Source organism: Ambystoma mexicanum, chromosome 10, assembly GCF_040938575.1.
Source record: "Ambystoma mexicanum isolate Mex_15411 chromosome 10, UKY_AmexF1_1, whole genome shotgun sequence".
NCBI classification, from domain to species: domain Eukaryota; kingdom Metazoa; phylum Chordata; class Amphibia; order Caudata; family Ambystomatidae; genus Ambystoma; species Ambystoma mexicanum.
The window spans coordinates 777,890,552-777,962,640 of NC_090932.1; positions in this window are offsets into that span (position 1 = coordinate 777,890,552).

Sequence of the window (72,089 nt, forward strand, 5' to 3'; positions counted from 1 at the left end):
TGCTGAAGTCTGCAAGGAACCTCATTGGTTGGTTGCCGTGTCAAAGTTCCCCGTCCCACAAATTTAGGATGTCTCATGTTTTTCTATGTGTGCTGAAGGATGGCAGAAGAATAAAGTCCCAGAGATCAGCACGATTGCGCAGCACAAATAAGGAAAAAAGTAATTTTTGTGGCAGATGGAAAGAAATGCAGTGCCACATGGGAGGTGATGAACAGAGGGGACAAGAGTGTTTGATCCAATGATTGTTGTTTAACATATGTCGAGCTATAGGGGACTGATGTAGTCCTGCCAATCAGCCTCGTAGGATGTCTAATATTTTGCAACATTAATCGTAACTGTTTCTGACTATGCAAATAACCTCTAACTATATAACACCTTCAACCGCAGTGGGCAGTGTTGTCAGCTCCTATCAACCAGTTCTGTTCTACTGTGCTGTTTGATTTGTGCTTACCCAGCTGTAACAAACAGCATTACATCTTGCCTGGTGTATTCTCCATTATGGGTTACTACTGATGCCTTATTGACTATGTGCTTGTGGAGGACCCCTGATACATTTTGACGGCCACAGCGAGATTCTCATTTCCCTCGGCCGACTGAGGTTATTCTGGCTGCCGTCCGGGGATGTGTGGGTCCGAGGGCCACAGATCAGCTCCACGCACACCACCGAGGAAGTCTTGCAGATGCTGAGTTCACAAAGGTCTGCCTGGTCCTGAGCACTGCCTGCGCTCAGGAGGCGGAGTGAGCCAACGAGGAAGGCTCAGTGCCGAGAGAGCCCGAGGATCACTAGAACACGTGAGTGTACCTGTGCATGAGCGTGCTGTGCCATGGTTGCATGCCCACGAGAGGAGGGTGTCTCTTTTTTTGCAGTGGTTAGGATGCATACTCAAGGATGGAGGACAATTGGCCGTATTAGTAGTAGTAGTAGTAGTAGTAGACTTCAGTAGAATTCGCTCTATAGGGAGTGGCTGTGTGGCGAGCATGTCTGCATTAGAGCAGAATGGTGCGTAGGAAGTGGTGGACCCCGTTACATGGGAGTTGTGCATAGTGCCAGCGATTGTATAGTTGCATCATTGGGTGTTAGGGTGTTGTTTATATTTTTATTTGTTGAAGAAGTGAACGAAGCAAGCAACAGAAGTGGTATATGTCAGAAGATTTTCGATGTTCGATTGTCAGTAATTCGTGCTGGCTTGTTTTTCTTTTTGTGGCCTTGACTGGGGTGGAATGATCAGTGCCTACGGTACTGGGTGTACAATAATTGCGCTTGCCATAGTAGCGGTGGACGTTGGTTCAGCGTCTGACTAAACTAACATAGATAAAGGTGGGCCTGTGGAGAGGGCCAGTGGCATACTAACATGGAATGATTGGATGGGCCTTTGGAGAAGGCCAGTGTGTATGGTGGTGTGTATGCGTGGGCAGCCCTGTGGAGAGGGCCAGAATGTGATTAGGGCATAAGGAAGACAAGAGTTGAGTACATGTGTATGAGAGGTAGATGAGAGTGAGGGTGTGAATAGGGGAATAGGGAGCAAGAGGGGGACAAGGGTAGATAGAAAAGGGGGAAGGTGGCATAGAGGTGCAACAGGGAATAGAGGAGAGAGGTCTGGATAATGGCTTTCCGGAATAGCCCCTTGATCACATGTGTGAAAAGTTGCCCCAATCTCACAATAGCCTACTAAAATATAACGTCCAATGGGTTCAGTACACTGCGGGACAGTGTTTCCATGCATGACCAGGAGCGAGACAGTTTGATAGCAAGATAGTAGCACACATGTTCTCATAACTATTATCAAAATACAAAGGTTCTAAACCTAAGAGTAGAAAGAATATTCTTGGGCTGTGGAAGCTCTATGAAGAGAGAAAGGATGAGCCCATAAAGCAGGGCAATAACACAAACGATGCTTCAGAGCACCCCAGTGCCCCACCTACCGACATAGAAAGGAGAACACGACAAAGGAGGACACTTTGTTCAATGAAGGGGAGAAAGTAATTGAGAAGGAGGTGTAAAGAAATGAAAGAGAAAGGGGGGACACGGAGGAAGAAGAAGGGTGGACATCCAGGAGGATAACTTTAAGCTAGATAGCAAGGAGCACGACCAGGGGGAGGAGGAGATGGAAATATGAGACAAAGACATTGTTGTGTCTGATGAAGACAAAGAGGAAGAGGAGGAGAGCAAGGAGGAAGACAGACAGTAGACACCAGAAAAGGAAAGGGGAAGAGGGCAAAACCAGAGGAGGAAGGGCGACAAGGGGGAGCCAAGTAGGAATTGGTCTACAATCCTACGCAATTCAAAGGGGAAGGAGGAGATAGGACTGGCACATGCAAAAAAGAGGGGATGAGAAACAGGACCCTGGGCAACATAACTGCCACTATTACAGAAGGGAACAGGAGACACACACTATGTGCCCTGGCAGACAATGGACAGAGACAATCTCCTATTTATCTTGCCCTCCTGATGGCGGGGGCTAGCAAGCGGATGTACGCACTCTAAAAAAATAAACAGCAGCGGTGACACTAGGGGACATGAAAAGCTTATTTGCAGTGATAATAAGGTAGCAAGGGGATAAAATATGGGAGAAAGTGTGGTATAATGGGGTAAAACTAAGGACCAATACACATGATGAAGCACCGTTTAACAACTGCCATGCCCATGTGTGGAAAGTTTTGAGGAGCATGTATCCAGGCAGCTCAGATGTAGGGGATGCCATGACCCTTAAAATTAAACCAGACAAGGATCCGGCAGAATATATACAACAGGTCCAGGAGCGCTGGCCATTAGACACGTGGAAAACCTGGAGTGAATACATACCTCTATATTTGCATATACTGGTTAAAGGACTCCCAGCGGATGCCCAGGCCTCCCTAGACAAAATAGAGGGAATAGAGGCAAAGGGATGGGCAGAAATATAGGCTATCATAGTGCACTACTGTAAGAGGAAGCCGTAGGGTGAGAGACAGGCATTCACAACAGTGGAAAGAGGGGAGCTATACAGGTGCAGGGTTTTGGTTCCTTGGACCATGTTTCATATGCTGAAACCAGGGACATTTTGTGTGTACCTGACCCTACGAACAAACAAGCACAACCATATCAAATAGCACAACAGCAGGGCACGATCGTGCAGCAAACAGAGCCACAATAGTTCCATCATCCGCAGACGCAGCCCCAACAAGTACATACACAGCAGGGACAACAATCCCCACAGGTGCAGCCTCAAACATCAGCAGGGCAGGTTGGGGTTCAGAGGACACCCCTGAGCATACTGCAAGCACCACACAGGCTCCAGAAAAAACAACATTGTTGAGACAGAATGTGGTACTCCACTGCACTGGAGTAAGTATTTTGGGAGGGAATCTGTTCACATTCCCATCAAACAAAAAATCAGCATAGGAGAGCCCACAGTGACTGTGTGTGTGTACATTCTTAGCCGTAACTTAAGACCCTGAGTAGGAACCGAAAGTAGCAGTGAAAATAGCGCAAAACGAGTTCTCGTTCTTGATAGAAACAGGGGCCACCAAGTCATACATAAAGGAGGGTGGATTCCTACTGTCAAACAAAGGAATGGACGTGCAGGGCTTCTCTGGGGCAGTTGTCACGGTTCCAGTAACAACAGCTTTTCCTTTGCTTATTGGGATGCATTACCTTGTAGCTACCCTATTCTACTCAAAAGACACCCCCATAAACATCCTGGGGAAGGACTTACTGAGCAAGGTAAATGTGATGATTTCGTTCACAGAAAAGGCCATGGCGTGCTCAACACCAGGGGTGTATTCCGCCGGAGTGGCAACCATCCTCCAGGCCATATGTGCACACAGCACATTACAAGGACATCCCACATACACAGACCCATCCCTATATGGGGTCCAGATACTACTGGAGTGGATGCCAGGGATAAAACTGAAGCATTCTGACTAGCATTAGACATTTTGTTCTGGCCTAAGTGCCACAAGGAGGTTCCCCCAGGCACACTAATACTACTGCTGCTCGAAGAAGTGATTACTAGAAAGGCCTGGTAATACCATGTGGAAGAGATGAGGAGGACATAGAATGGTGTAAAGTACTCTGTATAGACCCAACACTGACAATAACAGGTGTAACAGACTAACAGCTATTTTCAGATGGGGAAGAAGAGGAAGAGGGGGAAATAGTGTTCCAGCTGCAAATTCCCTGCCCCATAAGAGTATTGGAGAAGCTAGTACCACAACGGACATACCTAGTGATGAAAGAGGCCAGATACACACAGGAGGGTTTAACCAAGGTCCCAGAGAAGCTCTGGACAAACAGACCTCATGATGTGGGGGCACTAAAAGGAGCAGGGGCTGTGAGAATACAATTGACAGAGGGTGCATTGTTACCAAGAGTAAAACAGTATCCACTGTTTGAAGCAGACAAAGGCATATATAATAATAATTTGGCATTTATATAGCGCTACAAACCCTCAGTCATCTGAGCGCTGCTTATTATTATCCACATGTGTGGGGCTCATTTATCGACCTTGGAAGGATGAAAGGCTGAGTTTGGCCCTCATGGGATTCGAACCTGCATCAGCAGGCTCTATACAGATGTCAAAGCGAGCTCTCTACCCACTGTGCTTTCGGACCAGCTATATATCACCCTCCTTGTACTATGGCAACAAGGTATAATACAGACATCCACGTCGCCACGCAACACGGCCCTATATCCCATAATGAAATCGAAGGGAGGGTCGTGGAGATTCCTACATGACCTCCACACCCTAAATAATATTGTTGAGGCCGAGTTCCCACCTGTGCCGAACCCATCCACAATATTGTACCACCAAGGGCAAAATACTTTATGGTAATTGACCTAAAAAAGACCTTGTTTCCCATCCCACTGCACCAGATTCTAGGTATCTGACGGCATTAACATAGAGAGGTCCGATTTGAACACCCAATGTTACCACAAGGGTACTGTGAATTGCCAAGTATATTTATCAGGGTGATCCAAATGGACTTGAGCCATTTGCAAATGGCAAGTCTGGTGGTACAGTATGTAGATGACTTATCGGTATGCAGTGAAACTGAGGAGCAGTGCAGTGCATACTCATTACACCTTTTCACATTGCTGGTTGACAAGGATACAAGGTGGATAAGGATAAGGATAAGTTACAGTTGCACCAGAAAGAGGTAGTATTCCTGGGACAGATTATGATGATGGAAGGACGGACGATAACACCAGAAAGAGTAGAGGCAATACACAGAACCCCACCTCCCCGCACAGTAAAATAGATGCAGCAATTTCTAGGATTGTGCAATTATTGCAGGACATGCCCCTCCTCCAGGCACTAAAAGAAGCATAGAGAGAGAAAAAACACATACAATGGATTGCAAAAATTACCGAAAATGTTGCTGAACTCAAGGAGGCTTTGGCCCAGGTGCCAGTGTTGGCAACCCCCAATTATATGGAAACAGTTCTACCTGTTCTCTCATTCACAAGGTCCAGTAATGATGTCAGTTCTCACGCAGAAGAAACCGCAGGGACACAAGCCTCTGGCCTACTATGGTAGACTCTTAGACCCAGTGATACAGGGACATTTTCCTGTGAGCAGGTGCTCACGGCTACAGCATTTGCCATAGAAAAGCTAGAAACAATCGCCATAGGGTGCCCCCTGGTGTTGTATGTGGAGCATTCTCTTTTTGCCATATTGGAGAAATCCAAGTCCACTCTCACCACACAAAGGGTTTTAGGCTATGGGATTATACTGAAAAACTCACCCATTGAGGTTGTTGTGTCACGTAGTGAACCCAGATACCTTCATAGCATAACCAGCTGTGCCAGAAGAATATGTACATGATTGCGCAGCCAGCATACATGGATCGAATGGAAGGGAACATTCAGGAAAAGGAAGAAGAAACAGAAGGAGGATAAATGGTTTTCATTGATGGGTCATCAAGCGTAGACCCAAACACAGGGTGAAGACACACTGGTGCCGCAGAAGTGTACCATAGGGACATGGAGATTCGGATTGCCTCCCAAATGAGATTGTTATCACACTACTCAGCACAGGCAGCAGACCTTGTGGACATGATAAATACTTCAAACATGACAGAAGGGCATGTGAGCAACATTTGCTCTGACTGAGCTTACGTCACATCCACCATACATTCAGGTTTGTCCCGCTGGGAGCGGAAGGGGAGGATCAACGGGTCCCCCGTACAATATGTGGAATTATTGCGTGAATTAATTGAAGCAATGAAATTGCCCATAGAGGTAGCAATAATAAAGTGTGCCACCCACACAGGCAGGACATCATCGCTCAGGGGAACGACATGGCCGACAAAGCAGCAAAAGAGGCGGGCTACCTACCTGAAGGCACTACTGGGTGGTACCAAGGTGCTGAGGGAAGGGTGCAGATGATGCTTGCAGGCAGGGGAGAAAAGTAAAAAAGGGCCAGAGAACACAGAGCATTTTTGCGTAATACCCATTGTACAGATAATTGACCTACAAAGGGAAGACCACCTGGAAGAGAAGGATGAATGCATACACAAGGGGTGTTCACTTTCTCCAACAGATTTGGTGTGGAGTCAGAATAGCACAGGGAAATCGGTGAGGAATAGGAAATTGTTGGCTGTAGCATTGGATCAGCTCCATTGTCCTGCCTATTTTTCGAAAGAGCATGTGGTGGAAGGAAAAAATGAGGGTTGGTTCATCCCCAAGCTCCATGACATAGTAGAGGAGTTTACGGGAATTGTGTGGTGTGTCAACGATTTTTGGCAGGTCATACATTGAAAACAATACGAGGAACATGACTGTGATGGGAAGGGCCCTTCCGGCACTTGCATATTTACTATGTCGATATGCAAGACAGATGTGCCTCCTATAGGCACATTCTTGTTGTTGTCGGTCCTTTTTCTTGTTGGCTTGAGGCAGGACCCTGTGCTCATAATGAGACAAGGCAGTTGGCCACATTTTTGGTGCGGGAGGCGTTCTCAAGATGGGGAGTATGTAATGAACACAGATCAGACAATGGACAACACCGTGCAAATGACCTATTTAAGGAGGTTACAACCGTCCTGGAGATAAAGCACCGCCTTTGCACAGTGTACCAACTGCAAGAAAACTGGATGGTTGAGAGACTAAATGGCCTGCTTAAGGAACACTCAGCAAAACTAACCACATCTTTGGGCAAAAATTGGCTTTATTGCCTTCCATTAGTGCTTTTTGCTATAAGATTACTCACCTGCCGTGGATATAAAATGATATATGTCATTTATAATGTGCCATTAGACAAGTGTTTCTAGATGGATCATCATTTGGCTCCGCATGAAATTGTTACTGGTAGGAGAATGCATGCACCCTCCTCTCCTGCACATACAATTTTAGATGCTAACACAGCAGCACAGGTTCCGGGGGAAAAATTCAGCCACTTTTGACTGAGCTCACTGAGTCATTGAACTGAGTCATTGAACTATGTGTCTCGTCAGGTCCAGCAATCAACCATCCAGCCGGCCAATGAAAGAACGCCCACAAGTGCACACAGCGAGCACACATTTCCCCAAGCATTGCCCCTCTATCCTGGAGAAAAGGTGTTTGTCTGAAATTTTGTATGGAAATGGCGAGAACCTGGATTCACTGCCCCACATGTAGTACTGTTTTCGACACCAGCAGCAATGAAAGTGAAAGACAGAAGAGCATGGATCCGCATGTCGGAAGTTTTCACAGGCAACAGCATCGCCCCTCCAGAGAAGGAAAGAGGGGACCAGCTTGATGTAGAGTATGCATTAGCTATCACTAACAGATTTTTCTGCTATAAGACTTTACAGGAGGCATGTAGAAGAGATGGACAATGGGCATACAGTGGGTGGGGGAATGGAAGAATATGTAAAAAAAAGATATGCCATGCATTGGGGTAGGATTGTGTTGCATTGTTCTGCTGTTTCTCTTTCTCTTATGGTTTCTATTGCAAAAATAAGTATGGCGACCAACTTATTTTTTTTTAAGAGTATGTAAACAAAAAGGAAGTGTATTTAGCACTGACACATTACATGAGACGATTGAGGGATAGGACTCAGCATCCGGGAATATGTGATAAGGAAATGAAACATGTGGGGCGAGAGAAGACTAATGGCACCTGCTATGTGTGCTCTCTAATCCCACATGTTATGGGGACCCCAGACTATTCCTATCACAGGTGGTAGCAGCAAGGGTAGAGGGATGCATCATGCACCTGTCTCTATGGGAGAATTGCGGAATGTTTCAGGGCAGAACATTAGCAGTTCATTGGATAGATGAAGGGGAAGAAGTATACGTGGATAATTACATACAACTGGAGAGCATGTCCAAAAGTGAATCCACCAAGCACATAATACTGTAATATGTAACAGACGGGGCAAGGAGGTGTGAGCAGTTGTTCAAGACCCCCAACAGAACATACTGTAAAAATTAGATAGGACTCGTTATCCCATGGTGCCATACCAGACCCCGGATTAGAATGCAGGGTTCGATTTTTCACAATGAAAAATGGGAAGGGGGATGATACAGTGTCAAGCAGAGGGAATGGTTGGATTCAAGGAAGATGTGGAGAGAAAGGTAAATGACAGTTGTTGGGCAGTTTGGGATGACCATATACATGCTTTGACTTGGATAGATGAGAGACATCAGTCAGTTCACATAAAACGTTTTACACATTTCTCTATGTGTTTCAGAGCCACAGGGTCGACCGTAATGGGAGTGAACACTGGCTGAGAGAAGACAATGAGCATCCTGGCACTGCAGAGTGGGACATCAGCGGTTATGGATGACTGGTGGGGCTGCGGATCAAAAGCATATGCCCAGCTGCCTCCAGACTGGGGAGGGGTGTGCTCCCTAGTGACACTCCATAGCACTGCATTGGTTGTGCCACAAGCAAACTTACTACCCTTCAACTATCACTCTGCATTACAGCAAAGGAAAATGCCAAAAGAGCAAAACGCACTAGGAGGACAAGAGAACACTATGAATAGAAGGACACGAAGCAGTAATTATGTGTCGGAAGAATCATCACAGAGTTTGGATGCCATCCCACACCATTTGAGACTGTCAAGTAAAGCATCCTCTGCAAATCACGAGGTATGAGGTGCTACAACTAGTGAGTACAACTGAAAAAGGGTTAAATGCAGGAGGAGAAGAACTTCATGCCCTACGCCTGGTAGCACTCCAAAACAGGTTCAACCTGGACAAGCTAACGGAAGGCGGTGTCTGCCACAAGTAAGACAGCAGTTGCTGCATGACAATATCCATCAATGATGCATGCAATGGAACACTGACTGAGGCTGTTGAAAAAATGCACCCTCTTCATGAGAAGATGATCAAAGAAATGCACGATACTGGGGATGGAGGGAGGATAGCTCAGGGGCAGCGTGCTCGCCTTCAAAGCAAGATGACGTAGAACAACACAGGTTGGAGACCCAGGTCCACGCTGACAAACCTCTGAAAATTAAGCGCTTTATCAATGACCAATTATAAATAAAAGAATACTACATCGGATGGTCAGCTGGAAGCACTGTTTGCCCCAGCTTTGCTCCTCAGACGGCTGGCTATCTCCCCCTCTTCTGGACCAGTCTCTCCTGGGGTCTGTGCATGTTCAGCAGACTGTGTGCTTCAGTTTTCCTGTTCTCCTGGACAGGTGGGCAGATTCTTCTCCTTCTGCCGGGCCAGTCTCTCCTCCTTGCCTCTGTCAGTGATTCCACTGCCTCCAAATAAGTGTCCTGGTTTTCCCTCTTCTGGCATCTCTGGACTAACCTTGCTCCTTCCACATGGTTTTCCCATGGAGGGCTCCTCTCACACATTGTAAGTCTTTCCTTACTTTTATATTGGCTCTGGCCAATAGGATTTGGGGAAAGACTAGACAGCTGATAATGGTTCTCATTACGAGTGATCATCATTGCTCCTCGTCTCTTTTGCGCCTCAGTTCTTGGGAAAGGACTATGCTGCTGACAGTGGTTCTCATTAGGAGTGATCATCATTCCTCATTCCTCTCCCTCATCACAGTATTGGGGACATGGTCTTCATTGAGGTGACTCCTATTCTTCCTCATCCCAGTAATTGTTTAGGGAAATGGTAAGATGGGCACTGCTTATGAGCCTATTAGGGGAAGGACTGTTCTTAGGGTCATAGGAAGGTGGTTTAGGGTCCCTTCAATGTGAAGAATAATGTGTTCAATCTGGTGAGTCCACTTTACTCCCATTAGGATTGTCTCCCATCACATGGTCCTTCAGGTTCTAGGTTTCCATTACTTAATCCTGGTATCAGCAGAGTTTTTAACCTTAAGGGTTACTTAATTTGATAATATTTAATTGACAGGTAAACAGATTTCTATGGGAACTTCAAGATGTCAATAGATAATGTGTAAGTCTGCAACTCTGCCACTAGATGCTACAGGTATATTAGAAAATGAGGAAGTTGCAGAAGACAATAAATTAAATGAGATCAATATCTTAAATGATGCTCTTTTATTAGAGTCAGACATCGTCAGTGCAGCAGACCTTAGTTAAATATTAGATATAGGAAAGAATGGAATTCAATTGAGGACAGACCATTAGCTAAGCAGCTACCATTCAGGGTAATTTTAATAAAATGCCTCTTACTCTCAGTAAGAACACATAAATGCTTTACCCCTCTGATGTCCGATCTTTTAACTCCCAAACAACCCTTTATATGAAGTAACCAATGAAGGTTCTTTTTTTGGTTTAGGGAATTCTGATTCACAAAAGGTGCCCCAAGGGTGTTTAAATACCCCACTCTAACAGAGAACACCTGGATTATAGTAAAATTTGCCAATTAGGAGTCTTTAACACTCAAACTAATGTGTACCAGGATTTTCTCTCTGGGGCCCTTATCATAGATAGGAAAATGAGCTTAAGTAGCTAATGCTGATAATATACATTTGTTCTGATTGATGGGGCCACATATTGGAACCTGGGTTTTTACTCTAATAGCTAATACCGTGAGTTGTGGAGCTAACAAAGACATTTAGCTAGGGACTTTCAATTGTTTCAATAAATGCGGGTCAACAAAAGTAAAGATTCCATTCACTTCTACTGATGGGCGACATAGGTACAGCTCATTTGTATTTGGGGATTGGGAAAACAGCCATTTCATTGCATCAACTAATTTCCTATTAATCAATGTATGCCAGAATGTATTTGTCTTGAATTGTAGGTGTTATTACTGACTTTAACTTCAGATAATTGATTACTAAGTTTTAAAAAGTCTTTTTTAAGCATGGAACAATCACACCATAGATGGTTACACCTGCGTACATGTCTGTGTATATCGCCTTAGGAATTCATCGCGGTTACACCTCACTGCATTAGTCATGCTACTCTAATTTCTTAATTGATGGGATAGTTTTAACAAATTTGGACACTTTATTATTTGCAACTGCTGTAAGTGAGGAAACATTTGTTATCCAATTAGGAGTATGACCCGCGTTTTAAGGGTTTAAATCTGTTAAACAAAGGAACATCAGAAGACACATTTAAAAATAGGAAAGATCCGGTAGATTAATCATGGACTGATGTATAGAATCACCATTACTTAGAACAGTGTCTTCTACTATACATATCTCAATTGGTATATACAAAATAAAGTATTCCTAGTGGACCTTATACGGGTATTGCAATTCACAGCAGAATTCTGTTTCTAAATTGAGGAATGAGGCCAAGTTATTTTATGACATTAGGATTAAACATTTTGAGTTTTCTCCTTATTCGTTTGCCAATTCATGTTTGTAATAATAAATATTACAAACATTAATCTTATCTGTGTGATTATGCTTGCTGTTAATATTACCCATTGTATTTATGTAAATATGTTTATGGGAGTTGGGGGAGTTGCGAAGCGCAAACCATTTGCCTGTAGACAACTTTGCGCTTTATCTGACACAGAGGAATAGGAATACATAAGGAAAAAACCTGTGACTTAGGTTTTAGGTGATTTCTGAAATTGAGGTGCTTTCCATGGGGATTTTTGAAGTGCATTCTTTTGTCTTGCTGATAATATTGCTATTGTTTTCCCGCCTGATTTCACAAATTTACAGAAGCCAGTCTGAAGTGGAAACACTTGAGTATAAGTGCCTAATAAATAAACAACCAATCAATCAACACAGTGATCTTTTTGGCTGACAGCTTTGAAATCGATCAGAGAAGATAGAAGGAGTGTTATTGATGGATTAATTCCCAAAGCACAAAGACTTAAAAATAACCTTTTTCTGAACAGGAAGCCAATGCAGATATCTACTTACAGGTAAGATATATTACCATGATTTTAAAATTAAACAGAGAAAAATAAGGCAGAATTCTGGCTGAAAAGTAGATATTAGGCTTCGGCCAAATGCTTAATTTTCACCTGAAGCCGAATAGTTCCCCTTCAAAATACATGAAATACTGCTTTGTCTGTGTCTTGAACCATTCAAGCATGTCATGTTAATCCTTTAAAAGCATCATTAAAGAAATTCTGCTGTCCTTTTTTTGATTGAGTACAGACAGAGCAGAGGTGTGAAAATGCAAACAAAGTCTCAGCCATTCCTGTGCAGGACAGACTTTAATCTGTTGATTTTTCTGGGTGGGGGGAATGGGGGTGAGCTGAAGAAAAACTCCCAATATTGTGAATGTGCAATGAGATGTCTCTGGTGTCCCCTGTATTTTGCAGTTGAAACCCTTCAGCTGGAACAACATTTTACAAAGGGTTACTTAATTTGATAATATTTAATTGACAGGTAAACAGATTTCTATGGGAACTTCAAGATGTCAATAGATAATGTGTAAGTCTGCAACTCTGCCACTAGATGCTACAGGTATATTAGAAAATGAGGAAGTTGTAGAAGACAATAAATTAAATGAGATCAATATCTTAAATGATGCTCTTTTATTAGAGTCAGACATCGTCAGTGCAGCAGACCTTAGTTAAATATTAGATATAGGAAAGAATGGAATTCAATTGAGAACAGACCATTAGCTAAGCAGCTACCATTCAGGGTAATTTTAATAAAATGCCTCTTACTCTCAGTAAGAACACTAAAATGCTTTACCCCTCTGATGTCCGATCTTTTAACTCCCAAACAACCCTTTATATGAAGTAACCAATGAAGGTTCTTTTTTTGGTTTAGGGAATTCTAATTCACAAAAGGTGCCCCAAGGGTGTTTAAATACCCCACTCTAACAGAGAGCACCTGGATTATAGTCAAATTTGCCAATTAGGAGTCTTTAACACTCAAACTAATGTGTACCAGGATTTTCTCTCTGGGGCCCTTATCATAGATAGGAAAATGAGCTTAAGTAGCTAATGCTGATAATATACATTTGTTCTGATTGATGGGGCCACATATTGGAACCTGGGTTTTTACTCTAATAGCTAATACCATGAGTTGTGGAGCTAACAAAGACATTTAGCTAGGGACTTTCAATTGTTTCAATAAATGCGGGTCAACAAAAGTAAAGATTCCATTCACTTCTACTGATGGGCGACATAGGTACAGCTCATTTGTATTTGGGGATTGGGAAAACAGCCATTTCATTGCATCAACTAATTTCCCATTAATCAATGTACGCCAGAGTGTATTTGTCTTGAATTGTAGGTGTTATTACTGACTTTAACTTCAGATAATTGATTACTAAGTTTTAAAAAGTCTTTTTTAAGCATGGAACAATCACACCATAGATGGTTACACCTGCGTACATGTCTGTGTATATCGCCTTAGGAATTCATCGCGGTTACACCTCACTGCATTAGTCATGCTACTCTAATTTCTTAATTGATGGGATAGTTTTAACAAATTTGGACACTTTATTATTTGCAACTGCTGTAAGTGAGGAAACATTTGTTGTCCAATTAGGAGTATGACCCGCGTTTTAAGGGTTTAAATCTGTTAAACAAAGGAACATCAGAAGACACATTTAAAAATAGGAAAGATCCGGTAGATTAATCATGGACTGATGTATAGAATCGCCATTACTTAGAACAGTGTCTTCTACTATACATATCTCAATTGGTATATACAAAATAAAGTATTCCTAGTGGACCTTATACGGGTATTGCAATTCACAGCAGAATTCTGTTTCTAAATTGAGGAATCAGGCCAAGTTATTTTATGACATTAGGATTAAACATTTTGAGTTTTCTCCTTATTCGTTTGCCAATTCATGTTTGTAATAATAAATATTACAAACATTAATCTTATCTGTGTGATTATGCTTGCTGTTAATATTACCCATTGTATTTATGTAAATATGTTTATGGGAGTTGGGGGAGTTGCGAAGCGCAAACCATTTGCCTGTGGACAACTTTGCGCTTTATCTGACACAGAGGAATAGGAATACATAAGGAAAAAACCTGTGACTTAGGTTTTAGGTGATTTCTGAAATTGAGGTGCTTTCCATGGGGATTTTTGAAGTGCATTCTTTTGTCTTGCTGATAATATTGCTATTGTTTTCCCGCCTGATTTCACAAATTTACAGAAGCCAGTCTGAAGTGGAAACACTTGAGTATAAGTGCCTAATAAATAAACAACCAATCAATCAACACAGTGATCTTTTTGGCTGACAGCTTTGAAATCGATCAGAGAAGATAGAAGGAGTGTTATTGATGGATTAATTCCCAAAGCACAAAGACCTAAAAATAACCTTTTTCTGAACAGGAAGCCAATGCAGATATCTACTTACAGGTAAGATATATTACCATGATTTTAAAATTAAACAGAGAAAAATAAGGCAGAATTCTGGCTGAAAAGTAGATATTAGGCTTCGGCCAAATGCTTAATTTTCACCTGAAGCCGAATAGTTCCCCTTCAAAATACATGAAATACTGCTTTGTCTGTGTCTTGAACCATTCAAGCATGTCATGTTAATCCTTTAAAAGCATCATTAAAGAAATTCTGCTGTCCTTTTTTTGATTGAGTACAGACAGAGCAGAGGTGTGAAAATGCAAACAAAGTCTCAGCCATTCCTGTGCAGGACAGACTTTAATCTGTTGATTTTTCTGGGCGGGGGGCATGGGGGTGAGCTGAAGAAAAACTCCCAATATTGTGAATGTGCAATGAGATGTCTCTGGTGTCCCCTGTATTTTGCAGTTGAAACCCTTCAGCTGGAACAACATTTTACAAAGTCGCTATTGGAAAATGGTATTTTCTTTAGGGGCTTATTGATTTGCTGATTAACTGGGTGAGCAATCCGAAAGCTACAGGTTCCAGTCCCAATCCAAGGAATATAATTAAGTGGATAAATATAACTGCAGCAGATATCCCAGGAAGTTCCAAACCCTGAGTAAAATAGCTCAGGAGGTAGTGTGCATGTAGCAAAGAACGGTATTAAGCCTGCATGCTAAGGTTGTAAAGCAAGTACGGTGGTTCAGTAGGAAGTGTGCCTGCGACAGAGATGTGCTTGTAATATCGAAACAAAGGTTATAATTCCTGCCCTGCAACTGTCCAATGTTGCATAAATAAGTGCTTTTGAATTAGAAAAAGCTGACAGATGTTACTAATGAATGTGGCTACCTAATAGATTTGGAGTTTTACAACAACATATTTTCAACCAAAATGCCCCAGTCTGTAGCATCCAAAATATTCCTCCCAACATTAGAGAGTTAGAAAGGAGGGATATCTGTGTAATAAAGACGAGAAGATGCAAGTTTACAGTTGAGAAACATTGGACCAAATGGATCTACAAATAAATAAAATAAGCGTGCACATGCCAATTAAAGATCTGAAAATTAGAACTGTCCCTTCCCCGTAGGATCATCTGAGGGCCATTGAGGACTCCGCATTCCATATATATTTTTAGCTGGTGTCTTTTACCATGCCCCAAAACACACACATACCCCACCCAAAAAACAAAGACAAATGCTATGTATTAATGAAAATGCATTTTTCAAATGCCTCATCTCCACAGGTTGAAAGCATGGCTTTAGCATCCAAAAGGCTTGTATTCAGTAGCATTTCAGCAGTCGGCCGGGTGAAAATTGATGTGATCACTCCTTTTGTGTTTCAGTGCCTTGCTTTAGCCAGAAGGATGAAGATGGGCAGGCCAAAAAGAAACACTTGAAGGAATGAGTAGAAACATCCCAGCCTCTCCACAGAGTGACTGGATCTGTGCATATTATACTATTGACCTAGTCTTAGTTACTTGGACCCTGCCCAACAAGTGACACCTCCGAATGCACAAAAATACAAACTGTGCTCTTATAGAACAGGTTATTTTCTTTCATGGTTTACACACACATCTGTAGAAAACAAAGAACGGAAATGCAATAAAGAATGGATGTACATATTTTAAAGTGTGTTTTTAATTTACAAAGTTATTTTCTTATCTACATAACTTTATTTCTTAAAAAGGCAACTATTCGTCTCGGCCGGAATACCTGTAAAACTATTTGTTTTTCGGACGATTACTTAAATCCACTGTTTGGTACACTCCTAATTATTACTGGTCAAACCCCTTTAATTTTACACCTGCATCAATGATCTAATTGCAATGGTTTTGGCTAGGAAGTAATTAACAATATTTTCAAACAGTGATTCTGACAGCATTATGTTAAAAGGTAAGGATGTTGGATTTGAAAGTTCATTATCAAGTGACACAAGCTTTTTTTGCCGGTTGTGTTGTTCATTTTTGCTTGAAAAATAGACTGTTTTGCTTTCCAAATACAATTCTTACATTTGTACTTTTTTGTTTGAAAACCACTTTGGCATTGATATTACAATCAGCCCTCCACCTTCGCCCCGAATTTCTCAATCTGCACCCCTAAAGATTGATTTCTGCTCTGAACCATTTAAGTCAAAGTAATGCAGTGAAGGTGCTGATTCAGCAATGTCAAGGGGGGCGTACCTACCTGCTGTGGGAATAATGGGAGAGGGACAAGGCACCCTGAGGGGGGACAGGATATCATTGACAGCTGTAATGAAGGTGTCTAAGGCACACGTACAACTCGAGAAGTCCAGTGGCTCAAGGGGGACATGAGAGGGCTTTGGGAGTGTGGGGTATGAGAATTAGATAACTAGAGTAACCTAATATGAGGGGGAACCACCTACCCACCATTATGGGGTGAGAGCCACAGGTAAGTAAATCACGTGGGATTAACACTGACAGGCCCTGCTTGCTGGGCAAACAGAATGGCATGAGCGCTCTGCAGTAATGGGGTGTGGGAGGAAGGATGCCATCTGACTGTTCCCAGGTGACAGTAGACGCTGGGAACAGGAACCAGCAGATACATACAAGGTCTGCGAGCAAGGATCTTGGGTGCTCTTATGGACCAGCGAGAATAAAACCATAAAAGCATGTTCAGGGAGGTACAGCCGCGTTGTGGTCAGTGGTTTCAAATTGCAGATGGGCCTGGGAAGAAGGATGTGGGAAGAGGGGTTCATGCTGAAAGGAGCTAACCAGAAGGTGATTTTGGTGTCCCTGAAAAGTAAGAAAGATATTCTGTTCTCGCTAAAGTCTGCAAGGCACCTCATTAGTTGGTTGCCGTGTCATTGTTCCCTGTCCCAAACATTTTGGATGTCTCATGTTATTCTATGTGTGCTGACCGATGGCAGAAGAATAAAGTCCCAGATGTCAGTACGATTGTGCAGCACAAATAAAGAAACAAGTAATTTTCGTGGCAGAGTGGGAAGAAATGTGGTGGCACATGGGAGGTGATGAACAGAGGGTATCCCTATAAATTATCCCCACCAAAAATACTGCCATACATATCCATAGGCGATATTTTTGTGGAGGATATTTTGTAGGAGCAGGGGTTGCTGGGGTGTTTCCCGCATATTTAAAAATGATCCAGAGGTTGCGGGGGTGTCCCCCGCAGGTTCCATGGGTCAATATCGCCGCAAAAATATGACAATATTTTTGTATCGCAATATTTTTGTGGGGATATTAACACATGGAACCGAACAGAGGGGTCAAGAGTGTTTGCCCAATTATTGTTGTTTAACATATGTCTAGCTATAGTGGACTGATGTAGTCCCGCCAATCAGCCTCGTAGGAGTTCTAATATTTTGCAACATTCATCGTAACTGTTTCTGGCTATGCAAATAGCCTCTAACTGTACAACACGTTCAACCGCAGTGGGCAGTGTTGTCAGCTCCTATCAACCAGTTCTGTTCCACTGTGCTGTTTGATTTGTGCTTACCCAGCTGTAATAAACAGCATTACTTCTTGCGTGGTGTACGCTTCTTTGTGGATTACTTCTGATGCCTTATTAGCTGCTATTTGCTCGTGGATGACCCCTGATACATTTTGGTGGCCCAAGCAAGAATCTCAGTTCTCTCGGCCGACTAAGGTTATTCTGGCCGCCGTCCAGGTGGGGTGCGGGTCCCGCAACTGCAGACCAGTTCCACGCACACCACCGAGGAGGTCTTGCAGATGCCGAGTTCACAAAGGTCTGCCTGGTCCCTGCACTCAGGATGAGGAGGAGCGAACCAACAAAGAAGGCTCAGTGCCGAGAGGGCCAAGGATCATCTAGTGTACCTGTGCATGAGCGTGCTGTGCTGTGGTTGCATGCTCATGAGTGGAGGGAGTCTCTTTTTTTGCAGTGGTTAGGATGCATGCTCAAGGAGGGAGGACGATCGGCTGTATTAGTAGTAGACTTTAGTACAATCAGCCCTATAGGGAGTGGATGTGTGGTGAGCATGTCTGCATTAGAGCAGAAAGGTGCGTAGAAAGTGGCGGACCCCGTTAGATGGCATTTGCGCGTAATGCTGGCAATTGTATAGTTGAGTCATTGGGGGCCAGGGTGCTGTTTCTCATTTTATTTGGTGAAGCAGTGAATGAAGCAAGCAACAGAAGTGGTATATATCAGAAGATCTATGATGATCAATTGTCAGTGATTAGTGCTTGCTTAATTAGAGGCTGTCAAAAATACACTAAAGGTGGAAAACAAGCTGGTACAGAAGAAGCTTGGCAAGTTTGTGATGGACACAGCAATGCTCATAAATGACGCTGCTGCAGTGGACCCTTCTCAACAGGGAGGGTTCCCAATAGGAAATGTGCCCCAGCTCAGAGGATACAGGCTGCTGCGGTATGACCCACAAGGGGGAGGGGGTTGCAGCCACAGGGGAGTTATCCACAAGGGGGCAGGTACCCACCCATGGGATATTATCCAAAGGGAAGAGGGCATTCACAACGGGGGAAAGAGGGAGGGTATAGAGGTGCAAGGTTCCGGTTCCTTGAACCATGTTTCATATGCTGGAACCAGGGACATTTTCGTGTGTGCCTGTCCCTTCGAGGAAACAAGCACAAGTGTATCAACTAGCACAACAGCAGGGCCCGATTGTGCAGCAAACACAGCCACATCAGTTCCATCATCCGCAGCCCCAACAAGTACATACATAGCACGGACAACTGCAGTCCCCACAGGTGCAGCCTCAAACATCAGCAGGGCAGGTTGGGGCCCAGGGGACATACTGCAAGCACCACACAGGCACCAGAAAACACAACATTGTTGGGACAGAATGTGGTACTCCACTGCACTGGAGTGAGTGTTCTGGGAGGGAATCCGTTCACATTCCCATCAAACATAAAATCATCATAGGAGGGCCCACAGGGACTGTGTGTGTGTCCAGTACTAGCAGTAACTGAAGACCTTGAAAAGGAACCCAAAGTAGTAATGAAAATAGGACAGAAAGAGTTCTCATTCTTGATAGATACAGGGGCTACCAAGTCATGCATAAAGGGGGGGGGTGGAATTCCGCTGTCAAGCAAAGTAATGAACGCACAGGATTTCTCTGGGGCAGTTGTCATGATTCCAAAAACAACAGATTTACCTATGCTGATTGGGACACATTACCATGCAGCTACCCTATTCTACTCAAAAGACAAACCCATAAACATCCTGGGGAGGGACTTACTGAGCCATCTAAATGCGACCATTTCATTCACAGAAAAGGGTATGGTGTGCTCAACACCAGGTGTGTATTCTGCCAGAGTGGCCACCATCCTCCAGGCCATATGTGCCCATAGCACATTACGAGGACATCCCACATGCAAGGAACCATTTCTATGTGGGGTGCAGATACTACTGGCGTGGTTGCCATGGATAAAAGAGAAGACATTCTGACTAGCATCAGACATTTTGTTCTGGCCTAAGTTCCACAAGGATGTTGCCCAGGCACACTAATAATGCTGCTTCTCGAAGAAAGGATCACTAGAAAAGACATGGTGATACCATGTGGAAGAGACGAGGAGGACATAGAATGGCGTATAGTACTCTGTTGACCCAACACTGACAATAACAGATGTGACAGACTAACAGCTATTTTCAGATGGGGAGGAAGAGGAAGAGGGAGAAATAATAGTGTTGCAGCTGCAAATTCCCTGCCCCATAAGAGTATTATAAATGCTAGTACCACAATTGACATAACTAGTGTGAAAAGAGGCCAGATACACACAGGAGGATTTAAAGAAGGTCCCAGAGAAGCTATGGACAAGCAGATCTCATGATATGGGGGCCCTAAAAGGAGCAGGGGGTGTGAGAATAAAATGTAAAGAGGGTGCATTGTTAACAAGAGTAAAACAGTATCCACTGTCCTGCGAAGCAGACAAGGGCATATATACCACCCTGTTTGCACTATGGCAACCGGGTATAATGCAAACATCCATGTCCCCATGCAGCACAGCCATATACCCCATAAAGATATCAAAAGGAGGGTCGTGGAGATTCATACAGAACCTTCACCATTAAATAATGTTGTAGAGGCTGAGTTCACACTTGTGCCAAATCCATTCACAATATTGTGCAACAACCCACCAAGGGCAGAATACTTTACGGTAATTGACCTAAAGAATACCTTCTTCACCATCCCACTGCACCCAGATTCTTGGTATCTGTCAGCATTAACATAGAGGGGTCGGATTTGAACACACAAGGTTACCACAAAGGCACTGTGAATTACCTAGTATATTTAACAGGGTTATCCAAATGGATTTGAGCAATTTGCAAATGCCAAATGTGGTGGTACAGTATGTAGATCACTTATTGGTATGCAGTGAAACTGAGGAGCAGTGAAGGGCATACTGGTTACACCTTTTAACATTGCTGGTTGACAAGGGATACAAGGTGGATATGGATAAGTTAGAGTAGTGCCAGAGAGAGGCAGTATTCCTGGGACAGATCATAACTGCTGAAGACGGAAGATAACACAAGAAACATTAGAGGCAATACACAGCACCCTACCTCCCTGCACAGTAAAAGAGATGCAGCATTTTCTAGGATTGTACAATTATTGCATGGCATGGATGTTCAACTACTCCATATTCACAATGCCTCTCCTTCAGGCACTGAAAGAAGTACAGAAAGAGAAAAAACACATACACTAGATTGCAGAAATGTACAGAAATGTTGCCAAACTCAAGGAGTCTTTGGCCAAGGTGCCAGTGTTGGCAATCACCAACTATACGGAAAAGGTTCAACCTGTTATCTCATTCAGACAGTTCAGTAACAATGTCAGTTCTCACACAGAATAAACCGCAGGGACACAAGCCTCTGCCCTACTACAGTGGGCTATTGGACCCAGTGATACACAGACATTTTCCCTGTGAGTGGGCGCCCGCGGCTACAGCATTTGCCATAGATAAAGTAGCAACAATCACCCTGGGGTGCCCCGTGGTGTTGTATGTGGAGCACTCTCTTTTTGCCATATTGGAGAAATCCAAATCCACTCTCGCCACACAGAGGGCTTCAGGCTGTGGGATTGTACTGACAAACCCAGCCATTGAGGTTGTTAGGTGTCGTGTGGTGAAACCAGCTACCTTCATAGCAGAACCAGCCACGCCAGGAGAAGATGTACATGATTGTGCAGCATAGATGGACAGAATGGGAATATTCAGGTAAAGGAAGAAGAAATGGAAGGAGGAGAAACAGTTTTCATTGATGGGTCATCAAGCATAGACCCAAACACAGGGCGAAGACACACTGGTGCCGCAAAAGTATAATATAGGGACAGGGAGTTTCAGATTACCTCCCAAATGAGATTTTCATCACACTACTCAGTGCAGGCAGCAGACCTAGTGGACATGATAAGTGCACCAAACATGACAGAAGGGCATGTGGGCAACATTTTCTCTGACTCGGCTTACGTCATGTCCACCATACATTCAGGTTTGGCCAGCTGTGAGCGGAAGGGGTTCAGGAGGAGCAATCCATATAACATGTTGAGTTATTAAGTGAACTGATTGAAGCATTAAAATTGCCCATAGATGTAGCAATAATAAAGTGTGCCAACCACACAGGCAGGACTTCATCGCTCAGGGGAAAAACATGGCTGACAAAGCAGCAAAAGAGGCGGCCCACCTACCTGAAGGGACTACAGGTTGGTACACAGGTGCGCAGGGAAGGGTGCTGATGATGCTTGCAGGGCAGAAAGTGAATAAAGGGCCAGAGAACACAGAGTATTTTTGCACAATACCCATTCTACAGACAATTGACCTACAGAGGGAAGCCGCCCAGGAAGAGAAGGATTTATGGGTACACAGGGGTGTTCACTTTCTCCAACAGATTTGGTGTGGAGGCAGAATAGCACAGGGAAACTGGTGAAGCATAGGAAATTGTTGGCTGTAGCATTGAATCAGCTCCATTGTCCTGCCTTTGTGTCCAAAGAGCATGTGGCGGAAGAAATAAATGAGGGTTGATTCGCCCCCAAGCTCCATGACCTATTAGAGGAGTTTACAGGGAATTGCATGGTGTGTCAACAATTTCTGGCAGATCATACATTGAAAAGAATACGAGGAACAGTACCGCAATGATAAGGGCCCTTCCAGCACTTGCATATTTACTATGTCGATATACAAGAGAGAGGTGCCTTTTATAGGCACATGTTTGTTGTTGTCAGTCCTTTTTCTTTTTGGCTTGAGGCGGGACCCTGTGCTCATAAGGATGCAAAACAGTCGGCCACATTTCTGGTGCGGGAGGTATTCTCAAGATGGGGATTATGTAATGAACTAAGATCAGACAATGGGCAACACTTTGCGAATGACCTATTTAAGGAGGTTACAACCCTCCTGGAGATAAAGCACTGCCTTTGCACATTGTACCGACTGCAAGCAAACTGTGTGGTTGAGAGACTAAATGGCCTAGTTAAGGAACGCAAATCACATCTTTGGGCAAAAATTGGCTTTATTGCGTCCCATTAGTGCTTTTTGCATTAAGATAACTCACCTGCTGTGAATATGATACGATAATTATATGTTATGTCATTTATAACGTACCAGTAGACAAGTGTTTCAAGGCAGATCATCATTTTACTCTGGATGAAATTGTTACTGGTAGGAGAATGCGGGCACACTCCTCTCCTGCACATACAATTTCAGATGCTAACACAGCAGCACAGGTTCTGGGGGAAGAATTCAACCATATTTGACTCAGCTCACTAAATCATTGAACTACGTGTCTCGCCAGGCCCAGCAATCAACCAGCCAGCCGGCCAACGAAAGAACGGCCACAAGTGCACACAGCAATGACACATTTCCACAAGCGATACCCCTCGATCCTGGAGAAAAGGTGTTTTTCCGCAATTTTGTGTGGAAATGGCGGGTACCTAGATTCACTGGCCCACATGAAGTACTGTTTTCGACACCCACAGCAAGTAGTCCACATGTCGGACGTTTGCAGAGACAACAGCGTCGCCCCCTCCAGAGAAGAAAAGAGGGGACCAACTTGATGGAGAGTATAAATTAGCTATCACTAACCCTTTTTTCTGCTATGAGACTTTACAGGAGACCTGTTGAAGAGGGGGGCAAGGGAGCATAGAGTGGGTGGGGGGAATGGAAGAAAATATAAAAAAGATATGCCACAGATAGGGGTAGAATTGTGTTGCATTGTTCTGCTGTTTCTCTTTCTCTATCGTTTCTGTTGCAAAAAAAATCCTGGTACCATACTTAAAAAAGGTTAAAAGAGTGTGCGAACAAAAGGGAAGTGGATTTAGTACAGACACATCTCATGAGACGATTGGGGGGACAGGACACAGCATCCGGGAATATGTGGTATGAGGAAATGAAACATGTGGGCGAGAGAAGGCTAATCGCACCTGCTATGTGTGCGCTCTAATCCCACACATTATGGGGACCCCCAGGCTATTTCTGCCCCGGGCAGTAGCAGCAAGGGAAGAGGGATGCATAATGCACCTGTCACTATGTGAGAATTGTGGATTGTTTTAGGGCAGAACGGTAGCAGTTCATTGGATAGAAGCAGGGGAAGAAGTATACATGGATAATTACATACAACTGGAGAGCATGTCCAAAAGTGAAGCCACCAAGTACATAATACTGGAATATGTAGCAGATGGGGCAAGGAGGTGGGAGCATTTGTTCAAGACCCACAACAGAACATCCTGTAAAAATGTCAATGGGACTCGATATCCCATGGTGCCACACCAGACCCCTGATGAGAATACGGTAATCGGTTTTTCACAATGGAAAATGGGAAGGGGGGTGGTACAGTGTCGCGCAGAGGGAATGGTGGGATTCGAGGAAGATGTGGCGAGAAAGATAAATGACAGTTGTTTGGCAGTATGGAATGACCATATACATGCTTTGACTTGGATAGATGAGAGACATTAGTCAGTTCACATAAAGCTTTTTACACATTTCTCTTTGAGTTTCAGGACCACTGCAGAGTGGGACAGCAGCGACTATGGACCACTGGTGGGTCAGTGGATTAAAAGCATATGCCCAGCTGCCTCAAGACTGGGTAGGGGTGTGCTCCCTAGTGACGCTCCATAGCGCTGTATTGGTTGTGCCTCGAGCAAACTTACTACCCTTCAACTATCACTCTGCATTACAGCAAAGGAAAGAGCAAAGGGCACCAGAAGGACAAGAGTTTGGATGCCATACCACACCCTTTGAGACTGTTAAGTAAAGCATTCATCATCTTTGCTTTACTGTTGCTCCCTGGGTTGCAAGCAGCCACTAATGCCAAATGGCTGTAAATCACGAGGTAAAAGGTGCTACAACTAGTAAGTAGAACTGAAAAAGGGTTAAATGCAATAAGAGAATAACTTTGTGCCATATGCCTGGTAGCACTCCAAACCTGGTTCATCCTGGACATGCTAACAGACTTCGGTGTCTGCCACGTTAGGCAGAAGTTGCTGCACGGTGACCCAGCAATGAAGCATCCAATGGAATACTGACTGAGGCTATCGAAAAAATGTGCCCCCTTCATGAGAAGATGACCAAAGAAAGGCATGATACTGTAGACGGAGGGAGGATATCTAAGGGGCAACACGCTCACCTTGGAAGCAAGACGACGCAGAGCAACACAGGTTCGATCCCCGGGTCCGCGCTTAGAAACCTCTGGGTATTAAGCGTGTTATAAATAACCAATTGTAAAAAAAAGAATGATACATCCGATGGTTGGCTGGATGCACTGTTTGCCCAAGCTTTGCACCTCAGCTGGCTGGCTATCTCTCCCTCTTCTGGACCAGTCTCTCCTGGGGTCTGTGCATGTTCAGCAGACTGTGTGCCTCAGTTCTCCTGGTCAGGTGGGCAACTTCTTCTCCTTCTGCTGGGCCAGTCTCTCCTCCTTGCCTGTGTCAGGGATTCCACTGCCTCCAAGTAAGTGTCCTGGTTTTCCCTCTTCTGCCTTCTCTGGACTAACCTTGCTCCTTCTACATGGTTTGCCCAGGCAGGGCTCCTCTCACACTTTCTAAGTCTTTCCTTACTTTTAAATTGGCTCTGGCCACTAGGATTGGGGGAAAGACTAGACAGCTGATAATGGTTCTCATTAGGAGTGATCATCATTGCTCCTCGTCTCTTTCTCATCGCAGGTGTTGGGAAAGGACTATACTGCTGACAGTGGTTCTCATTAGGATTATTCATCATTCCTCCATTCCTCTCCCTCATCACAGTACTGGGAAAATGACTTCATTGAGGTGACTCCTATTATTCCTCATCAAAGTACTTTTTAGGGGAATGGTAAGATGGGCACAGCATATGAGCCTATCAGGGGAAGGCCTGTTCTTAAGGTCATAGGAAGGTAGTTTAGGGTCCCTCGAATGTCAGGAACAATGCGTTCAATCTGGTGTGTCCACTTTACTCCCATTAGGATTGTCTCCCTTCACATGATCCTCCCTTGGCAGCCACCCCTAAGGTCTCGATCAGGTAGTGGCTGCCCTTCCCTGGCCACATGGGCAGAGACTTTCCCAGGGGAGATAGTGATGGCATCGCCAGATTCATCACAGGAGGTAGTGGGGGACTGTGACACGGAACAGTGAGGTGATGGTAGTGGGGCTAGAGAGAGTGGGGGTAAGGTGGGTGGAAGATGGTCGTTGGTTGGTTGCAGAAAGTATGAAGATCAAAGCAGCCTCAGGAGGACTTGTCGAAAGTAGCCTAAAATAACCCAAATAAAACCCAACCAACACATGTAATGGGGGTGGTGTGGTGATGGGGGTACACCTGATGTAATTGCAACCTTTCCGTTGATAGCCTCTTCACTAGTGTGTCTCATGTGCAAGAGTATGGTCCTAATGCCTAAGACACTGTAGCATTATATGTGCAGGATAAATGCTTTATGGGTGCAAAGGTTGTGCCCTTGTACTTGTAATGCTGGCAAGAAAAGAAAGATGTGTGTCCCAAGCTTGCAGGAGTTGCAGAGACTGACTTTATTCAAAATGAGCATAACTTCATACCCAAACAGTTCCCTCCCTTTCACCCCCTTTTGAGATGTACATACCTGCTGCGAAGGTTTCAGAGGTCATAAATTATTAATCTGAATAGGAATCTTCTGCGTTTCTTTCCCTAGAATGAATAAACATGTTGGATTTAAAATAAACATCATAAACCATAAACTTGTGTTGCCTGTTGTTAAATATACCACTACAGCATGTAGTCATTAACGGTTGGAAATGTGTATGTCACATGGTAGTACAAGCTCTTTGGACAGTGAGGCCCCCCTAAGCAGGTTTAAGCGCCTGGCAAAGCAATTGCAGCAGGATGCATGTCGCAGTGGCCTCTACCATGCAAACCGTAGGTAAAGGAGTATGCACCTACAGTTTCTGGGTCTGTTGTATTCACAGGTCACTCAACACCCTACATATAGCTCTATATTTATATATATATTCCCTGAAAAAAACGTTAGTTAAGGTGCAGTTACGTTGTGCAGATTTAATGCAACGAAACCCTTGCAATTCAGTGGATATGGGAAGTCATAACCAGCTTAACTCAGTGCATTCCAGTCGCAAAGCCCATAAGCACATACACATGATAAGAGAATGGATTCACAATGACATACAAAATGGCATTATACGGGACATGGCATTATGATGGACATCAACGGGAGCGGACATGTCTACTGTACATGTTCCCGCAATATGTTTTCTTTTGGGCCCACTAGGCGGCCACGTCCGGCCCTGGCCATTAAGCACGGCTTTCGGCTGTGCACACGATATATTTTATAACAATACCGGGCCACTAGCTATGGCCTTCGGCCATGGCCAGTGGCCACAGCCTCCGGCCGTGTCCACTGTACATGTTCCCCAATATGTACTTGTTCCACTATGCATGTCTTTCGGGCCCACTAGCCAGGGCCACTGAACACGGCTTCTGGCCGTGCCTACTGTATATTTTCAAACAAGTAAGGGTAAGGGCGTTGGGCAGTGTCCACTGTGCATGTTCCGAAAAAATGCTTCTTTTGGAACCCCTAGTTTGACACGGCCTTCGGCCATGGCCACTATACATGTCTTTTGGGACGACCAGCCTGGGCCTTCGACCGTGCCCTCTGTGTATTTTTAAACACTACAGAACTATTAGCCTTTGGCCCTTTCCACTGTGCATGTTCCCCTAATTTGTCTTTTTTAGATCACCACTATACTTGTCTTTGGAGTTCACTAGCCAGTGCCTTTGTCCCTGGCCAGTGAACATGGCCTTGGTGCTCACTGGCCAGGGCCACATGGCACCCCTTGACATGTTGACCCAATTGGTAACCCCACACCTTACTGTAGCTTTAAAATACTACTTTTTGTATTCATTTGTATTTTATTTATTTGTATAGTGCACCATGCCCAGGGGCAACTGGGCGCATCACTTAGTTACAACATAAGAAAAACAGACAGAACCATAATTACAAAGTTTACAAGTATAATACAGAATTTACAGGTATAATAATAGCAATGAGAGGACAAGCAGATTATATATATATGTACAAATTAAGCAGAGAACCCAGAGCTAAATGTCCTGGGCGGCCAGCCAGGTTTTCGTAAGGTGTTTGAATTTCGGGAATGAGGGTTCTGCTCTAAGCTCATTGGGAAGCGTGTTCCAGAGTTTAGCTGCCAAGATAGGGAAGCTAATTCCACCTGATCTTTGGAGATTGAAACGTGGAACCTCAAGGCAGTTTAAATGAGCCATTCTGCGGGGTCTAATGGAGTTGTGGAGGGCAGATTGGTTGGCCAGGTAGCAGGGAGCTTGGTTATGAAGGCATTTGTGGGTAAGAGCCAGGGTTTTCAGGGAGATACGGTGTGGGACTGAGAGTCAGCGAATATTGCGTCTGGTGTCGGATATGTGTTGGCGCCTGGGAATGTTGAGGGCAGCTCTAATCGCATTGTTTTGGACAATTTGTAACTTGTTTAGGTTGCAGCAATTGGTGCCTAGGTACAGTGCATTGCAGTAATCAATCTTGGATAATACAAGAGTTCTAGCCAGGGTGACACAATTGGTTGTGGAGAGGAAAGGGCGACAGGCTGTAATAAGCTTGCAGGTATATGCCGCTGCGGAAGAGATTGAGTTAGTTTGTCTGGTCAGGGATAGGGTCGAGTCAATGTAGATCCCCAGGGTTTTTGTGTCCTTGGCGGTTGGGATAATATTCCCATCGAGTTTGGTAAGTTTTTGTGGCGAACCAAGAATAAGGAGCTTAGTCTTTTCATCATTAAGACAGAGTCCGTGTTGAGCCATCCACGCCTGGGTGACCTGGTAGATGACATTGATAGCGAGGGAGTCAGCCGTGTAGTCACCTGAGATAGGGATTAGTATCTGGGTGTCGTCAGCGTAGTTGGTGTAAGTGACACCCAGATTGCCCAAGATATCGAAGAGAGGTTTGGTGAACATGTTATACAACATGGGTGAAACACAAGATCCTTGTGGCACGCCACAGGAGACAGGTGCAGGTGCGGCTGCTGCTAGTGGAGAGGACACGCGCATAGATCTATTGTCTAAAAAGGAGCTAATCCAGGTTGTAGCTTTATCTGAGAAGTGTGCAGCTGATTTAAGGTGGTGGCAGAGGATTTCATGATTGACGAGATCAAAGGCCGCCGAGAGGTCCAAGAGGAGTAAGAGAGCAAGTTTGCCTTTGTCTTTTAGATCTTCAATCTGTGTTTTTAAATGTATGAGGGCAGTTTCAGTGCTGTGATGTGGCCGGAACCCAGATTGCCTAAATCCCAAGAGTTTGTTAGATTCAAGGTAATCTTGAATTTGTAGATATGCTGCACGGTCGAGGATTTTTAGTAAAAACGGGACCATGGTGATTGGCCTGTAGTTTGTGGCTATACTAGCGTCCAGGGTAGGTCTTTTCAATAGGGTGATGACCGACGCGTCCTTTAGATTGTCAGGTACGATCCCAGAGCTAAAGGAAGAGTTGATGAGCGTAGTAATGAATGGTGCTAGGTCATGAGCTGCTTCCTTGATTATACGTGCCGGGCAGGGGTCACCTTGGCAATTGGTCGGTTTAAGGCTGGTGATGATCTTTTCCACTTCGGAAATGGAGAGTGCAGGGAAGCTAAAAGGAGTCAGAGAGTCTGGGATGGGGTGGTTTAGGGTGGGGATAGGGTTGGGTTGTGGGTTGGATTGTAGGCTTGATTGTTTGTTATTGATTTTAATTTGGAGGGTGGCAATCTTGCCGAGGAGAGCCTCTTGGATTTTGGTACACCAAGTCATATCTTTGATGCAAGTGTCTGGTGCAGTGACAGGGGTTTCAAGTTCTTTTAGGATTCAAAACAATTCTTTGGTGTTGGATTTGGCTTGTTCGATACGTTTATTGTAAGTGTCTTTTTTAGCCTGGAATATGGCTTCCTTGTAGTTAAGGGTGGCCAGGAGGAGGCACGATTTGTTGGCTGCGGACTGGTTGCTTTTCCAATGTGATTCCGCAATTCGTTTTTCTTTGCGCAGGGTTCTGAGCTGGGGTGTGAACCAAGAGTTCAGTTGGGCTCGAGGTTTGGGTTTTCTCAGTTTGGATGGGGCGATGATATCTAAGGCTTTTTGCATAACAAGGTTAAAGGTGTCATCCATAGCCGTGGGGTCGGAGCATGAGCGAACCCGGTCATTGAGAGCCGGGAGGAGGGGGGGGAGGAGTCTGTCGCAAGTGATGTCACATTTATTGCGGGTGGCAGTAAGCCGGTGCAACGGTAGGAGAGAGGCTGGCAGGTTTGGACTGAATGTTAAACGTAATTAAGTTGTGGTCGGTCCATGCATACTGTTGGTTAGAGATGATATGGATAGGACAATTGTGGTAGGCTAGCCAGTCGAGGGTTCTGCCCTTAACGTGGGTAGGTTGGATGATAAGCTGTATGAATCCTGCATTCATAAGCATATTTTCAATAATCATGGCAGCAGTGTCATTGGGATCAGTGATGCCCAGGTTAAAGTCCCCTAATATCGAGGCTTGTGATTTGGTTTTGGTGTTATGAGTGATGATGTTGGAGAGGTCCTCAGCGAAGGTGGATAGCGGCCCAGGTGGCCGGTAAAGTAGATGGAAGGTGATAGAGTGGTTAGGAGTGACGGCTAGTTTGGCTGTCAGTGCTTCCATGGAGGAAAAGTGATGCACAGAGGAGAGGTGGAAGTTTAGAGCATTTTTACGGATGATGGCAATACCACCACCTTTGGACTGGTTAGAGTTACGATCGTGTCTGATAATGTTGTAACCTGGAGGGATGGCAAGGGAGAGTAGTGGGCCAGAGGCTGCGTGAAGCCAAGTTTCAGTGATAGCCATAAAGTCGAGGTCGAGGGTAAGATTAATGTCAGCCACTTCTAGAGCGTGAGCCGTGAGTAATCTGACATTGATTAATGCATCCTTAATATTGCTAGTGTTAGGGAGGTTGGGGTGAGGTGATGATGGGTTTTTCAAGTGTGTGGATGCGGTGGAGGTCAGAGGCTGTTTGTTAAGATGCACAGAGTGATGGGAGGCGTGCATGAGTCGCGAGCCAAGTCTGGCATTTCTCAGGGTGATGGAACATGGTATGTTTGGTGAAGGTCTGGAAGCAAAGTGTTGGACCCATAAGGCTGGGTTGTTGAGGTAAGGGTTGGTGTGGTGAGCAATGGACGGCATAGTCATGGTGTTGTGAAGACTGGGGTAGTGGAGGGAGGTTGTGGTGTAATTGGGTACTGTCCCACCGGTGTGCCATGTGAGGTAAAGTAGTAGAGTAGGGTGGGCAGTATTCTTGCAAATAGAATAGTGAGGGTGGAGGGCATGTTGGCCTAATACAGTCTAAAAGCAGATGCCTACCAGATCTACAAAAAGGGTGGTTGAGGTAGAGGTGCTGTCGTAGGCAATTGCACACAATGTTAAACAATAATAACAATGACCACCGTAGATGCAGTGGCGTGCACAGAAAGTAAGGCAGCAGTAACCGCGGTAGAGTGTATTAGGGTACAGATACCTAGATTCCTAGACACCTAGATTCGATTTTAGCAGAGGGAGCCAAAAAGGCAGTCTATTAAAATGCAGAAAGGCACAAGTTCAAATACATAGTCCAAACATACCTAGATTCGATTTTAGCAGAGGGAGCCAAAAAGGCAGTCAATTAAAATGCAGAAAGGAACAAGTTCAAATGCATTAATAACGAACACATAAATGTGATTTGTCTGTGATGAGAGGGGATAGTAGAGATGTCCACCAGAATGTAGAGTACATAGGTCCGACTAAAGGTGGCGCACTGTTGCGAATGTTCATCTCAATTTGTAACTCTTTTTCTTTAACCTTTTTGTCGTAACCGCGGGTATATCATCAATTAACTTCTAATAACCCTGAATATTTTTAAAATATTCACCATTAAGTGTGGTGCACTTTCAAAATTAACCCTGAATTTGGAAAAAACATCAACTACGAAAAAAAGTTGAATATGAAAAAATAACCTAGAATATGCGAAAACATTTGAGCTCCGAACTTGGTCCCTATCCCCCGCACAATCCCCAATTTCATATGGTGCCCTCTTTCACCCTCGCTACCTCTAGCCTGATTCTATTTCATCCTTTTTCCTCCTCCAAATGGCATTAACCTCGAATAATACCCTGAATATTCACGAATGGCTCTCGCTTCGGACAAAAAAAATGGCAGATTTTCATTCCTGATAAGCATCTCTGCTGCGAAGCACCATGCAAGATATAGCTACAATTTTGGGAGAAGGGGTCACCCCCTTCTCCGTCAAATATATAAAAACTAGTGGACGCAATAATCCCGGACTCCCCCACCCGGAAAACGAGTTAACAGTTCATGCCCAAATTGTTTCTTACCTGGTCCAATTCTATCCAGGTAAATGTGACTTTTTTCTCTGTGGGAAATTGAATGGGGATTAGGATGAAACAGCATCTTTTGGTTTTCTTAATATCTTCTTCATTTTATAACAGTTATTTCCCAAAAATGTCCAGTCTGTAAGGGGGTGGAGGTAGGGGGTAAGTGAGAACCAGTTTGTCTGCAAAATGTGAACGAAATCCATCATGCGAGTCAAAAATACTCAGCTTAACTATAGTGCAGTGACTGCTGCACCCTATAATACATATATATATATATATATATATATATATATATATATATATATTCAATGAAAAAACTTTGTTAAAAGGGACGTTATGGTTAAGTTACGCTACTAAAAACCTATCAAATTCAGTAAAAAAAACTTTGTTAAAGGGACGTTATGGTTCAAAGTAAAACCGAAAACCCCCTGAAATTCGGCAGTTATGGTAAGATAAGCAACCATGACTCGCGCCACCGTGCACTGCTAACATTAACACCCAGGACATCAACGATGACATCACAAATGTCATCGATGACATCACCGATGACATCACATGTGCATTTACTTTTCATGAAAACTCTGTAGGAGGGATTCTTATAATGTTGACCAAAAAGTGTCAAGGATCATTTGAATAAATATCATGAGCTAATTAGTGCATTAAGCAATGCATTGATATAAATAGCATTCTATTATGAAGTTCTATCCAGTATACTAAGCAACTCATGCAGAAATTTAGACAGTGTGTGCAGTATACATGATGAAGGTGCAATATTCATAATCTTGCCATGTAGAAACCCACTTAATACATAATTACATTATTACAGACAAAACACAAAGAGGCAACAACACATACAAATATGAGTATATACAGGGACAGAGAAGTAAGCAAAAAAGCAGAAGTAGTAGCAGAAAGAGTTCATAACCTAACTGATTATCTTTGTGCAGAGAAATGATTGCTCTGTTTCAAATCTGCTACTTACTGTATGTATGTGTATCAAATGATGTCAGTGAACCCTAAGGAAAGGAGTGTGAGTACAATGTATACAAATATGAGCATATACAGGGAAGGTATAGTAATAAAAATAAAACTATGAGAAGGTGCTGATAACTCTAATGATTGTCTTCATGCACAGAAAGGATTTCTCTCTTTCAAGCCTGTGTCTTCCGCTATATATATGTTTCATATGATATGACTTGACAGTAAGTATACAAATATAGTACCTTTTCAATGTTTACTTCCTGACTGTTACTGAAGAAAACTCTGTGGCTTAGATATGTCAAATGACATTTGTGATATCATCTTTGATGTCCTGGGTGTTAGTCTTAGCAGTGCACGGTGGTGGCGCGAGTTATGGTTGCTTAGCTTACCATAACTGGCGAATTTCAGGTTTTTTTTCGGCTTTACTTGTAACCATAACGTCCCTTTAACAACGTTTTTTCACTGAATTTCATAGGTTTTTAGTAGCGCAACTTAATCATAACGCCCCTTTAACAAAATGTTTTACTGAATTTCATAGGTTTTTATTAGTGCAACTTAACCATAAGGTCACTTTAACACATTTTTTTCACTGAATTTCATAGTTTTTTATTAGTGCAATGTAGCCATAACGTCCTTTTCAAAGGAGGAAGACCACTAGGATCCTAGGTTCTCAAAGTGGGAACCCGGGGTGTTAAAAAAAAAGATTTTTCTTCCCAAACCGGTAAGCCTGTGGCGTCCCGGTGTAGGAAGGAAAATCCTTTACCAAGATGGACACCATGGAAAGGGAAGGCGGGGTGTATAAAGAGAACACAACAGGGCATCGGCGAGGGGTCGGGAGGACCAGGCGAGAGACACGGGGCATGAGCGGGGGGTGGGGGGAACAGGAGGGAGACACGGGGAATTAGCGGGGGGTGGGTGTTACAGGAGGGAGACACGGGGCATGAGCGTGGGGGTGGGGGGCAACAGGAGAGAGACACGGGACATGAAGGGGGTAACAGTAGAGAGACACGTGGCATGAGCGGGGGATGGGGACAAAAGGAGGGAGACACTGGCCATGAGCAGGGGGTGGGGGGGCAACAGGAGGGAGACACTTGCCATGAGCGGGGAGTGGGGGGCATCAGGAGAGAGACACGGGGCATGAGGGACAACAGGAGAGAGACACGGGGCATGAGCGGGGGGTGGGGGGTACAGGAGGGAGATACGGGGCATGAGTGGGGGGCACAGGAGGGAGACACGGGCCATGAGCAGGGGGAGAGGGGAACAAGAGGGAGACACAGGGCATGAGTGGGTGGTGGGGGGAACAGGATGGAGACACAGTGCATGAGCGGGGTGGGGGGTACCGGAGGGAGACACGGGCCATGAGCGGGGGTGGGGGGCAACAGGAGAGAGGCACGGGGCATGAGTGGGGGGTGGGCGGCAAAAGGAGAGAGACACAGGGCTAGAGCGGGGGTGGGGGCAACAGGAGAGAGACACGGGGCATGAGCGGGGGGTGAGAGGAACAGGAGGGAGACACGTGGCATGACCGGGGGATGGGGGAACAGGAGGGAGACACGGGGCATGAGCAGGGAGTGGTGGGGAAAGGGAGGGAGACACGGGGCATGAGCAGGGGGTGGGAGGGAACAGGAGGGAGACACGGGGCATGAGCGGGGAGTGGGAGGCAACAGAAGAGAGACACAGGGCATGAGCAGGGGGTGGGGGGAACAGGAGAGAGACACAGGGCATGAGCGGGGGTGAGGGGAACAGGAGGGAAACACGGGGCATGAGCGGGGGGTGGGGGGAACAGGAGGGAGACACGGGGCATGAGCGGGGGCTGGGGGTACAGGAGGGAGACACGGGCCATGAGCGGGGGTGGAGGGCAACAGGAGAGAGACAGAGGGCATGAGCGGGGCGTGGGGGCAACAGGAGAGAGACACGGGGCATGAGCAAGGGGTGGGGGGGAACAGGAGAGAGACACGGGCATGAGCGGGGGGTGGGCAGAACGGGAGAGGACACGGGCCATGAGCGGGTGAGTGAGTGGGAACAGGAGAGAGACAAGGAGCATGAGCTGGGGGTGGGGGGCAACAAGAGAGAGACACGGGACATGAAGGGGGCAACAGGAGAGAGACACGGGGCATGACCGGGGGTGGGGGTAACAGTAGAGAGACACGTGGCATGAGCGGGGGATGGGGACAAAAGGAGGGAGACACTGGCCATGAGCAGGGGGTGGGGGGGCAACAGGAGGGAGACACTTGCCATGAGCGGGGAGTGGGGGGCATCAGGAGAGAGACACGGGGCATGAGGGACAACAGGAGAGAGACACGGGGCATGAGCGGGGGGTGGGGGGTACAGGAGGGAGACACAGGGCATGAGCGGGGGGCACAGGAGGGAGACACGGGCCATAAGCAGGGGGAGAGGGGAACAAGAGGGAGACACAGGGCATGAGTGGGTGGTGGGGGGAACAGGATGGAGACACAGTGCATGAGCGGGGGTGGGAGGTACCGGAGGGAGACACGGGCCATGAGCGGGGGTGGGGGGCAACAGGAGAGAGGCACGGGGCATGAGTGGGGGGTGGGGGGCAAAAGGAGAGAGACACAGGGCTAGAGCGGGGGTGGGGGCAACAGGAGAGAGACACGGGGCATGAGCGGGGGGTGAGAGGAACAGGAGGGAGACACGTGGCATGACCGGGGGATGGGGGAACAGGAGGGAGACACGGGGCATGAGCAGGGAGTGGTGGGGAAAGGGAGGGAGACACGGGGCATGAGCAGGGGGTGGGAGGGAACAGGAGGGAGACACGGGGCATGAGCGGGGAGTGGGAGGCAACAGAAGAGAGACACAGGGCATGAGCAGGGGGTGGGGGGAACAGGAGAGAGACACAGGGCATGAGCGGGGGTGAGGGGAACAGGAGGGAAACACGGGGCATGAGCGGGGGTGGGGGGAACAGGAGGGAGACACGGGGCATGAGCGGGGTTGGGGGTACAGGAGGGAGACACGGGCCATGAGCGGGGGTGGAGGGCAACAGGAGAGAGACAGAGGGCATGAGCGGGGCGTGGGGGCAACAGGAGAGAGACACGGGGCATGAGCAAGGGGTGGGGGGGAACAGGAGAGAGACACGGGCATGAGCGGGGGGTGGGCAGAACGGGAGAGGACACGGGCCATGAGCGGGTGAGTGAGTGGGAACAGGAGAGAGACAAGGAGCATGAGCGGGGGGTGGGGGGCAACAAGAGAGAGACACGGGGCATGAGCGGGGGTGGGGGCAACAGGAGAGAGACAGGGCATGAGCGGGGGGAGGGGGGAACAGGAGGGAGACATAGGGCATGAGCAGGGGGTGGGGGGAATGGGAGAGGGACACGGGTCATGAGCGGGGGGTGGGGGGCAACTGGAGAGAGACACAGGGCATGAGCGTGGGGTGGGGGGCAACAGGAGGGAGACACTGGCCATGAGCGGGGGGTGGGGGCAACAGGCGAGAGACACGGGACATGAGGGACAACAGGAGAGAGACAAGGGGCATGAGCGGGGTGTGGGGGGTACAGGAGGGAGACATGAGCGGGGGGGCAAAAGGAGAGAGTCACAGGGCAAGAGCGGGGGGTGGGGGCAACAGGAGAGAGACACGGGGCATGAGCAGGGGGTGGGGGGGAACAGGAGGGAGACACGGGGCATGAGCGGGGGTGAAGGGTACAGGAGGGAGACACGAGGCATGAGTGGGGGGTGGGCGGAACGGGAGGGAGACACAGACCATGAGCGGGGGAGGAGGGCAACAGGAGAGAGACACGGGGCATGAGCGAGGGGTGGGGGCAATAAGAGAGAGTCACGGGGCATGAGCGGGGGTGGGCTGAACGGGAGAGTGACACGGGCCATGATCGGGGGGTTGGGGAAACAGGAGAGAGACACGGGGCATGAGCGGGGGGGCAACAAGAGAGAGACATGGGGCATGAGCGAAAGGTGGGGGCAACAGGAGAGAGACACGGGGCATGAGCGGGGGGTGGGGGAACAGGAGGGAGACACGGGCATGAACAGGGGGTGGGGGGAACGGGAGAGAGACACGGGCCATGAGCAGGGGGTGGGGGGAACGGAATAGAGACATGGGGCATGAGCGGGGGTGGGGGTACACAGGAGGGAGACACGGGACATGAGCGGGGGGTGGGGGGAACGGGAGAGAGGAGACACGGGGCATGAGCGGGGGGCGGGAGGGAACAGGAGGGATACACGGGGCATGAGAGGGGGTCTGGGGCACAGGAGGGAGACACAGGGCATGAGCGGGGGGTGGGGGTACAGGAGGAAGACAGGGGGCACGAGAGGGGGTGGGGGTTACAGGAGGGAGACAAGGGGCATGAGCGGGGGTTGGGGGGTACAGGAGGGGGACACGGGCCATGAGCGGGAGGTAGGGGGCAACAGGAGAGAGACACAGGGGATGAGCGGGGGGCAACAGGAGAGAGACACAGGGCATGAGCGGGGGCTGGAGGCAACAGGAGAGAGACACAGGGCATGAGCAGTGGGTGGGGGGGAACAGGAGGGAGACACGGGGCATGAGCGGGGGGTGGGGGGAACAGGAGGGAGACACGGGGCATGAGGGACAACAGGAAAGAGACACGGGGCATGAGCAGGGGGTGGGGGATACAGGAGGGAGACACGGGGCAAGAGTGGGGGGTGGGGGGTACAGGAGGGAGACACGGGCCATGAGCGGGAGGTAGGGGGCAACAGGAGAGAGACACAGGGGATGAGCAGGGGGCAACAGGAGAGAGACACAGGGCATGAGCGGCGGCTGGGGGCAACAGGAGAGAGACATGGGGCATGAGCAGGGGGTGGGGGGGAACAGGAGGGAGACACGGGGCATGAGCAGGGGGTGGGGGGAACAGGAGGGAGACAGGGGGCATGAGCAGGGGGTGGGGGAACAGGAGGGAGACACGGGGCATGAGCGGGGGTTGGGGGAACAGGAGGGGGACACTGGCCATGAGCAGGGGGTGGCGGGCAACAGGAGGGAGACACTGGCCATGAGCGGGGGTGGGGAGCAACAGGAGAGAGACACGGGGCATGAGGGACAACAGGAAAGAGACACAGGGCATGAGCGGGGGATGGGGGGAACAGGAGGGAGACACGGGGCATGAGCGGGGGTGGAGGGCAACAGGAGAGAGACAGAGGGCATGAGCGGGGCGTGGGGGCAACAGGAGAGAGACACGGGGCATGAGCAAGGGGTGGGGGGAACAGGAGAGAGACACGGGCATGAGCGGGGGGTGGGCAGAACGGGAGAGGACACGGGCCATGAGCGGGTGGGTGAGTGGGACCAGGAGAGAGACAAGGAGCATGAGCGTGGGGTGGGGGGAAACAAGAGAGAGACACGGGGCATGAGCGGGGGTGGGGGCAACAGGAGAGAGACACAGGGCATGAGCGGGGGGTGGGGGGAACAGGAGGGAGACACAGGGCATGAGCAGGGGGTGGGGGGAACGGGAGAGAGACACAGGGCATGAGCACGGGGTGGGGGCAACAGGAGGGAGCCACTGGCCATGAGCGGGGGGTGGGGGCAACAGGAGAGAGACACGGGACATGAGGGACAACAGGAGAGAGACAAGGGGCATGAGCGGGGTGTGGGGGGTACAGGAGGGAGACATGAGCGGGGGCAAAAGGAGAGAGTCACAGGGCAAGAGCGGGGGGTGGGGGCAACAGGAGAGAGACACGGGGCATGAGCAGGGGGTGGGGGGGAACAGGAGGGAGACACGGGGCATGAGCGGGGGTGAAGGGTACAGGAGGGAGACACGGGGCATGAGTGGGGGATGGGCGGAACAGGAGGGAGACACGGGGCACGAGCGGGAGTTGGGTGGTACAGGAGGGAGACACAGACCATGAGCGGGGGTGGAGGGCAACAGGAGAGAGACACGGGGCATGAGCGAGGGGTGGGGGCAATAAGAGAGAGTCACGGGGCATGAGCGGGGGTGGGCTGAACGGGAGAGAGACACGGGCCATGATCGGGAGGTTGGGGAAACAGGAGAGAGACACGGGGCATGAGCGGGGGGGCAACAAGAGAGAGACATGGGGCATGAGCGAAAGGTGGGGGCAACAGGAGAGAGACACGGGGCATGAGCGGGGGTGGGGGAACAGGAGGGAGACACGGGGCATGAACAGGGGGTGGGGGAACGGGAGAGAGACACGGGCCATGAGCAGGGGGTGGGGGGAACGGAATAGAGACATGGGGCATGAGCGGGGGTGGGGTACACAGGAGGGAGACACGGGACATGAGCGGGGGGTGGGGGGAACGGGAGAGAGGAGACACGGGGCATGAGCGGGGGGTGGGAGGGAACAGGAGGGATACACGGGGCATGAGAGGGGGTGTGGGGCACAGGAGGGAGACACAGGGCATGAGCGGGGGGTGGGGGTACAGGAGGAAGACAGGGGGCACGAGAGGGGGTGGGGGTTACAGGAGGGAGACAAGGGGCATGAGCGGGGGTTGGGGGGTACAGGAGGGAGACACGGGCCATGAGCGGGAGGTAGGGGGCAACAGGAGAGAGACACAGGGGATGAGCGGGGGGTGGGGGGCAACAGGAGAGAGACACAGGGCATGAGCGGGGGCTGGGGGCAACAGGAGAGAGACACGGGGCATGAGCAGGGGGCGGGGGGGAACAGGAGGGAGACACGGGGCATGAGCGGGGGGTGGGGGGAACAGGAGGGAGACACGGGGCATGAGGGACAACAGGAAAGAGACACGGGGCATGAGCAGGGGTGGGGGATACAGGAGGGAGACACGGGGCAAGAGTGGGGGTGGGGGGTACAGGAGGGAGACACGGGCCATGAGCGGGAGGTAGGGGGCAACAGGAGAGAGACACAGGGGATGAGCGGGGGTGGGGGGCAACAGGAGAGAGACACAGGGCATGAGCGGGAGCTGGGGGCAACAGGAGAGAGACACGGGGCATGAGCAGGGGGTGGGGGGAACAGGAGGGAGACAAGGGGCATGAGCGGGGGGTGGGGGGAAACAGGAGAGAGACACGGGGCATGAGCGGGGGGGCAACAAGAGAGAGACATGGGCATGAGCGAAAGGTGGGGCAACAGGAGAGAGACACGGGGCATGAGCGGGGGTGGGGGAACAGAAGGGAGACACGGGGCATGAACAGGGGGTGGGGGGAACGGGAGAGAGACACGGGCCATGAGCAGGGGGTGGGGGGAACGGAATAGAGACATGGGGCATGAGCGGGGGTGGGGTACACAGGAGGGAGACACGGGGCATGAGCGGGGGGTGGGGGGAACAGGAGGGAGACAGGGGGCATGAGCAGGGGATGGGGGGAACAGGAGGGAGACACGGGGCATGAGCGGGGGTTGGGGGAACAGGAGGGGGACACTGGCCATGAGCAGGGGGTGGCGGGCAACAGGAGGGAGACACTGGCCATGAGCGGGGGTGGGGAGCAACAGGAGAGAGACACGGGGCATGAGGGACAACAGGAAAGCGACACGGGGCATGAGCGGGGGTGGGGGGAACAGGAGGGAGAGAGGGGGCATAAGTGGGGGGTGGGGGAGAACTGGAGGGAGACACGGGGTATGAGCGGGGGGTGTTGGGGAAAGGGAGGGAGACACGGGGCATGAGTGGGGGTGGGAGGGAACAAGATGGAGACACAGGGCATGAGCGGTGGGTGGGGGGCAACAGGAGAGAGACACGGGGCATGAGCGGGGGGTGGGGGGCAACAGGAGAGAGACACGGGGCATGAGTGTGGGGTGGGGGCAACAGGAGACACAGGGCATGAGCAGGGGGTGGGGGCAACAGGAGAGAGACACAGGGCATGAGCAGGGGGTGGGGGAACAGGAGGGAGACATGGGGCATGAGCGAGGGCTGAGGGGAACAGGAGGGAGACACGGGCATGAGCGGGGGGTGGGGGAACAGAAGGGAGACACGGGGCATGAGCGGGGGTGGGGGTACAGGAGGGAGACACGGGCCATGAGCGGGGGTGGGGGACAACAGGAGGGAGACACTGGCCATGAGCGGGGGGTGGGGGCAACAGGAGAGAGACACGGGACATGAGGGACAACAGGAGAGAGACACGGGGCATGAGCGGGGTGTGGGGGGTACAGGAGGGAGACATGAGCGGGGGGCAAAAGGAGAGAGACACGGGGCATGAGCGGGGTGTGGGGAGCAACAGGAGAGAGTCACAGGGCAATAGCGGGGGGTGGGGGCAAAATGAGAGAGACACAGGGCATGAGCAGGGGGTGGGGGGAACAGGAGGGAGACACGGGGCATGAGCGGGGGTGAAGGGTACAGGAGGGAGACACGGGGCATGAGTGGGGGGTTGGCGGAACAGGAGGGAGACACGGGGCACGATCGGGAGTTGGGTTGTACAGGAGGGAGACACGGACCATGAGCGGGGGTGGAGGGCAACAGGAGAGAGACACGGGGCATGAAGGACAACAGGAAAGAGACACGGGGCATGAGCGGGGGATGGGGGGAACATGAGGGAGACACGGGGCATGAGCGGGGGTGGGGGAGAACTGGAGGGAGACACGGGCCATGAGCGGGGGTGGAGGGCAACAGGAGAGAGACAGAGGGCATGAGCGGGGCGTGGGGGCAACAGGAGAGAGACACGGGGCATGAGCAAGGGGTGGGGGGGGAACAGGAGAGAGACATGGGCATGAGCGGGGGGTGGGCAGAACGGGAGAGGACACGGGCCATGAGCGGGTTGGGTGAGTGGGAACAGGAGAGAGACAAGGAGCATGAGCGGGGGGTGGGGGGCAACAAGAGAGAGACACAGGGCATGAGCGGGGGGTGGGGGGAACAGGAGGGAGACACAGGGCATGAGCAGGGGGTGGGGGGAACGGGAGAGGGACACGGGTCATGAGCGGGGGGTGGGGGCAACTGGAGAGAGACACAGGGCATGAGCACGGGGTGGGGGGCAACAGGAGGGAGACACTGGCCATGAGCGGGGGGTGGGGGCAACAGGAGAGAGACACGGGACATGAGGGACAACAGGAGAGAGACAAGGGGCATGAGCGGGGTGTGGGGGTACAGGAGGGAGACATGAGAGGGGGGAAAAGGAGAGAGTCACAGGGCAAGAGCGGGGGGTGGGGGCAACAGGAGAGAGACACGGGGCATGAGCAGAGGGTGGGGGGGAACAGGAGGGAGACACGGGGCATGAGCGGGGGTGAAGGGTACAGGAGGGAGACACGGGGCATGAGTGGGGGATGGGCGGAACAGGAGGGAGACACGGGGCACGAGCGGGAGTTGGGTGGTACAGGAGGGAGACACAGACCATGAGCGGGGGTGGAGGGCAACAGGAGAGAGACACGGGGCATGAGCGAGGGGTGGGGGCAATAAGAGAGAGTCACGGGGCATGAGCGGGGGTGGGCTGAACGGGAGAGAGACACGGGCCATGATCGGGAGGTTGGGGAAACAGGAGAGAGACACGGGGCATGAGCGGGGGCGCAACAAGAGAGAGACATGGGGCATGAGCGAAAGGTGGGGGCAACAGGAGAGAGACACGGGGCATGAGCGGGGGTGGGGGAACAGGAGGGAGACACGGGGCATGAACAGGGGGTGGGGGAACGGGAGAGAGACACGGGCCATGAGCAGGGGGTGGGGGGAACGGAATAGAGACATGGGGCACGAGCGGGGGTGGGGTACACAGGAGGGAGACACGGGACATGAGCGGGGGGTGGGGGGAACGGGAGAGAGGAGACACGGGGCATGAGCGGGGGGCGGGAGGGAACAGGAGGGATACACGGGGCATGAGAGTGGGTGTGGGGCACAGGAGGGAGACACAGGGCATGAGCGGGGGGTGGGGGTACAGGAGGAAGACAGGGGGCACGGGAGGGGGTGGGGGTTACAGGAGGGAGACAAGGGGCATGAGCGGGGGTTGGGGGGTACAGGAGGGAGACACGGGCCATGAGCGGGAGGTAGGGGGCAACAGGAGAGAGACACAGGGGATGAGCGGGGGGTGGGGGGCAACAGGAGAGAGACACAGGGCATGAGTGGGGGCTGGGGGCAACAGGAGAGAGACACGGGGCATGAGCAGGGGGTGGGGGGGAACAGGAGGGAGACACGGGGCATGAGCGGGGGGTGGGGGGATAAGGAGGGAGACACGGGGCATGAGGGACAACAGGAAAGAGACACGGGGCATGAGCAGGGGGTGGGGGATACAGGAGGGAGACACGGGGCAAGAGTGGGGGGTGGGGGGTACAGGAGGGAGCACGGGCCATGAGCGGGAGGTAGGGGGCAACAGGAGAGAGACACAGGGGATGAGCGGGGGGCAACAGGAGAGAGACACAGGGCATGAGCGGGGGCTGGGGGCAACAGGAGAGAGACACGGGGCATGAGCAGGGGGTGGGGGGGAACAGGAGGGAGACACGGGGCATGAGCGGGGGGGTGGGGGGAACAGGAGGGAGACAGGGGGCATGAGCAGGGGGTGGGGGGAACAGGAGGGAGACACGGGGCATGAGCGGGGGTTGGGGGAACAGGACGGGGACACTGGCCATGAGCAGGGGGTGGCGGGCAACAGGAGGGAGACACTGGCCATGAGCGGGGGTGGGGAGCAACAGGAGAGAGACACGGGGCATGAGGGACAACAGGAAAGAGACACGGGGCATGAGCGGGGGTGGGGGGAACAGGAGGGAGACAGGGGGCATGAGTGGGGGGTGGGGGAGAACTGGAGGGAGACACGGGGTATGAGCGGGGGGTGTTGGGGAAAGGGAGGGAGACACGGGGCATGAGTGGGGGTGGGAGGGAACAAGATGGAGACACAGGGCATGAGTGGTGGGTGGGGGGCAACAGGAGAGACACGGGGCATGAGCGGGGGGTGGGGGGCAACAGGAGAGAGACACGGCGCATGAGTGTGGGGTGGGGGCAACAGGAGAGAGACACAGGGCATGAGCAGGGGGTGGGGGCAACAGGAGAGAGACACAGGGCATGAGCAGGGTGTGGGGGAACAGGAGGGAGACATGGGGCATGAGCGAGGGCTGAGGGGAACAGGAGGGAGACACGGGCATGAGCGGGGAGTGGGGGAACAGAAGGGAGACACGGGGCATAAGTGGGGGTGGGGGTACAGGAGGGAGACACGGGCCATGAGCGGGGGTGGGGGGCAACTGGAGGGAGACACTGGCCATGAGCGGGGGGTGGGGGCAACAGGAGAGAACACGGGACATGAGGGACAACAGGAGAGAGACACGGGGCATGAGCGGGGTGTGGGGGGTACAGGAGGGAGACATGAGCGGGGGGCAAAAGGAGAGAGACACGGGGCATGAGCGGGGTGTGGGGGGCAACAGGAGAGAGTCACAGGGCAATAGCGGGGGGTGGGGGCAAAAGGAGAGAGACACAGGGCATGAGCAGGGGGTGGGGGGAACAGGAGGGAGACACGGGGCATGAGCGGGGGTGAAGGGTACAGGAGGGAGACACGGGGCATGAGTGGGGGGTGGGCAGAACAGGAGGGAGACACGGGGCACGATCGGGAGTTGGGTTGTACAGGAGGGAGACACGGACCATGAGCGGGGGTGGAGGGCAACAGGAGAGAGACACGGGGCATGAGCGGGGGGTGGGGCAACAGGAGAGAGTCACAGGGCATGAGCGGGGGTGGGCAGAACGGGAGAGAGACACGGGCCATGAGCGGGGGTTTGGGGGAACAGGAGAGAGACACAGGGCATGAGCGGGGGGGCAACAAGAGAGAGACACGGGGCATGAGAGAAAGGTGGGGGCAACAGGAGAGAGACACGGGGCATGAGCAGGGGGTGGGGGTTACAGGAGGGAGACAAGGGGCATGAGCGGGGGTTGGGGGGTACAGGAGGGAGACACGGGCCATGAGCGGGAGGTAGGGGGCAACAGGAGAGAGACACAGGGGATGAGCGGGGGGTGGGGGGCAACAGGAGAGAGACACAGGGCATGAGCGGGGGCTGGGGGCAACAGGAGAGAGACACGGGGCATGAGCAGGGGGTGGGGGGGAACAGGAGGGAGACACGGGGCATGAGCGGGGGGTGGGGGGATAAGGAGGGAGACACGGGGCATGAGGGACAACAGGAAAGAGACACGGGGCATGAGCAGGGGGTGGGGGATACAGGAGGGAGACACGGGGCAAGAGTGGGGGGTACAGGAGGGAGCACGGGCCATGAGCGGGAGGTAGGGGGCAACAGGAGAGAGACACAGGGGATGAGCGGGGGGTGGGGGGCAACAGGAGAGAGACACAGGGCATGAGCGGGGGCTGGGGGCAACAGGAGAGAGACACGGGGCATGAGCAGGGGGTGGGGGGAACAGGAGGGAGACACGGGGCATGAGCGGGTGGGTGGGGGGAACAGGAGGGAGACAGGGGGCATGAGCAGGGGGTGGGGGGAACAGGAGGGAGACACGGGGCATGAGCGGGGGTTGGGGGAACAGGAGGGGGACACTGGCCATGAGCAGGGGGTGGCGGGCAACAGGAGGGAGACACTGGCCATGAGCGGGGGTGGGGAGCAACAGGAGAGAGACACGGGGCATGAGGGACAACAGGAAAGAGACACGGGGCATGAGCGGGGGTGGGGGGAACAGGAGGGAGACAGGGGGCATGAGTGGGGGGTGGGGGAGAACTGGAGGGAGACACGGGGTAGGAGCGGGGGGTGTTGGGGAAAGGGAGGGAGACACGGGGCATGAGTGGGGGTGGGAGGGAACAAGATGGAGACACAGGGCATGAGTGGTGGGTGGTGGGCAACAGGAGAGACACAGGGCATGAGCGGGGGGTGGGGGGCAACAGGAGAGAGACACGGCGCATGAGTGTGGGGTGGGGGCAACAGGAGAGAGACACAGGGCATGAGCAGAGGGTGGGGGCAACAGGAGAGAGACACAGGGCATGAGCAGGGGGTGGGGGAACAGGAGGGAGACATGGGGCATGAGCGAGGGCTGAGGGGAACAGGAGGGAGACACGGGCATGAGCGGGGGGTGGGGGAACAGAAGGGAGACACGGGGCATAAGCGGGGGTGGGGGTACAGGAGGGAGACACGGGCCATGAGCGGGGGTGGGGGGCAACAGGAGGGAGACACTGGCCATGAGCGGGGGGTGGGGGCAACAGGAGAGAACACGGGACATGAGGGACAACAGGAGAGAGACACGGGGCATGAGCGGGGTGTGGGGGGTACAGGAGGGAGACATGAGCGGGGGGCAAAAGGAGAGAGACACGGGGCATGAGCGGGGTGTGGGGGGCAACAGGAGAGAGTCACAGGGCAATAGCGGGGGGTGGGGGCAAAAGGAGGGAGACACGGGGCATGAGCGGGGGTGAAGGGTACAGGAGGGAGACACGGGGCATGAGTGGGGGGTGGGCGGAACAGGAGGGAGACACGGGGCACGATCGGGAGTTGGGTTGTACAGGAGGGAGACACGGACCATGAGCGGGGGTGGAGGGCAACAGGAGAGAGACACGGGGCATCAGCGGGGGGTGGGGCAACAGGAGAGAGTCACAGGGCATGAGCGGGGGTGGGCAGAACGGGAGAGAGACACGGGCCATGAGCGGGGGTTTGGGGGAACAGGAGAGAGACACAGGGCATGAGCGGGGGGGCAACAAGAGAGAGACACGGGGCATGAGCGAAAGGTGGGGGCAACAGGAGAGAGACACGGGGCATGAGCAGGGGGTGGGGGAACAGGAGGGAGACACGGGGCATGAGCAGGGGGTGGGGGAACGGGAGAGAGACACGGGCCATGAGCGGGGGGTGGGGGGAACGGAATAGAGACAGGGGGCATGAGCGGGGGTGGGGGTACACAGGAGGGAGACACGGGACATGAGCGGGGGGTGGGGGAATGGGAGAGAGGAGACACGGGGCATGAGCGGGGGGCGGGAGGGAACAGGAGGGATCCACGGGCATGAGAGGGTGTGTGGGGCACAGGAGGGAGACACGGGCATGAGCGGGGGGTGGGGGGTACAGGAGGGAGACAAGGGGCATGAGCGGGGGGAGGGGGGCAACAGGAGAGAGACACGGGACATGAGCGGGGGGTGGGGGGCAACAGGAGAGAGACACGGGGCATGAGCGGGGGTGGGGGCAACAGGAGAGAGACACAGGGCATGAGCGGGGGTTGGGGGAACAGGAGGGGGTCACTGGCCATGAGCGGGGGATGGCGGGCAACAGGAGGGAGACACTGGCCATGAGCAGGGGTGGGGAGCAACAGGAGAGAGACACGGGGCATGAGGGACAACAGGAAAGAGACACGGGGCATGAGCAGGGGGTGGGGGATACAGGAGGGAGACACGGGGCAAGAGTGGGGGGTGGGGGGTACAGGAGGGAGACACAGGCCATGAGTGGGAGGTAGGGGGCAACAGGAGAGAGACACAGGGCATAAGCGCGGGGTGGGGGGCAACAGGAGAGAGACACAGGGTATGAGTGGTGGCTGGGGGCAACAGGAGAGAGACACGGGGCATGAGCAGGGGGTGGGGTGGAACAGGATGGAGACACGGGGCATGAGCGGGGGTGGGGGCAACAGGAGAGAGACACAGGGCATGAGCGGGGGTTGGGGGAACAGGAGGGGGTCACTGGCCATGAGCGGGGGATGGCGGGCAACAGGAGGGAGACACTGGCCATGAGCAGGGGTAGGGAGCAACAGGAGAGAGACACGGGGCATGAGGGACAACAGGAAAGAGACACGGGGTATGAGCAGGGGGTGGGGGATACAGGAGGGAGACACGGGGCAAGAGTGGGGGGTGGGGGGTACAGGAGGGAGACACAGGCCATGAGCGGGAGGTAGGGGGCAACAGGAGAGAGACACAGGGCATGAGCGCGGGGTGGGGGGCAACAGGAGAGAGACACAGGGTATGAGTGGGGGCTGGGGCAACAGGAGGGAGACACGGGACATGAGCGGGGGGTGGGGGAATGGGAGAGAGGAGACACGGGGCATGAGCGGGGGCGGGAGGGAACATCCACGGGCATGAGAGGGTGTGTGGGGCACAGGAGGGAGACACGGGGCATGAGCGGGGGCTGGGGGGTACAGGAGGGAGACAAGGGGCATGAGCGGGGGGAGGGGGGCAACAGGAGAGAGACACGGGACATGAGCGGGGGGTGGGGGGCAACAGGAGAGAGACACGGGGCATGAGCGGGGGTGGGGGCAACAGGAGAGAGACACAGGGCATGAGCGGGGGTTGGGGGAACAGGAGGGGGTCACTGGCCATGAGCGGGGGATGGCGGGCAACAGGAGGGAGACACTGGCCATGAGCAGGGGTGGGGAGCAACAGGAAAGAGACACGGGGCATGAGGGACAACAGGAAAGAGACACGGGGCATGAGCAGGGGGTGGGGGATACAGGAGGGAGACACGGGGCAAGAGTGGGGGGTGGGGGGTACAGGAGGGATACACAGGCCATGAGCGGGAGGTAGGGGGCAACAGGAGAGAGACACAGGGCATGAGCGCGGGGTGGGGGGCAACAGGAGAGAGACACAGGGTATGAGTGGGGGCTGGGGGCAACAGGAGAGAGACACGGGGCATGAGCAGGGGGTGGGGTGGAACAGGAGGGAGACACGGGGCATGAGCGGGGGGTGGGGGGAACAGGAGGGAGACAGGGGGCATGAGCGGGGGTGGGGGGAACAGGAGGGAGACACAGGGCATGAGCGGGGGCTGGGTGAACAGGAGGGGGACACTGGCCATGAGCGGGGGGTGGCGGGCAACAGGAGGGAGACACTGGCCATGAGCGGGGGTGGGGAGCAACAGGAGAGAGACACGGGGCATGAGCGGGGGTGGGGGGAACAGGAGGGAGACAGGGGGCATGAGTGGGGGGGTGGGGGAGAACTGGAGGGAGACACGGGGTATGAGCGGGGGGAGTTGGGGAAAGGGAGGGAGACACGGGGCATGAGTGGGGGTGGGAGGGAACAAGATGGAGACACAGGGCATGAGCGGTGGGTGGGGGGCAACAGGAGAGAGACACGGGGCATGAGCAGGGGGTGGGGGGGCAACAGGAGAGAGACACGGGGCATGAGTGTGGGGTGGGGGCAACAGGAGAGAGACACAGGGCATGAGCAGGGGGTGGGGGCAACAGGAGAGAGACACAGGGCATGAGCAGGGGGTGGGGGAACAGGAGGGAGACATGGGGCATGAGCGAGGGCTGAGGGGAACAGGAGGGAGACACGGGCATGAGCGGGGGGTGGGGGAACAGAAGGGAGACACTGGGCATGAGCGGGGGTGGGGGTACAGGAGGGAGACACGGGCCATGAGCGGGGGTGGGGGGCAACAGGAGGGAGACAATGGCCATGAGCGATGGGTGAGGGCAACAGGAGAGAGACACGGGACATGAGGGACAACAGGAGAGAGACACGGGGCATGAGCGGGGTGTGGGGGGTACAGGAGGGAGACATGAGCGGGGAGCAAAAGGAGAGAGACACGGGGCATGAGCGGGGTGTGGGGGGCAACAGGAGAGAGTCACAGGGCAATAGCGGGGGGTGGGGGCAAAAGGAGAGAGACACAGGGCATGAGCAGGGGGTGGGGGGGAACAGGAGGGAGACACGGGGCATGAGCGGGGTGAAGGGTACAGGAGGGAGACACGGGGCATGAGTGGGGGGTGGGCGGAACAGGAGGGAGTCACGGGGCACCATCGGGAGTTGGGTTGTACAGGAGGGAGACACGGACCATGAGCGGGGGTGGAGGGCAACAGGAGAGAGACACGGGGCATGAGCGGGGGGTGGGGCAACAGGAGAGAGTCACAGGGCATGAGCGGGGGTGGGCAGAAAGGGAGAGAGACACGGGCCATGAGCGGGGTTTGGGGGAACAGGAGAGAGAAACGGGGCATGAGCGGGGGGGCAACAAGAGAGAGACACGGGGCATGAGCGAAAGGTGGGGGCAACAGGAGAGAGACACGGGGCATGAGCAGGGGGTGGGGGAACAGGAGGGAGACACGGGGCATGAGCAGGGGGTGGGGGAACGGGAGAGAGACACGGGCCATGAGCAGGGGGTGGGGGGAACGGAATAGAGACAGGGGGCATGAGCGGGGGTGTGGGTACACAGGAGGGAGACACGGGACATGAGCGGGGGGTGGGGGGAATGGGAGAGAGGAGACACGGGGCATGAGCGGGGGGCGGGAGGGAACAGGAGGAATCCACGGGCATGAGAGGGGGTGTGGGGCACAGGAGGGAGACACGGGGCATGAGCGGGGGGTGGGGGGTACAGGAGGGAGACAAGGGGCATGAGCGGGGGGAGGGGGGCAACAGGAGAGAGACACGGGACATGAGCGGGGGGTGGGGGGCAACAGGAGAGAGACACGGGGCATGAGCGGGGGGTGGGGGCAACAGGAGAGAGACACAGGGCATGAGCGGGGGTTGGGGGAACAGGAGGGGGTCACTGGCTATGAGCGGGGGATGGCGGGTAACAGGAGGGAGACACTGGCCATGAGCAGGGGTGGGGAGCAACAGGAGAGAGACACGGGGCATGAGGGACAACAGGAAAGAGACACGGGGAATGAGCAGGGGGTGGGGGATACAGGAGGGAGACATGGGGCAAGAGTGGGGGGTGGGGGGTACAGGAGGGAGACACAGGCCATGAGCGGGAGGTAGGGAGCAACAGGAGAGAGACACAGGGCATGAGCGGGGGGTGGGGGGCAACAGGAGAGAGACACAGGGTATGAGTGGGGGCTGGGGGCAACAGGAGAGAGACACGGGGCATGAGCAGGGGGTGGGGTGGAACAGGAGGGAGACACGGGGCATGAGCGGGGGTGGGGGGAACAGGAGGGAGACAGGGGGCATGAGCGGGGGTTGGGGGGAACAGGAGGGAGACACAGGGCATGAGCGGGGGCTGGGGGAACTGGAGGGGGACACTGGCCATGAGCGGGGGGTGGCGGCCAACAGGAGGGAGACACTGGCCATGAGCGGGGGTGGGGAGCAACAGGAGAGAGACACGGGGCATGAGGGACAACAGGAAAGAGACACGGGGCATGAGCGGAGGGTGGGTGGAACAGGAGGGAGACAGGGGGCATGAGCGGGGGGTGGGAGGGAGCTGGAGAGAGACACAGGGCATGAGCGGGGGTGGTGGGGAAAGGGAGGGAGACACGGGGCATGAGTGGGGGTGGGAGGGAACAGGATGGAGACACAGGGCATGAGCGGTGGGTGGGGGGCAACAGGAGAGAGACACGGGGCATGAGTGTGGGGTGGGGCAACAGGAGAGAGACACAGGGCATGAGCAGGGGGTGGGGGCAACAGGAGAGACACGGGCCATGAGCGGGGGTTTGGGGGAACAGGAGAGAGACACGGGGCATGAGCGGGGGGGCAACAAGAGAGAGACACGGGGCATGAGCGAAAGGTGGGGGCAACAGGAGAGCGACACGGGGCATGAGCAGGGGGTGGGGGAACAGGAGGGAGACACGGAGCATGAGCAGGGGGTGGGGGAATGGGAGAGAGACACGGGCCATGAGCGGGGGTGGGGGGAACGGAATAGAGACAGGGGGCATGAGCGGGGGTGGGGGTACACAGGAGGGAGACACGGGACATGAGCGGGGGGTGGGGGGAATGGGAGAGAGGAGACACGGGGAATGAACGGGGGGCGGGAGGGAACAGGAGGGATCCACGGACATGAGAGGGGGTGTGGGGCACAGGAGGGAGACACGGGGCATGAGCGGGGGGTGGGGGGTACAGGAGGGAGACAAGGGGCATGAGCGGGGGGTGGGGGGTACAGGAGGGAGACACAGGCCATGAGTGGGAGGTAGGGGGCAACAGGAGAGAGACACAGGGCATAAGCGCGGGGTGGGGGGCAACAGGAGAGAGACACAGGGTATGAGTGGTGGCTGGGGGCAACAGGAGAGAGACACGGGGCATGAGCAGGGGGTGGGGTGGAACAGGATGGAGACACGGGGCATGAGCGGGGGTGGGGGCAACAGGAGAGAGACACAGGGCATGAGCGGGGGTTGGGGGAACAGGAGGGGGTCACTGGCCATGAGCGGGGGATGGCGGGCAACAGGAGGGAGACACTGGCCATGAGCAGGGGTAGGGAGCAACAGGAGAGAGACACGGGGCATGAGGGACAACAGGAAAGAGACACGGGGTATGAGCAGGGGGTGGGGGATACAGGAGGGAGACACGGGGCAAGAGTGGGGGGTGGGGGGTACAGGAGGGAGACACAGGCCATGAGCGGGAGGTAGGGGGCAACAGGAGAGAGACACAGGGCATGAGCGCGGGGTGGGGGGCAACAGGAGAGAGACACAGGGTATGAGTGGGGGCTGGGGCAACAGGAGGGAGACACGGGACATGAGCGGGGGGTGGGGGAATGGGAGAGAGGAGACACGGGGCATGAGCGGGGGCGGGAGGGAACATCCACGGGCATGAGAGGGTGTGTGGGGCACAGGAGGGAGACACGGGGCATGAGCGGGGGCTGGGGGGTACAGGAGGGAGACAAGGGGCATGAGCGGGGGGAGGGGGGCAACAGGAGAGAGACACGGGACATGAGCGGGGGGTGGGGGGCAACAGGAGAGAGACACGGGGCATGAGCGGGGGTGGGGGCAACAGGAGAGAGACACAGGGCATGAGCGGGGGTTGGGGGAACAGGAGGGGGTCACTGGCCATGAGCGGGGGATGGCGGGCAACAGGAGGGAGACACTGGCCATGAGCAGGGGTGGGGAGCAACAGGAAAGAGACACGGGGCATGAGGGACAACAGGAAAGAGACACGGGGCATGAGCAGGGGGTGGGGGATACAGGAGGGAGACACGGGGCAAGAGTGGGGGGTGGGGGGTACAGGAGGGATACACAGGCCATGAGCGGGAGGTAGGGGGCAACAGGAGAGAGACACAGGGCATGAGCGCGGGGTGGGGGGCAACAGGAGAGAGACACAGGGTATGAGTGGGGGCTGGGGGCAACAGGAGAGAGACACGGGGCATGAGCAGGGGGTGGGGTGGAACAGGAGGGAGACACGGGGCATGAGCGGGGGGTGGGGGGAACAGGAGGGAGACAGGGGGCATGAGCGGGGGTGGGGGGAACAGGAGGGAGACACAGGGCATGAGCGGGGGCTGGGTGAACAGGAGGGGGACACTGGCCATGAGCGGGGGGTGGCGGGCAACAGGAGGGAGACACTGGCCATGAGCGGGGGTGGGGAGCAACAGGAGAGAGACACGGGGCATGAGCGGGGGTGGGGGGAACAGGAGGGAGACAGGGGGCATGAGTGGGGGGGTGGGGGAGAACTGGAGGGAGACACGGGGTATGAGCGGGGGGAGTTGGGGAAAGGGAGGGAGACACGGGGCATGAGTGGGGGTGGGAGGGAACAAGATGGAGACACAGGGCATGAGCGGTGGGTGGGGGGCAACAGGAGAGAGACACGGGGCATGAGCAGGGGGTGGGGGGGCAACAGGAGAGAGACACGGGGCATGAGTGTGGGGTGGGGGCAACAGGAGAGAGACACAGGGCATGAGCAGGGGGTGGGGGCAACAGGAGAGAGACACAGGGCATGAGCAGGGGGTGGGGGAACAGGAGGGAGACATGGGGCATGAGCGAGGGCTGAGGGGAACAGGAGGGAGACACGGGCATGAGCGGGGGGTGGGGGAACAGAAGGGAGACACTGGGCATGAGCGGGGGTGGGGGTACAGGAGGGAGACACGGGCCATGAGCGGGGGTGGGGGGCAACAGGAGGGAGACAATGGCCATGAGCGATGGGTGAGGGCAACAGGAGAGAGACACGGGACATGAGGGACAACAGGAGAGAGACATGGGGCATGAGCGGGGTGTGGGGGGTACAGGAGGGAGACATGAGCGGGGGGCAAAAGGAGAGAGACACGGGGCATGAGCGGGGTGTGGGGGGCAACAGGAGAGAGTCACAGGGCAATAGCGGGGGGTGGGGGCAAAAGGAGAGAGACACAGGGCATGAGCAGGGGGTGGGGGGGAACAGGAGGGAGACACGGGGCATGAGCGGGGTGAAGGGTACAGGAGGGAGACACGGGGCATGAGTGGGGGGTGGGCGGAACAGGAGGGAGTCACGGGGCACCATCGGGAGTTGGGTTGTACAGGAGGGAGACACGGACCATGAGCGGGGGTGGAGGGCAACAGGAGAGAGACACGGGGCATGAGCGGGGGGTGGGGCAACAGGAGAGAGTCACAGGGCATGAGCGGGGGTGGGCAGAAAGGGAGAGAGACACGGGCCATGAGCGGGGTTTGGGGGAACAGGAGAGAGAAACGGGGCATGAGCGGGGGGGCAACAAGAGAGAGACACGGGGCATGAGCGAAAGGTGGGGGCAACAGGAGAGAGACACGGGGCATGAGCAGGGGGTGGGGGAACAGGAGGGAGACACGGGGCATGAGCAGGGGGTGGGGGAACGGGAGAGAGACACGGGCCATGAGCAGGGGGTGGGGGGAACGGAATAGAGACAGGGGGCATGAGCGGGGGTGTGGGTACACAGGAGGGAGACACGGGACATGAGCGGGGGGTGGGGGGAATGGGAGAGAGGAGACACGGGGCATGAGCGGGGGGCGGGAGGGAACAGGAGGAATCCACGGGCATGAGAGGGGGTGTGGGGCACAGGAGGGAGACACGGGGCATGAGCGGGGGGTGGGGGGTACAGGAGGGAGACAAGGGGCATGAGCGGGGGGAGGGGGGCAACAGGAGAGAGACACGGGACATGAGCGGGGGGTGGGGGGCAACAGGAGAGAGACACGGGGCATGAGCGGGGGGTGGGGGCAACAGGAGAGAGACACAGGGCATGAGCGGGGGTTGGGGGAACAGGAGGGGGTCACTGGCTATGAGCGGGGGATGGCGGGTAACAGGAGGGAGACACTGGCCATGAGCAGGGGTGGGGAGCAACAGGAGAGAGACACGGGGCATGAGGGACAACAGGAAAGAGACACGGGGAATGAGCAGGGGGTGGGGGATACAGGAGGGAGACATGGGGCAAGAGTGGGGGGTGGGGGGTACAGGAGGGAGACACAGGCCATGAGCGGGAGGTAGGGAGCAACAGGAGAGAGACACAGGGCATGAGCGGGGGGTGGGGGGCAACAGGAGAGAGACACAGGGTATGAGTGGGGGCTGGGGGCAACAGGAGAGAGACACGGGGCATGAGCAGGGGGTGGGGTGGAACAGGAGGGAGACACGGGGCATGAGCGGGGGTGGGGGGAACAGGAGGGAGACAGGGGGCATGAGCGGGGGTTGGGGGGAACAGGAGGGAGACACAGGGCATGAGCGGGGGCTGGGGGAACTGGAGGGGGACACTGGCCATGAGCGGGGGGTGGCGGCCAACAGGAGGGAGACACTGGCCATGAGCGGGGGTGGGGAGCAACAGGAGAGAGACACGGGGCATGAGGGACAACAGGAAAGAGACACGGGGCATGAGCGGAGGGTGGGTGGAACAGGAGGGAGACAGGGGGCATGAGCGGGGGGTGGGAGGGAGCTGGAGAGAGACACAGGGCATGAGCGGGGGTGGTGGGGAAAGGGAGGGAGACACGGGGCATGAGTGGGGGTGGGAGGGAACAGGATGGAGACACAGGGCATGAGCGGTGGGTGGGGGGCAACAGGAGAGAGACACGGGGCATGAGTGTGGGGTGGGGCAACAGGAGAGAGACACAGGGCATGAGCAGGGGGTGGGGGCAACAGGAGAGACACGGGCCATGAGCGGGGGTTTGGGGGAACAGGAGAGAGACACGGGGCATGAGCGGGGGGGCAACAAGAGAGAGACACGGGGCATGAGCGAAAGGTGGGGGCAACAGGAGAGCGACACGGGGCATGAGCAGGGGGTGGGGGAACAGGAGGGAGACACGGAGCATGAGCAGGGGGTGGGGGAATGGGAGAGAGACACGGGCCATGAGCGGGGGTGGGGGGAACGGAATAGAGACAGGGGGCATGAGCGGGGGTGGGGGTACACAGGAGGGAGACACGGGACATGAGCGGGGGGTGGGGGGAATGGGAGAGAGGAGACACGGGGAATGAACGGGGGGCGGGAGGGAACAGGAGGGATCCACGGACATGAGAGGGGGTGTGGGGCACAGGAGGGAGACACGGGGCATGAGCGGGGGGTGGGGGGTACAGGAGGGAGACAAGGGGCATGAGCGGGGGGAGGGGGGCAACAGGAGAGAGACACGGGACATGAGCGGGGGGTGGGGGGCAACAGGAGAGAGACACGGGGCATGAGCGGGGGTGGGGGCAACAGGAGAGAGACACAGGGCATGAGCGGGGTTGGGGGAACAGGAGGGGGTCACTGGCCATGAGCGGGGGATGGCGGGCAACAGGAGGGAGACACTGGCCATGAGCGGGGGTGGGGAGCAACAGGAGAGAGACACGGGGCATGAGGGACAACAGGAAAGAGACACGGGGCATGAGCAGGGGGTGGGGGATACAGGAGGGAGACACGGGGCAAGAGTGGGGGGTGGGGGGTACAGGAGGGAGACACAGGCCATGAGCGGGAGGTAGGGGGCAACAGGAGAGAGACACAGGGCATGAGCGGGGGGTGGGGGGCAACAGGAGAGAGACACAGGGTATGAGTGGGGGCTGGGGGCAACAGGAGAGAGACACGGGGCATGAGCAGGGGGTGGGGTGGAACAGGAGGGAGACACGGGGCATGAGCGGGGGTGGGGGGAACAGGAGGGAGACAGGGGGCATGAGCGGGGGGTGGGGGGAACAGGAGGGAGACACAGGGCATGAGCGGGGGCTGGGGGAACAGGAGGGGGACACTGGCCATGAGCGGGGGGTGGCGGGCACAGGAGGGAGACACTGGCCATGAGCGGGGGTGGGGAGCAACAGGAGAGAGACACGGGGCATGAGGGACAACAGGAAAGAGACACGGGGCATGAGCGGAGGGTGGTTGGAACAGGAGGGAGACAGGGGGCATGAGCGGGGGGTGGGAGGGAGCTGGAGAGAGACACGGGGCATGAGCGGGGGTGGGAGGGAACAGGATGGAGACACAGGGCATGAGCGGTGGGTGGGGGGCAACAGGAGAGAGACACGGGGCATGAGTGTGGGGTGGGGCAACAGGAGAGAGACACAGGGCATGAGCAGGGGGTGGGGGCAACAGGAGAGACACACAGGGCATGAGCAGGGGGTGGGGGAACAGGAGGGAGACAAGGGGCATGAGCAGGGGGTGGGGGAACAGGAGGGAGACAAGGGGCATGAGCGAGGGCTGAGGGGAACAGGAGGGAGACACGGGGCATGAGCGGGGGGTGGGGGCACAGGAGGGAGACACGGGCCATGAGCGGGGGTGGGGGGAACAGGAGGGAGACACAGGGCATGAGCAGGGGGTGAGGGGAACAGGAGGGAGACACGGGGCATGAGCAGGGGGTGAAGGGAACAGGAGGGAGACACGGGGCATGAGTGGTGGGTGAGGGCAACAGGAGAGAGACAGGGGGCATGAGCAGGGGGTGGGGGGGAACAGGAGGGAGACACAGGGCATGAGCGGGTGGTGGGGGGAACAGGAGGGAGACACTGGGCAGGAGCGAGGGGTGGCGGGAACGGGAGAGAGGAGACACGGGGCATGAGCGGGGGGCGGGAGGGAACAGGAGGGATACCCAGGGCATGAGAGGGGGTGTGGGGCACAGGAGGGAGACACGGGGCATGAGCGGGGGGTGGGGCGTACAGGAGGAAGACACGGGGCACGAGCGGGCGTGGGGGTTACAGGAGGGAGACAAGGGGCATGAGCGGGGGGTGGGAGGGAGCTGGAGAGAGACACAGGGCATGAGCGGGGGGTGGTGGGGAAAGGGAGGGAGACACGGGGCATGAGTGGGGGTGGGAGGGAACAGGATGGAGACACAGGGCATGAGCGGTGGGTGGGGGAACAGGAGGGGGACACTGGCCATGAGCGGGGGGTGGCGGCCAACAGGAGGGAGACACTGGCCATGAGCGGGGGTGGGGAGCAACAGGAGAGAGACACGGGGCATGAGGGACAACAGGAAAGAGACACGGGGCATGAGCGGAGGGTGGGTGGAACAGGAGGGAGACAGGGGGCATGAGCGGGGGGTGGGAGGGAGCTGGAGAGAGACACAGGGCATGAGCGGGGGGTGGTGGGGAAAGGGAGGGAGACACGGGGCATGAGTGGGGGTGGGAGGGAACAGGATGGAGACACAGGGCATGAGCGGTGGGTGGGGGGCAACAGGAGAGAGACACGGGGCATGAGTGTGGGGTGGGGGCAACAGGAGAGAGACACAGGGCATGAGCAGGGGGCGGGGGCAACAGGAGAGACACGGGCCATGAGCGGGGGTTTGGGGGAACAGGAGAGAGACACGGGGCATGAGCGGGGGGCAACAAGAGAGAGACACGGGGCATGAGCGAAAGGTGGGGGCAACAGGAGAGAGACACGGGGCATGAGCAGGGGGTGGGGGAACAGGAGGGAGACACGGGGCATGAGCAGGGGGTGGGGGAACGGGAGAGAGACACGGGCCATGAGCGGGGGTGGGGCAACGGAATAGAGACAGGGGGCATGAGCGGGGGTGGGGGTACACAGGAGGGAGACACGGGACATGAGCGGGGGGTGGGGGGAATGGGAGAGAGGAGACACGGGGCATGAGCGGGGGGCGGGAGGGGACAGGAGGGATCCACGGGCATGAGAGGGGGTGTGGGGCACAGGAGGGAGACACGGGGCATGAGCGGGGGGTGGGGGGTACAGGAGGGAGACAAGGGGCATGAGCGGGGGGAGGGGGGCAACAGGAGAGAGACATGGGACATGAGCGGGGGGTGGGGGGCAACAGGAGAGAGACACGGGGCATGAGCGGGGGTGGGGGCAACAGGAGAGAGACACAGGGCATGAGCGGGGTTGGGGGAACAGGAGGGGGTCACTGGCCATGAGCGGGGGATGGCGGGCAACAGGAGGGAGACACTGGCCATGAGCGGGGGTGGGGAGCAACAGGAGAGAGACACGGGGCATGAGGGACAACAGGAAAGAGACACGGGGCATGAGCAGGGGGTGGGGAATACAGGAGGGAGACACGGGGCAAGAGTGGGGGTTGGGGGGTACAGGAGGGAGACACAGGCCATGAGCGGGAGGTAGGGGGCAACAGGAGAGAGACACAGGGCATGAGCGGGGGGTGGGGGGCAACAGGAGAGAGACACAGGGTATGAGTGGGGGCTGGGGGCAACAGGAGAGAGACACGGGGCATGAGCAGGGGGTGGGGTGGAACAGGAGGGAGACACGGGGCATGAGCGGGGGGTGGGGGGAACAGGAGGGAGACAGGGGGCATGAGCGGGGGGTGGGGGGAACAGGAGGGAGACACAGGGCATGAGCGGGGGCTGGGGGAACAGGAGGGGGACACTGGCCATGAGCGGGGGGTGGCGGGCACAGGAGGGAGACACTGGCCATGAGCGGGGGTGGGGAGCAACAGGAGAGAGACACAGGGCATGAGGGACAACAGGAAAGAGACACGGGGCATGAGCGGAGGGTGGGTGGAACAGGAGGGAGACAGGGGGCATGAGCGGGGGGTGGGAGGGAGCTGGAGAGAGACATGGGGCATGAGCGGGGGGTGGTGGGGAAAGGGAGGGAGACACGGGGCATGAGTGGGGGTGGGAGGGAACAGGATGGAGACACAGGGCATGAGCGGTGGGTGGGGGGCAACAGGAGAGAGACACGGGGCATGAGTGTGGGGTGGGGGCAACAGGAGAGAGACACAGGGCATGAGCAGGGGGTGGGGGCAACAGGAGAGACACACAGGGCATGAGCAGGGGGTGGGGGAACAGGAGGGAGACAAGGGGCATGAGCGAGGGCTGAGGGGAACAGGACGGAGACACGGGGCATGAGCGGGGGTGGGGGCACAGGAGGGAGACACGGGCCATGAGCGGGGGTGGGGGGAACAGGAGGGAGACACAGGGCATGAGCAGGGGGTGAGGGGAACAGGAGGGAGACACAGGGCATGAGCAGGGGGTGAGGGGAACAGGAGGGAGACACGGGGCATGAGTGGTGGGTGAGGGCAACAGGAGAGAGACAGGGGGCATGAGCAGGTGGTGGGGGGGAACAGGAGGGAGACACAGGGCATGAGCGGGTGGTGGGGGGAACAGGAGGGAGACACTGGGCAGGAGCGAGGGGTGGCGGGAATGGGAGAGAGGAGACACGGGGCATGAGCGGGGGGCGGGAGGGAACAGGACGGATACCCAGGGCATGAGAGGGGGTGTGGGGCACAGGAGGGAGACAGGGGGCATGAGCGGGGGGTGGGGGGAACAGGAGGGAGACACAGGGCATGAGCGGGGGCTGGGGGAACAGGAGGGGGACACTGGCCATGAGCGGGGGGTGGCGGGCAACAGGAGGGAGACACTGGCCATGAGCGGGGGTGGGGAGCAACAGGAGAGAGACACGGGGCATGAGGGACAACAGGAAAGAGACACGGGGCATGAGCGGAGGGTGGGTGGAACAGGAGGGAGACAGGGGGCATGAGCCGGGGGTGTGGGGGAGCTGGAGAGAGACACGGGGCATGAGCGGGGGGTGGTGGGGAAAGGGTGGGAGACACGGGGCATGAGTGGGGGTGGGAGGGAACAGGATGGAGACACAGGGCATGAGCGGTGGGTGGGGGGCAACAGGAGAGAGACACGGGGCATGAGTGTGGGGTGGGGGCAACAGGAGAGAGACACAGGGCATGATCAGGGGGTGGGGGCAACAGGAGAGACACACAGGGCATGAGCAGGGGGTGGGGGAACAGGAGGGAGACAAGGGGCATGAGCGAGGGCTGAGGGGAACAGGAGGGAGACACGGGGCATGAGCGGGGGGTGGGGGCACAGGAGGGAGACACGGGCCATGAGCGGGGGTGGGGGGAACAGGAGGGAGACACAGGGCATGAGCAGGGGGTGAGGGGAACAGGAGGGAGACACGGGGCATGAGCAGGGGGTGAGGGGAACAGGAGGGAGACACGGGGCATGAGTGGTGGGTGAGGGCAACAGGAGAGAGACAGGGGGCATGAGCAGGGGGTGGGGGGAACAGGAGGGAGACACAGGGCATGAGCGGGTGGTGGGGGGAACAGGAGGGAGACACTGGGCAGGAGCGAGGGGTGGCGGGAACGGGAGAGAGGAGACACGGGGCATGAGCGGGGGGCGGGAGGGAACAGGAGGGATACCCAGGGCATGAGAGGGGGTGTGGGGCACAGGAGGGAGACACGGGGCATGAGCGGGGGTGGGGCGTACAGGAGGAAGACACGGGGCACGAGCGGGTGTGGGGGTTACAGGAGGGAGACAAGGGGCATGAGCGGGGGGAGGAGGGCAACAGGAGAGAGACACGGGACATGAGCGGGGGGTGGGGGGCAACAGGAGAGAGACACGGGGCATGAGCGGGGGGTGGGGGCAACAGGAGAGAGACACAGGGCATGAGCGGGGGTTGGGGGAACAGGAGGGGGACACTGGCCATGAGCGGGGGGTGGCGGGCAACAGGAGGGAGACACTGGCCATGAGCGGGGGTGGGGAGCAACAGGAGAGAGACACCGGGCATGAGCAGGGGGTGGGGGATACAGGAGGGAGACACGGGGCAAGAGTGGGGGGTACAGGAGGGAGACACGGGCCATGAGCGGGAGGTAGGGGGCAACAGGAGAGAGACACAGGGCGTGAGCGGGGGGTGAGGGCAACAGGAGAGAGACACGGGGCATGAGCAGGGGGTGGGGGGGAACAGGAGGGAGACACGGGGCATGAGCGGGGGGTGGGAAGAACAGGAGGGAGACAGGGGGCATGAGCGGGAGGTGGGGGGAACAGGAGGGAGACACGGGCCATGAGCGGGGGTTGGGGGAACAGGAGGGAAACACTGGCCATGATCGGGGGTGGCGGGCAACAGGAGGGAGACACTGGCCATGAGCGGGGGTGGGGAGCAACAGAAGAGAGACACGGGCCATGAGGGACAACAGGAAAGAGACACGGGGCATGAGCAGGGGGTGGGGGATACAGGAGGGAGACACGGGGCAAGAGTGGGGGGTACAGGAGGGAGACACTGCCATGAGCGGGAGGTGGGGGCAACAGGAGAGAGACACAGGGCATGAGCGGGGGCTGGGGGCAACAGGAGAGAGACATGGGGAATGAGCAGGGGGTGGGGGCAACAGGAGGGAGACATGGGGCATGAGCGGGGGGTGGGGGGAACAGGAGGGAGACAGGGGGCATGAGTGGTGGGTGAGGGCAACAGGAGAGAGACAGGGGGCATGAGCAGGGGGTGGGGGGGAACAGGAGGGAGACACAGGGCATGAGCGGGTGGTGGGGGGAACAGGAGGGAGACACGGGGCAGTTCCGAGGGGTGGCGGGAACGGGAGAGAGGAGACACGGGGCATGAGCGGGGGGCGGGAGGGAACAGGAGGGATACCCGGGGCATGAGAGGGGGTGTGGGGCACAGGAGGGAGACACAGGGCATGAGCGGGGGGTGGGGCGTACAGGAGGAAGACACGGGGCACGAGCGGGCGTGGGGGTTACAGGAGGGAGACAAGGGGCATGAGCAGGGGGAGGAGGGCAACAGGAGGAGACACGGGGCATGAGTGGGGGGCGGGAGGGAACAGGAGGGATACCCGGGGCATGAGCGGGGGTGGGGGGCAATAGGAGAGAGACACAGGGCATGAGCGGGGGTTGGGAGAACAGGAGGGGGTCACTGGCCAAGAGCGGGGGATGGCGGGCAACAGGAGGGAGACACTGGCCATGAGCGGGGGTGGGGAGCAACAGGAGAGAGACACGGGGCATGAGGGGCAACAGGAAAGAGACACGGGGCATGAGGGGAGGGTGGGTGGAACAGGAGGGAGACAGGGGGCATGAGCGGGGGGTGGGGGGGAACTGGAGGGAGACACGGGGCATGAGCGCGGGGTGGTGGGGAAAGGGAGGGAGACACGGGGCATGAGTGGGGGTGGGAGGGAACAGGATGGAGACACAGGGCATGAGCGGTGGGTGGGGGGCAACAGGAGAGAGACACGGGGCATGAGTGTGGGGTGGGGGCAACAGGAGAGAGACACAGGGCATGAGCAGGGGGTGGGGGCAACAGGAGAGAGACACAGGGCATGAGCAGGGGGTGGGGGAACAGGAGGGAGACACGGGACATGAGCAAGGGCAGAGGGGAACAGGAGGGAGACACGGGGCATGAGTGGGGGGTGGGGGTACAGGAGGGAGACACTGGCCATGAGCGGGGGTGGGGGAACAGGAGGGAGACACAGGGCATGAGCAGGGGGTGAGGGGAACAGGAAGGAGACACGGGGCATGAGCAGGGGGTGAGGGGAACAGGAGGGAGACACAGGGCATGAGTGGTGGGTGAGGGCAACAGGAGAGAGACAGGGGGCATGAGCAGGGGGTGGGGGGAACAAGAGGGAGACACAGGGCATGAGCGGGTGGTGGGGGGAACAGGAGGGGGACACGGGGCAGGAGCGAGGGGTGTCGGGAATGGGAGAGAGGAGACACGGGGCATGAGCGGGGGGCAGGAGGGAACAGGAGGGATACCCGGGGCATGAGAGGGGGTGTGGGGCACAGGAGGGAGACACGGGGCATGAGCGGGGGCTGGGAGCAACAGGAGAGAGACATGGGGAATGAGCAGGGGGTGGGGGCAACAGGAGGGAGACACGGGGCATGAGCGGGGGGTGGGGGGAACAGGAGGGAGACAGGGGGCATGAGTGGTGGGTGAGGGCAACAGGAGAGAGACAGGGGGCATGAGCAGGGGGTGTGGGGAACAGGAGGGAGACACAGGGCATGAGCGGGTGGTGGGGGGAACAGGAGGGAGACACGGGGCAGGAGCGAGGGGTGGCGGGAACGGGAGAGAGGAGACACGGGGCATGAGCGGGGGGCGAGAGGGAACAGGAGGGATACCAGGGGCATGAGAGGGGGTGTGGGGCACAGGAGGGAGACACGGGGCATGAACGGGGGGTGGGGCGTACAGGAGGAAGACACGGGGCACGAGCGGGCATGGGGGTTACAGGAGGGAGACAAGGGGCATGAGCGGGGGGAGGAGGGCAACAGGAGGAGACACGGGGCATGAGCGGGGGGCGGGAGGGAACAGGAGGGTTACCCGGGGAATGAGAGGGGGTGTGGGGCACAGGAGGGAGACACGGGGCATGAGTGGGGGGTGGGGCATACAGGAGGAAGACACGGGGCACGAGCGGGCATGGGGGTTACAGGATGGAGACAAGGGGCATGAGCGGGGGGAGGAGGGCAACAGGAGAGAGACACGGGACATGAGCGGGGGGTGGGGGGCAACAGGAGAGAGACACGGGGCTTGTGCGGGGGGTGGGGGCAACAGGAGAGAGACACAGGGCATGAGCGGGGGTTGGGGGAACAGGAGGGGACACTGGCCATGAGCGGGGGGTGGGGGAACAGGAGGGAGACACGGGGCATGAGCAGGGGGTGTGGGGATACAGGAGGGAGACACGGGGCAAGAGTGGGGGGTGGGGGGTACAGGAGGGAGACACGGGCCATGAGCGGGAGGTAGGGGGCAACAGGAGAGAGACACAGGGCATGAGCTGGGGGTGGGGGGCAACAGGAGAGAGACACAGGGCGTGAGCGGGGGCTGGGGGCAACAGGAGAGAGACACGGGGCATGAGCAGGGGGTGGGGGGAACAGGAGGGAGACACGGGGCATGAGCGGGGGGTGGGAAGAACAGGAGGGAGACAGGGGGCATGAGCGGGGGTGGGGGGAACAGGAGGGAGACACGGGGCATGAGCGGGGGTTGGGGGAACAGGAGGGGGACACTGGCCATGAGCGGGGGGTGGCGGGCAACAGGAGGGAGACAATGGCCATGAGCGGGGGTGGGGAGCAACAGGAGAGAGACACGGGGCATGAGGGACAACAGGAAAGAGACACGGGGCATGAGCAGGGGGTGGGGGATACAGGAGGGAGACACGGGGCAAGAGTGGGGGGTACAGGAGGGAGACACGGGCCATGAGCGGGAGGTAGGGGGCAACAGGAGAGAGACACAGGGCATGAGCGGGGGTGGGGGGCAACAGGAGAGAGACACAGTGCATGAGCGGGGGCTGGGGGCAACAGGAGAGAGACATGGGGAATGAGCAGGGGGTGGGGGCAACAGGAGGGAGACACGGGGCATGAGGGGGGTGGGGGGAACAGGAGGGAGACAGGGGACATGAGCGGGGGGTGGGGGGAACAGGAGGGAGACACGGGGCATGAGCGGGGGTGGGGGGAACTGGAGGGAGACACGGGGCATGAGCGGGGGGTGGTGGGGAAAGGGAGGGAGACACGGGGCATGAGTGGGGGTGGGAGGGAACAGGATGGAGACACAGGGCATGAGCGGTGGGTGGGGGCAACAGGAGAGAGACACGGGGCATGAGCGGGGGGTGGGAGGCAACAGGAGAGAGACATGGGGCATGAGTGTGGGGTGGGGCAACAGGAGAGGGACACAGGGCATGAGCAGGGTGTGGGGGCAACAGGAGAGAGACACAGGGCATAAGCAGGGGGTGGGGGAACAGGAGGGAGACACGGGGCATGAAGGAGGGCTGAGGGGAACAGGAGGGAGACACGGGGCATGAGTGGGGGGTGGGGGAACAGAAGGGAGACACGGGGCATGAGCGGGGGGTGGGGGTACAGGAGGGAGACACGGGCCATGAGCGGGGGTGGGGGAACAGGAGGGAGAGACAGGGCATGAGCAGGGGGTTAGGGGAACAGGAGGGAGACATGGGGCATGAGAAGGGGGTGAGGGGAACAGGAGGGAGACACGGGGCATGAGTGGTGGGTGAGGGCAACAGGAGAGAGACAGGGGCATGAGCAGGGGGTGTGGGGGAACAAGAGGGAGACACAGGGCATGAGCGGGTGGTGGGGGGAACAGGAGGGAGACACGGGGCAGGAGCGAGGGGTGGGGGAACAGGAGGGAGACATGGGGCATGAGTGGGGGTGGGGGGAACAGGAGGGAGACATGGGGTATGAATGGGGGGTTTTGGGGAAAGGGAGGGAGACATGGGGCATGAGCGGGGGTGGAAGGGAACAGGAGGGAGACACGGGGTATGAGTGAGGGGTGAGGGGCAACAAGAGAGAGACACGGGGCATGAACAGGGGTCTGGGGCAACAGGAGAGAGACATGGGGCATGAGTGCGGCGTGGGGGCAACAGGAGAGAGACACGGGGCATGAGCAGGGGTACAGGAGAGAGACACGGGGCATGAGCGGGGGTGGGGGGCAACAGGAGGGGGACACGGGGCATGATTGGGAGGTAGGGGGTTGGGGGGTGGGGGAACAGGAGGGCGACACAGGGTATGAGTGGGGGAACAGGAGGGAGACACGGGGCATGAGCGGGGGGTGGGGGGAACAGGAGGGAGAAGGGGGCATGAGCGGGGGTGGGGGGAACAGGAGGGAGACACAGGGCATGAGCGGGGGTTGGGGGAACAGGAGGGGGACACTGGCCATGAACGGGGTTGGCGGGCAACAGGAGGGAGACACTGGCCATGAGCAGGGGTGGGGAGCAACAGGAGAGAGACACGGGGCATGAGGGACAACAGGAAAGAGACACGGGGCATGAGCAGGGGGTGGGGGATACAGGAGGGAGACACGGGGCACGAGTGGGGGTGGGGGGGTGGGGGGTACAGGAGGGAGACACGGGCCATGAGCGGGGGTGGGGGGCAACAGGAGAGAGACACAGGGCATGAGCGGGGGCTGGGGTCAACAGGAGAGAGACATGGGAAATGAGCAGGGGGTGGGGCAACAGGAGGGAGACACGGGGCATGAGCGGGGGGTGGGGGAACAGGAGGGAGACAGGGGGCATGAGTGGTGGGTGAGGGCAACAGGAGAGAGACAGGGGGCATGAGCAGGGGGTGGGGGGGAACATGAGGGAGACACGGGGCAGGAGCGAGGGGTGGCGGGAACGGGAGAGAGGAGACACGGGGCATGAGCGGGGGGCGGGAGGGAACAGGAGGGATACCCGGGGCATGAGAGGGGGTGTGGGGCACTGGAGGGAGACACGGGGCATGAGCGGGGGGGTGGGGCGTACAGGAGGAAGACACGGGGCACGAACGGGTGTGGGGCTTACAGGAGGGAGACAATGGGCATGAGCGGGGGAGGAGGGCAACAGTAGGAGACACGGGGCATGAGCGGGGGGCGGGAGGGAACAGGAGGGATACCTGGGCCATGAGCGGGGGGTGGGGGGCAACAGGAGAGAGACACAGGGCATGAGCGGGCGTTGGGGGAACAGGAGGGGGTCACTGGCCATGAGCGGGGGATGGCGGGCAACAGGAGGGAGACACTGGCCATGAGCGGGGGTGGGGAGCAACAGGAGAGAGACACCGGGCATGAGGGACAACAGGAAAGAGACACGGGCATGAGCGGAGGGTGGGTGGAACAGAAGGGAGACAGGTGGCATGAGCGGGGGGTGGGGGGGAACTGGAGGGAGACACGGGGCATGAGCGGGGGTGGTGGGGAAAGGGAGGGAGACACGGGGCATGAGTGGGGGTCGGAGGGAACAGGATGGAGACACAGGGCATGAGCGGTGGGTGGGGGGCAACAGGAGAGAGACACGGGGCATGAGTGTGGGGTGGGGGCAACAGGAGAGAGACACAGAGCATGAGCAGGGGGTGGGGGCAACAGGAGAGAGACACAGGGCATGAGCAGGGGGTGGGGGAACAGGAGGGAGACACGGGGCATGAGCGAGGGCTGAGGGGAACAGGAGGGAGACACAGGGCATGAGTGGGACGTGGGGGTACAGGAGGGAGACACGGGCCATGAGCGGGGGTGGGGGGAACAGGAGGGAGACACAGGGCATGAGCAGGGGGTGAGGGGAACAGGAGGGAGACACGGGGCATGAGCAGGGGGTGAGGGGAACAGGAGGGAGACACGGGGCATGAGTGGTGGGTGAGGGCAACAGGAGAGAGACAGGGGGCATGAGCAGGGGGTGGGGGGGAACAGGAGGGAGACACAGGGCATGAGCGGGTGGTGGGGGGAACAGGAGGGAGACACGGGGGAGGAGCGAGGGGTGTCGGGAACGGGAGAGAGGAGACACGGGGCATGAGCGGGGGGCAGGAGGGAGCAGGAGGGATACCCGGGGCATGAGAGGGGTGTGGGGCACAGGAGGGAGACACGGGGCATGAGCGGGGGGTGGGGCGTACAGGAGGAAGACACGGGGCACGAGCGGGCATGAGGGTTACAGGAGGGAGACAAGGGGCATGAGCGCGGGGAGGAGGGGAACAGGAGAGAGACACGGGACATGAGCGGGGGGTGGGGGGGCAACAGGAGAGAGACACGGGGCATGAGCGGGGGCTGGGGGGCAACAGGAGAGAGACACAGGGCATGAGCGGGGGTTGGGGGAACAGGAGGGGGACACTGGCCATGAGCGGGGGGTGGCGGGCAACAGGAGGGAGACACTGGCCATGAGCGGGGGTGGGGAGCAACAGGAGAGAGACACGAAGCATGAGCAGGGGTTGGGGGATACAGGAGGGAGACAGGGGGCAAGAGTGGGTGGTGGGGGGTACAGGAAGGAGACACGGGCCATGAGCGGAAGGTAGGGGGCAACAGAAGAGAGACACAGGGCATGAGCGGGGGGTGGGGGGCAACAGGAGAGAGACACGGGGCATGAGCGGGGGGTGGGAAGAACAGGAGGGAGACAGGGGGCATGAGCGGGGGGTGGGGGAAGAGGAGGGAGACACTGGCCATGAGCGGGGGATGGTGGGCAACAGGAGGGAGACACTGGCCATGAGCGGGGGTGGGGAGCAACAGGAGAGAGACACAGGGCATGAGGGACAACAGGAAAGAGACACGGGGCATGAGCAGGCGGTGGGGGATACAGGTGGGAGACACGGGGCAAGAGTGGGGGGTACAGGAGGGAAACACTGGCCATGAGCGCGGGGTGACGGGCAACAGGAGGGAGACACTGGCCATGAGCGGGGGTGGGGAGCAACAGGAGAGAGACACGGGGCATGAGCAGGGGGTGGGGGATACAGGAGGGAGACACGGGGCAAGAGTGGGTGGTGGGTGGTACAGGAGTTAGACACGGGCCATGAGCGGGAGGTAGGGGGCAACAGGAGAGAGACACAGGGCATGAGCAGGGGGTGGGGGGCAACAGGAGAGAGACACAGGGTGTGAGCGGGGGCTGGGGGCAACAGGAGAGAGACACGGGGCATGAGCAGGGGGTGGGGGGAAGAGGAGGGAGACACGGGGCATGAGCGGGGGGTGGGAAGAACAGTAGGGAGACAGGGGGCATGAGCGGGGGGTGGGGGGAACAGGAGGGAGACACTGGCCATGAGCGGGGGGTGGCGGGCAACAGGAGGGAGACACTGGCCATGAGCGGGGGTGGGGAGCAACAGGAGAGAGACACGGGGCATGATTGGTGGGTGAGGGCAACAGGAGAGAGACAGGGGGCATGAGCAGGGGGTGGGGGGGAACAGGAGGGAGACACAGGGCATGAGCGGGTGGTGGGGGAACAGGAGGGAGACACGGGGCAGGAGCTAGGGGTGTCGGGAACGGGAGAGAGGAGACACGGGGCATGAGCGGGGGCAGGAGGGAACAGGAGGGATACCCGGGGCATGAGAGGGGGTGTGGGGCACAGGAGGGAGACACGGCGCATGAGCGGGGGCTGGGGCGTACAGGAGGAAGACACGGGGCACGAGCGGGCATGGGGGTTACAGGAGGGAGACAAGGGGCATGAGCGTGGGGAGGAGGGCAACAGGAGAGAGACACGGGACATGAGCGGGGGGTGGGGGGCAACAGGAGAGAGACACGGGGCATGAGCGGGGGGTGGGGGGCAACAGGAGAGAGACACAGGGCATGAGCGGGGGTTGGGGGAACAGGAGGGGGACACTGGCCATGAGCGGGGGGTGGCGGGCAACAGGAGGGAGACACTGGCCATGAGCGGGGGTGGGGAGCAACAGGAGAGAGACACGGGGCATGAGCAGGGGGTGGGGGATACAGGAGGGAGACACGGGGCAAGAGTGGGTGGTGGGGGGTACAGGAGGGAGACACGGGCCATGAGCGGGAGGTAGGGGGCAACAGGAGAGAGACACAGGGCATGAGCTGGGGGTGGGGGGCAACAGTAGAGAGACACAGAGCGTGAGCGGGGGCTGGGGGCAACAGGAGAGAGACACGGGGCATGAGCAGGGGGTGGGAGCGAACAGGAGGGAGACACGGGGCATGAGCAGGGGGTGGGAAGAGCAGGAGGGATCCAGGGGGCATGAGCGGGGGGTGGGGGGAACAGGAGGGAGACACGGGGCATGAGCGGGGGTTGGGGGAACAGGAGGGGGACACTGGCCATGAGCGGGGGGTGGCGGGCAACAGGAGGGAGACACTGGCCATGAGCAGGGGTGGGGAGCAACAGGAGAGAGACACGGGGCATGAGGAACAACAGGAAAGAGACACGGGGCATGAGCAGGGGGTGGGGGATACAGGAGGGAGACACGGGGCAAGAGTGGGGGGTACAGGAGGGAGACACGGGCCATGAGCGGGAGGTAGGGGGCAACAGGAGAGAGACACAGGGCATGAGCGGGGGGGGCAACAGGAGAGAGACACAGGGCATGAGCGGGGGCTGGGGGCCACAGGAGAGAGACATGGGGAAAAGCAGGGGGTGGGGGCAACAGGAGGGAGACACGGGGCATGAGGGGGGGTGGGGGGAACAGGAGGTAGACAGGGGACATGAGCGGGGGGTGGGGGAACAGGAGGGAGACACGGGGCATGAGCGGGGGTGGGGGTGAACTGGAGGGAGACACGGGGCATGAGCGGGGGGTTGTGGGGAAAGGGAGGGAGACACGGGGCATGAGTGGGGGTGGGAGGGAACAGGATGGAGACACAGGGCATGAGCGGTGGGTGGGGGGCAACAGGAGAGAGACACGGGGCATGAGCGGGGGGTGGGAGGCAACAGGAGAGAGACATGGGGCATGTGTGGGGTGGGGGCAACAGGAGAGAGACAGGGGGCATGAGCAAGGGGTGGGGGGGAACCAGAGGGAGACACAGGGCATGAGCGGGTGGTGGGGGGAACAGGAGGGAGACACGGGGCAGGAGCGGGGTGTGGGGGAACAGGAGGGAGACATGGGGCATGAGTGGGGGTGGGGGGAACAGGAGGGAGACATGGGGTATGAATGGGGGGTGTTGGGGAAAGGGAGGGAGACATGGGGCATGAGCGGGGGTGGGAGGGAACAGGAGGGAGACACGGGGTATGAGTGAGGGGTGAGGGGCAACAGGAGAGAGACACGGGGCATGAACAAGGGTCGGGGGCAACAGGAGGGAGACACGGGGCATGAGTGGGGGGTGGGGGGTGGGGGGAACAGGAGGGCGACACAGGGTATGAGTGGGGGGAACAGGAGGGAGACACGGGGCATGAGCGGGGGGTGGGGGGAACAGGAGGGAGACACGGGGCATGAGCGGGGGTGGGGGGAACAGGAGGGAGACACAGGGCATGAGCGGGGGTTGGGGGAACAGGAGGGGGACACTGGCCATGAACGGGGGTTGGCGGGCAACAGGAGGGAGACACTGGCCATGAGCAGGGGTGGGGAGCAACAGGAGAGAGACACGGGGCATGAGGGACAACAGGAAAGAGACACGGGGCATGAGCAGGGGGTGGGGGATACAGGAGGGAGACACGGGGCACGAGTGGGGGGTGGGGGGTACAGGAGGGAGACACGGGCCATGAGCGGGAGGTAGGGGGCAACAGGAGAGAGACACAGGGCAAGAGCGGGGGTGGGGGGCAACAGGAGAGAGACAGGGGGCATGAGCGGGGGGTGGGGGGAAAAGGAGGGAGACAGGGGGCATGAGCGGGGGGTGGGAGGAACAGGAGGGAGACACGGGGCATGAGCGGGAGTTGGGGGAACAGGAGGGGGACACTGGCCATGAGCGGGGGGTGGCGGGCAACAGGAGGGAGACACTGGCCATGAGCGGGGGTGGGGAGCAACAGGATAGAGACACGGGGCATGAGGCACAACAGGAAAGAGACACGGGGCATGAGCAGGGGGTGGGGGGAACAGGAGGGAGACAGGGGGCATGAGCGGGGGGTGGGGGGGAACTGGAGGGAGACACGGGGCATGAGTGGGGGTGGTGGCGAAAAGGAGGGAGAC